At 43.3% G+C, this 52,264-nt stretch overlaps 3 protein-coding genes across 7 annotated transcripts in view; all 3 read right to left on the bottom strand.

Moving 5' to 3' along the window:
- Positions 1-1,155: 1,155 nt before the first annotated feature.
- On the bottom strand, positions 1,156-23,646 carry myo7ba (myosin VIIBa; the record flags this gene model as incomplete). Its single annotated transcript, XM_080860752.1, has 45 exons — positions 23,521-23,646; positions 22,709-22,893; positions 21,849-21,970; positions 21,417-21,559; positions 21,156-21,269; positions 20,728-20,881; positions 20,558-20,634; positions 20,239-20,358; positions 19,841-19,977; positions 19,413-19,623; positions 17,579-17,714; positions 17,138-17,307; positions 16,882-17,022; positions 16,046-16,204; positions 15,823-15,915; positions 15,536-15,630; positions 15,317-15,401; positions 14,790-15,008; positions 14,153-14,362; positions 13,527-13,739; positions 12,976-13,143; positions 12,475-12,792; positions 12,226-12,389; positions 11,916-12,042; positions 11,453-11,572; positions 11,104-11,277; positions 10,755-10,982; positions 10,367-10,534; positions 9,728-9,845; positions 9,365-9,491; positions 8,921-9,087; positions 8,334-8,515; positions 7,873-7,991; positions 7,581-7,767; positions 7,034-7,176; positions 4,772-4,927; positions 3,614-3,719; positions 3,287-3,400; positions 3,041-3,128; positions 2,782-2,888; positions 2,463-2,648; positions 1,886-2,002; positions 1,688-1,771; positions 1,438-1,557; positions 1,156-1,251 (listed from the first exon to the last, which is right to left on the bottom strand). The coding sequence occupies exons 1-45, from the start codon at positions 23,629-23,631 to the stop codon at positions 1,156-1,158; spliced, it is 6,579 nt and encodes a 2,192-aa protein (XP_080716878.1). The 5' UTR covers positions 23,632-23,646.
- Positions 23,647-28,179: 4,533 nt separating this feature from the next.
- sap130a (Sin3A-associated protein a) lies at positions 28,180-40,759 on the bottom strand. Of its 5 annotated transcripts, none has more exons than XM_080832997.1 (21): positions 40,735-40,759; positions 39,732-39,859; positions 39,296-39,558; positions 38,892-39,059; positions 38,404-38,530; positions 38,052-38,176; positions 37,512-37,639; positions 35,690-35,840; positions 35,467-35,551; positions 35,203-35,307; positions 34,948-35,089; positions 34,662-34,780; positions 34,084-34,365; positions 33,695-33,872; positions 32,663-32,764; positions 31,940-32,313; positions 31,443-31,706; positions 31,083-31,208; positions 30,816-30,919; positions 30,170-30,283; positions 28,180-30,027 (listed from the first exon to the last, which is right to left on the bottom strand). In XM_080832997.1, exons 2-21 carry the CDS (start codon positions 39,832-39,834, stop codon positions 29,869-29,871), a joined length of 3,219 nt encoding a protein of 1,072 aa, XP_080689123.1. In that variant the 5' UTR covers positions 39,835-39,859; positions 40,735-40,759; the 3' UTR covers positions 28,180-29,868. The 5 variants fall into 5 exon arrangements, with proteins under 5 accessions (XP_080689123.1, XP_080689124.1, XP_080689126.1 ...); XM_080832998.1 differs by having other exon boundaries at positions 31,443-31,703; XM_080833000.1 differs by having other exon boundaries at positions 35,690-35,837.
- Positions 40,760-52,246: 11,487 nt separating this feature from the next.
- The window catches only part of amotl2a (angiomotin like 2a), an 11,259-nt gene continuing 11,241 nt past the window's right edge, over positions 52,247-52,264 (bottom strand). The window contains exon 11 of the mRNA XM_080833157.1: positions 52,247-52,264. This exon is cut by the window's right edge and continues 2,278 nt beyond it. The gene's annotated coding sequence lies outside the window, so the exon portion shown is untranslated.

Below are 52,264 nucleotides of genomic sequence, written 5' to 3'. Positions count from 1 at the left end.
AAGGGGCCCTTGTTGCTTTCAACCCTACCAGGAATGGGGCCCACAAAAATAATCAGTCACAGCCCCCCCACCCCCCACGTCGGACAGATGTGGCTTGGAACTGGTGTGTGGCTATAATCCTTCATACGCCACGCTAACAGCTGTGTGTCGCAGACAGGACCCTTTCTCCCCATCTCACGCTAGCCCTAGAGCGATATGCTAATGGCACAAGACCCAGCTGAATGCAGCCACTATCTCCTCCAGGCCCAAAACCGCTGAGGGCCAAAAACACACTGCCAGCTCTTAATTGGGATGTCTGGCTGCTTTTGTATCACACCAGTTTTGTTAAACTTTTTCAATTTCAGAGCCCCGCTGGCAGAAAAGTGTTGTTTAGTGCACTTGTTCGATGAAAGAAGACACTCTTTCTGGTGTTTAGACATGTGATGATGTCCATGGTTGTTTAAATATAACATGAACATTCATTGCTAAGCAATATGTGTTGTTTCAGTATTGAGTATTAACGGGACTGTCTGCATAGCTAGACAATGCCTCTATACATAGCCAAATATGACTCCAGACGCGCAATACAAACATTCAACAGGCCAACAACAAGCTCAGTTTAATGTGCGAAATCATTTATTGGATTGTCATACCTTAGTCACTTGGAATGATACAGGAAAAACTACGGTTTATTTTCCTTGTTGTTACGACTGAAAACATTCAATGCATTTAGAATGTAACCCCACTGCCTGAGAAGAATCCTAAGCCCTCACATGAATTTGACAATTCAAAACATAGACAGAAAGGAACACAGTTTGGCAGACATAGAAAACAATTAAAGCAAATGTAATGATTATGCAAAGGTAAATTTAATGATCACAACAGTGGTACTTGGGTTATAAATAAGTTATGATAGCTTAGTGAAATCTTGCAAAAGATACCATCAGTGACAGCACCTCTGAATTTTTTTTCATTGAGGATATTTTGAAATTCACTGTCATTTGTTAATTTATTTTGGCACCTTATTAAAGTATTTGATACTCAATGCATATGCACTTGATACTCAGTCTGATAACCTGATAATCGAAACAGTCTGTATGTTACTGTATGTGTATGGGTGTGTGTGCGCATATTCATCTGTTAGAACATTCTGAGGAACATCAGTCCCAGTTGGCCTTAGCGAAAGCGCTGGTTCCGTGGCCGTGACGCTGCTTTGGCCTCGCTCAGATACATGTTCACGTATGATGTGATGAGGTCATCTATTTTATAGCCCTTAAAGACACAGAACAATAAATCATCAGTTGAGTAAAAAGGAAATGTCAAGAGGTTATAATTCATATTTTCGACTAAATTCCATTCACAGTAAAACAAAACAAAAGTACATTATTTTTCCACTTTGGCACCTGAAGGCCAAAGAACACTGTGCATTCGGCCAATGAGAGAAGCAGGGCCTCTTACCAGAGACGTCTCACAGAGCAGCTTGTGACCCCCCACTAGGCTGCCCACCGTCATGTGGAAGTATGTGCTGCCGCTACACCAGTTGGCAATTTTGTTGTAAGGGTGTGTAGCCAGAATTTCCTGAAGAGAACCAGTTTATAGTTTGCAGATAAATACACTTGTCTCACACCAAGTGTACAAAAGATAATAATAATAATAATAATACATTCATTCACAGAACCTATACAATATTTTGACAGCTTTTCAGTACCTTAGTTTTAGGGTGCATGATGGTGACGCCCTGTTTGCCGATGGCCAGCCTCACAATATCTGGGTAGTTGGGTTCTGATGTTTGCTGTAAAGTTGAGGAAATATATTTAGTGCTGCTGATGATGATGTCAAATGTTATGTGCTTTGTCACTTGTTTTAAGAAAAAACATGTTGGCTTCAGTTGTGCTGTGAGTCATACCTTAACTTCAAAGAAAGCGCAGCCAAATGTGGTCCATTTGAAGATCACCTTCAGGAATGCCACTGTAGCGTCATCAGCAGTCAGGGCAGCTTGCTTGTTGTAAGACGCAACAATGTTCTGAAAGGGGACGGTATGGGAAACACACTTCTATAAATTATAAAGTCGTGACTAAATTAAATAAATGTTGGAGATTTATTTTCCAGTAGGGAACACAGAGGAAAGAATGGCTGTTGTTTGACATGCTGACATCTTTCAAACATTCTGAATTATCTGAAGAGTATCGTGTCAATATATTGCTCAGAAAATGACACACTATAGAGTGAATATCACCTGCACTGTATTGCTGTATTGCAGTTAAAGCTCCTGATCATATCTTCACAATTCTCTCTACTATTCCTTAAACTTCCTCTTCTGACTACTTCCTAAGCCCTCACCATGACCTCAATCACAGGTTGAGCTCTTTCCCTTGCTCTCTGTGAGCGATGGAGAATAAATGGCAGAGGGAGAGGCTCAAAACAAGCAAAAGGGAGAGATGGGGCCCCTGTTGCCTTCATTCCTACAAGGAATGGGGCCTCACCTTCTTCCAGTCATCAGCAGACATGGCTTTGAGCATGTCGTTGGGCACCAACTCCTTCAGAATCTTGGGGATCATGACAAACTGGCTCTTGTCATCACCAACCTTCAGCCTAAACAGCAGGCCAGCCAGGTGCACCATGTCCTCCTTGGAGCAATGGTGGTAGCCCCTCAGGTATTTGGGAAGTTCCTGCAAGGGCAATCATACATGTCAAGCATGTATTTTCTGCTTTGGCACATAAAAGCAATGAACATGGTGCATTCGGCATATGAGATACAGGACTGTGTGGCATTGTGGGTAACGTAGGAACAGACAACGACACCTGAGCGTGATGGAAGATGAGGTCAGCCTCCAGGTCTCTCCCGGGGATGACGTTGAACCACAGCTTCCTCATGAAGAACACCATATACTGCACATTCAATGGTCCTCCTATCAGCAAACACATGACATGACAATTTCACACACTCAATTATTGCTCATTATAGTCCAGACATAATACATCCAATACAATAATACTAGGTAAATATGATCAGCCTTTGCTCCAGTTCAAGTTTAAAGTGGGAACTGTCCTAAACGCTCACCTTCTCTGGCCCTCTTCATCTTCTTGGAATAATCTGTGATATTTCTCAGGCTGTCAAAGAAGTAGTCGGTTTCATTCAAGCTGAGAACCTAAACAGACACAAAGACACACAACATTTTTTTTCATGGGATCAACAAAGATGGCTTCACAAGTCTGTCTCAACCTGTCACACCCTTGTCTCAAACATTGTGAGACTATAATTAACTGCACCTTATGTGACCTGAATCTGCACACTACAGAGACACACCTTGTCAGGGGTTTTCACGAAAATGCTAAAGCCTTCTGCAGACATCAGCTCCAGTTTGGTAGCAATGCTCAGGGTCAGTTCCCTGATCCTTGTATGGGGGCCCACCTCAAAGATCTGTGCAGGGCAGAGAGACACTATGACACTTCTAGACACTCACACAAACATGCATACATCCCAAACTACAAATCCAAATGCTTCTTGCTGGACTTTTTCAAAGTGTAAGTGAATCAGACCCAGATCTTTCCTGTGAATATTTTTTTTATTTATTGACAACACTGCATGTTGGAGTTTGAGTTTTACTGTATGTTACTAAAGGAATAATTATACCTCTGATGTGTCGTTGGGAAAGTGGATCTTGTGGAAGATTTTGGCGCTGTTCTGCTGGATTGCGTCCAACTCTACCTGGTGTGGAGGGAGCTTCCTGGGCTCTGCCCTGTCCAGGACAGAGAGAGAGAGAGAGAGGGAGAGAGAGAGAGAGAGGACACAACCTCAGTTTCTATGCACAGGAGCGGGAGTCTGCAGACTAATCCTGATCTACATCCTGGCCAGACAAACCAAACAAGGTCCAGTACAGTCCACACAACTGTAATCTGTGGGGAGGACTAGTTTAGTGTGTACTCTTTGAGTTGCTCCCTCATACACAGACACACATAAAAGAAAAAAAATCTTTTAAAAAGAATTAATGTAAAAACAAACAGGAAAAAAAGAAAAACATCATGACACAGAACACACCTAACACCTTATGCTTTTGTGCAAGTGCACAAACAATCCCCAGACTAATCAAGTGTATATAGCTGAATTGTAAATGAATGAATAAATAAAAAAAAAAAACTAAACAGCACGCTGAAGGACAGGAAGGTGTAGTGCGACTGTGCAAACAGCAGCTCAGACAGATGCGAGCCGTAACTGTGACGACCATGTGCTCCGTCATCAATCAAGCAAACTGACTGTTTCCTGGCACGCGCCTGCTAGCGGCGAAAGGGCAATGACACCAAGGAAATGCCACCAGGAAGGAGGGATGTCCAAGCAGCACAGAGGCCATTTAAGTAGCACTGCATGACAACAACTGCTTCTAGTAGAGGGAATCAAGTCAGGGGTCTCTCGGGGATACTCCATTTGAGAGTTCTATTTAAAAGCTGGAGTGACTGCGTCAATGCCGGAAGCATTGTAGCCTAACTTCTGTAAAAGGCACTGTATTAAATAATGTCTTGCAAAAAATTATACAAAATCAAGCAGTTTCCATCCTGCCTTTCCTGTTTTGTTCATTCATTTCCAGTTCTGTATTCATATAGGAAGTCATCTGTACAGTATTTATGTCTATGGTGTGCAATGCCTTTTTAAAAATCGTTGCTATATTATTTATTGTTATGGGGAAATATTAATACATTTTCCTTTAGTCCTTTCTCATCATCTTCATTCATTCATTTGTTCATTCATTTATTAATTCATTCATTGTTACTCTCCTCTCATTCTGTGTCTTCCCACCTTAGTGAGGCCTGCAGTCTCTGCAAGCATTCGGGGGCCATTGGTTCAATGCGGCGGGACTCCAAGAAGCGCTGGGCGTGTTTGAACAGAATGTTACTGGGGGGGAACAGCCCACAGCACAGCCACAGGAGCTGCCAACCCTGCTCCACGCTGTGCCTGACAGGTGGAGGTGGAGAGAGACAGAATGACATAAAAATGAGAAAAAGAAAAAGAGAAGTCAAGGTCCAGATGTGCACACAATGAGTGTAGATAATACACGTGTATTTCAAGCAGAAAACATGTCAACAAATGATTAATGGCAGAAGCTGATACGATTTAATAGTACAGTTGTCGTATGTATAGGATGTGTGGCCTATTGTATGTGTTAAATAGTCTAAATATTGTGTACCGTAAAGCACTGATCTGGTCAAGACTGTGTAGGCTACTGTAAGCACCAGTAATTGAGTTGTCAGTGTGTTGTGCCTGAGAGGGAGCCTGAGCTCTTAGGGGACGTGAAGAGAGTGGGGCAGAAGAGGGTTAGAGGTCATCTCTTTCACAAACCGTTGAAGACAAGCTAAACTGTCAAACAGTTAGAAGGGAATTCACAGCTACATGGCTTGAGCAACTTCATTTACTTGGCAAAACCAGAATATACTGTCTGATGGGAAAATAATTCAAGTCTTATCACCTACCATATCATTTCAAGAGTTAGCTTCTTTCTCTCTAAGGCTTATGTCTTGTGAGAAAGAGTTAACAAACATTGACCTTGAACTGCATTACTAAGCATGCTCTAGTAAAATATGATAATGACCACATGCTTGGTTTAAAAGAGGCTTAATATTACAGTGCAGTGAGGGCTTATAAGTCTTTCTGACAGTACTCTTGCTGAGACTGGGAGTACTGGCCGCCCTATTGGCCATTCGATGCAGTGATGATGTGTTTTTTGTTTTGTGTGCCATGTGCTTCGGTTCTGTTCCTGTCTACTCTCGCCCCACCCCTCACCCCTACCTAATTTTGTTACCTCCTGTTCCTAGCATCATCTCTCTTTCTGTTTATTGGTCTGTGCATTTATGCCCTGTCTCCTTTGTTTTTTGTTGGTTTGCCTTGCATTATAGCTTTTCTATAAGCATTCAGTCTTGTTTTGCTAGTCTTGTTTCTGATTGTGTTCTGCATGCACCATGGATCAGTTCTGAGCTTGCTCCAAGTGTTTTGGTTTCCTATCTGGTTACTATGAATTTTCTTTTAGCAAGTAAACATGGCTTTCTGCTAAACTCCTGCCTCTTGTGTCGTGCATTTGGGTTATCACTCTCTCTCTCGCTATCCCTGACAGTTTAAGCATGATAGGACTTAAACCAGTGGCTTTAGGATTACTGGTACACATGCTAAGCCACAGACTCTATAAGAAAAACAACAGAAAACATGCACAGCATTTAACTTTATGGCCTTGGGATCATAAGGTACCATGTAGATTTTAGTGTCTAAGTCACTAGGATAATAGGGTGAGCAACGCACAAGCACTGAAGTCAGAGATAAAGAGGTGACCCCTTGCATTGTGCAGTCAGGCCCCACTAACATATAAGTGCCTTGCTAATATATGATCAATGTGGTTCTGACATGCTGTATGGGCATTGGGTTTGAGAACATTTATTAATAAAACTACTGGATTATTAAAGGAAAATTAACAAGACGTTTTGATGTTCATCAAAACACTGCCATCAGTTATAAAGGTGAGACAGGAAGTAACTCATAGACACAAAGAAATCACATGACAAGAGATGTTAAAGTCATATGACTACTTGAGATACTTAAATATGCTTGCCAGAGAGATGGAACTTACAGTGGCGCCCCTACTCCCTCTTGTGAGGTGAACTGGTTTGTCCATAAAGTGCCGAGGTACAGTTTTACACTTAAGTGACGTCTCAAGTAGTCATGTGACTAACATCTCATGTCATGTGCTGATCATGTGACTTCTTTATGTGTATTTTTGCCAGTCACTTCCTGTTACACCTTTACAACTAATGTGGTTGTTTGGATGAACACTGAAACTTCTTAATTTTCCTTTAATAGTCCAGTGATTTTTAACACATTTCTGAAAACATCTTATTACTTTCTTTTTATGAATTGACATACTTACATATACGTGTATGGGCATTATGTTATCATGCAAATATGCAAAACTGTGAGCACATATATTTCAACACAATACGCAGATGGAAATGTAAAACTAAACATTTCACAGCTTCAATGATCTTCTATCGTTCCAGACAGATCATGGACATGTACCCGTTATTGTTGCTAGTCATCTGTTTCATGATCTGGCAGTAGATCTCATCCCGCAGGTCCTCGAGCTGAGTCGCGGCTCCAAAGACGATGTCAGTGAGCTCCAGAGGGCTCTGCTCCTGTCTGGTGGGGTAGTCGCCCATGTACTTTAGGATAGGTGCACAGCACAAAGGTTAAGGAAGATATTTTTCCAAATTAGTCTTTGGGAAATCCCTGACATGGTCAGAGAATACAACTACATATATATAAACGTATAACTAATAGACTCATAAGTCTTATCTGATAAGTCAGATCACATATGTGGAGGCGCAGTGGAGATAGTTGGAGATATATTTAGTAAGTGCACTCTTTGCTGTATTTTTCTTGTGTCTGTGTATTTGTGTGACAAACTGTGTGTAGATGCATACATAGACTCATACGCAAGCACCTGTAATATCCATAATCAGGCTGTAAACATGCCTATAGATACTACATGTTATGTTTTATAACAACATACGCAGACATGCACACAAATGCATACACAGCATGCTGAGGGCCTAGACTGAGATACTGGGATTAAATGTCCACATATGAGAAGGATATCAGTGAATGCCTGGCAGGCAGAGTGACTGAGCTCTGGGTTGCCCATCAGTTTCTTGAGCAGAGGCTGCCTGATGGGGGCCCTGGAGTTGGCCCATAGCCTTTCAGGGGCTGAGCCCTTAGACATCACCTGCTTGTTCACATCCATGGTCGGTTGCCTGGACAAACAGATACAGACAGTTTGTTTCATCCACTGGTGTTTGGGTTTTCTTTCCCTGAGCTGTATGAGCTGACTACATACTGTAGGTAATAGACTGCTTTACCTGAAGTACTGGAATGAGTACTCTTTGAGAGTCACAGGGGCTAATCTCTCTTTGGCGGTACCCCTTAGGGTGGCATTAACAACACTCTTCCTCTGATCTGGGGACAGGGCCATCAAGCTCTGCACAGAAGAACACAGTCTACATTTATACTCAAATAATGGTTGAAGGTGACCCACACATGTAACAACAGTGAATGACTGACATTGAACAAATAAGGTGAGATAGCCGGACGATTCATTTTTACCGTACAACATACATTGAGTTGCAAAACCATGCTAGGAATATACTACCCAGGCATCATTTACTTAAAAAAACAATTAATTTAATTTTACAATTAAAATGTATTTGATTAAGAAATAAAGATGATAAATACATATTTGTTCTCCACAGGGACAGTACAAGAAGGACAAATTAAGCGTAGTCTGTCAAAGCTTGTCAAAGAGAAGGAGCGGAACACTCACTATGACTTCATTAGTGGGCTTGGTAAGCGTGGGCAGAACCAGGATGGCATCTGCTGGAACGGCGCCAGTCTGGCCCGTCCTTTCGTTCTTCCCCTTGAACCATCCCCGGTCTGGTGAGTACTCATCATCTTTCATGAGGAGGATAAGCTCACCCTTTTTGAAGCTGAGGAACGTGGTATCCTCTGATGGAACAAGACCGGTAAATGGTTGATGGAACAACAGGTAAATGTATCAGTGCTCTTTTAGTGCTGTGTTTTGTGTGACCCACCCTGATAGACATGTTATATGAACACAGTTAAATCAAAGAAATACAAACGGATGAATATGGTCAACCTTGTGATGATGAAACTAATTAAATGTGAATCTTTTTTCTCTTATGTTTCATTCTTTCTTAAGGTTCCTACATGTCCAAATTAAAACAGGCCCTTTTAAAGTTCAATACATTCTGACCTTTTGAACAGAAGTGTTGTGATTGAAGTGCTGGCTTTTCTACATATTTGAATCCACTCCTCACACATTAAATGTTAATGTGGCATCATACTATACTGCAAGTAAAGAAAAAAAAGTAAGAATCCTCTGTTGGTCACCTTGTTTGCTGACCTCCTGCAGGGTGACTGCATACTCTGAGCGTTTTCTAAGGCCATCCAGGAACATGGTGACCACATCTGCTATGTCTGCAGCACTGATCGCATTCAGCACAAAATCGCCTTTCAAGGTCCGGAGACCCAGAGACTGACCAAAGGCCTTTGCTTCCCTGGAGCAATGGAGAGAGGAAAAAAAGAGTGTAGGGGGGTGGGGGGAAGGTGATTATTGGTAATTATTGAACATTGAATCGCAGGGAAAGGATTGTCTAAAAACGACCCAATTGCTATTTCCAAAGAACTTCAATTGACACTCAGTTTGGTGGGCTGGGGAGGCATCTTTCTAGACAAGCACGAGAAATAGGCAGAATGAGGAACAGAGCAGGGTAAGGGACTGGGAAGAAGAAAAAAAAAAGAGATAGAGGGGGAAAGAAACACCATAACCTGTACCTCATGGTGCTGACCCCAGTGATGTCTGGGTATGTTAGCTGCAGCAACTTCTTCTCCCTTTCATCCAGGAAGGTTATGCCTGTCCAGTTAATGGCTATGATGAATTTGCTTTTGGGAAGAGTTGGTCCTGTGAAATAATTAGAAAAGCAATTTACTTCACATCCTCTACAAATGAACTGCACTTAAGTGCCCATTTTATGCCCATCATTTGGGCATTAGTAATGCCTATATGGTCGTAGTATTTCAAATGTATAGAATATAGAAAGTGAATTACTTTCCTCCTTCATTGAGAACAAGAACTGAACAACTATATATTGAACACAAGAACTGTACAACTATATATTGTAAATCAGTTCAGCTTACCTGAGAGCCTGACCACCTCAAAAAACCTGGAGAAGAACAACGGCCACTTCTGCTTTGCATAGTCCACCACCTCTGCTTTCACAATGGGTGCCCTCTTCTTTGAGCTGATATATGGCCCCTGTAAAACATGTCACACACCATTGAACAGAGTCTCAGTGTTATTAAACCGACAGAGGAAGTGGCCGAGTTAATGATCTACTCTGGTGGCGATGTTATCAGCTCTCCCTTATGCGCAGTAAGATGAACAGATGAGATCGCCAAAGCTGTGTGGTAGCCAAAGATTCACTCTTTGGAAGTGTCTGGAAGGGAGGGTTTCTGTTGTAAAACAATTTCAATAAACAGCGGTTACGGTTACAGTTACAGTTCGACCCAAAAGATCAAAGTTGGCAGCTTAAACACTGCTCTAATTACAATGCTTTCATCTACCCCCTCAATTTGGGGAAAGTTGCTATGAATGGACACCAGTGGAATTTTTTTTTAATGATTAACTATTTTTCAGCCTGTATTTCAAAATCAGACCAAGAACAACAAACTCTGCCCCAATAAACTGTCTCAATTACAAAATCCAGTGTAGAATAGTAATGAAATGAAAACAAACAAACAAAGTTTGTGTATTTATAAAGGTGGGGCATGTCTCACCTCAATATGTGCTGCGCTGACCATCTGGACCCACTTCTCCTCTGTCTTGGCTTCCAGCAGGGAGGACTTGATGCACTCATTCACCACTCTCTGGGCATTTTCCATGCTGGTATCTGTTCCGTGCTGCACATAGAAATGCTTCGCAGCCAGCTGGATTAAATCATCCTCCTACGAGAGCATCAAAGGGTAGGTTTATCACTAGGAAAATGTATATATGACAGCATGTAGCAAGATGTTTATTGTATTAATGCTCTAACAATTAAAAATAAGTTAAGTTTAAATTAAGTCCGACCTTTATTTCAATCATAAAGGGTTTCTTCCCTTCCTTAAGATCAGGAGGTCATCAAAATAAAGCTTAGCAGCCTTTAATATACAGCATGTTCCCTACCTTATCACAACGGTACTCTCCATACTTGAGGCCACGGATGATTTGTCTGTAGATGAGGTCTGTGCTGATGGCGTCCTCGGTGCAGTCGTGCCAGGGGGTGAAGATCTCCTTGCGGAAGTAGAGGCGCCAGGGGGCGTGCTGCTCCTGCCCGCCCTTCCGCTTCACTTCCTGCTCGCACTGGGAGATGGCGTCCATCACATGTTCACGCCCGTTGCCTAGTGACCACACCTAGAGAAAGCAGGGGCAGATTCAGTGGCTCTGCTAAAGCACCTCATTCCATCATTATCTGAAATGCAAGTAGATAGCAAGGTAATGACAGGTATTTCTCGGGTGTGCCTTTGAGTCTTACCTTATCGTAAAGTGCCATATAGAGAGAGAAGCCAAAGATGTCGTGAAGTTTGATTTTCTGGGAGAGCATCTTGCAGATCTCCTGGGATGTGGATGCAGAGTCTATGGGCAGGCTGATGGTGTTACCATCCATGAGGGAGACTGAAATGCCCATGGGCTTCTTGGTTTTGGTAGCCTAATGGGGAACAAGGGGTGAGTGACCGCCTTGGATCTCAACGCATGTGCCTTTCACATTATACACGTGATGGTATCTGTGAGGGTCGTATTCATATGAAAATTCTGGTTGGCTACTCTTTTGATAGACTTGAAATGTTCTGTGCTGTTCAGGATCCTCCCTTGTAGGTTCTCACCTGAAGCTCCAGGCAGCTTGGTGGCTCTCCTCGAACCCCGTTGGCCACGGTCCTTCTGAGCCTCTCTGCACAGTAGGGGGCATATCCCACAGGCCCAGAGCGGATAAAGCTTTGAAGGTACTACATGAGGAAGGAGCATTGTCAAAAAGGGCATTACCTCAAATTGAAATGCATGTCAAATATACATGGATTCATTTTATATTAAGAAACTTGTTTTAGGACAAGGCTCAAAGGATCAAGTCTCAAACCGTTTTATAAAAACATGTCATAATGGCACTTTAGGACTGATGGGGTTTATGATACAAACACACTGATACAATAGAGAGTTTCACTCATTTGTAGGACATCAGGGTCTTTGTGTTCTATGCACTGGTTAAAGATGTCCACAGGCCAGTTCAGATAGTTGAAGTACAGTGCTATGGAGGACCTCAGCCTCCAGCAGAACCTCTGTGGTTTGGCTGACCTTGATGAAGCGCTCAGTCGGGGGGAAGATGCCCAGACACAGGGACAGCAGGATCCAGCCTCGGAAAAAGCTGCTACGGTTCCCATTCTCCTGCAGCTGTTTGCAGATCTGACAGTAGATCTCATCCCTGAGTACAGATTCAAAATGTCATTATGAATGTGAAAAAATTCATCAAAACCTTATAACATACTAAATCAAACACTTTGACCTTGCATTGATTGCGTCACAAAACAGGTCATCCACAACGATTGTTTTCGTCCATACCATGTTACAGCAATGGCAGAGACAGCAAGTCCCTGTAACCATGTACCTGAGATCGCGTCTGACGATGCCGTAACCCACGATGATGTGGAGCTTTTCCAAGGATGACATGGGTTGATCCAGGGTGGGACCCTCACTCACCCCCACGTCCTCCTCGCTCAGCGTCTGCATAGTGGGTGGCTTGGAGATGGTGCCTTCTGATTCATCCTCAGCCTGCAAAGAAAAGCAGCATTTTGAGATAATGACTGTTTTGAAATGAGCTTTTAGTATGACAACTTAATATTGACATGATTCTCACCTCCTCTGAGATGGTGGATGGCTTTCGGCGATTCATGGGATTTGGTGCGGTGGAGGTCTTCCTGTTTGCGCCCACATCACCAGGGATGGTGGAGACCTTTCTGTTCTTGCTAAGAAGATCTGCGAACGTGGACGACTTTCTGCCCTTAGGGGCCTCCTCTGGAATCGAGGAACCCTTACGGTCGAGGACGACCTCCTCAGGCATTGATGAGGTCTTCCGGCCGCGAGAGAGCAGGTTGGTGAACGTGGAACCCTTCCTGTTGCGTTGGGCCTCGTCGGGAGCTGTTGATACCTTTCGCAGCCTTGCATTTACCATTCTCTGTGATATGGGAAAATGGCCACACATTGATCCATTACAGTTCAATAGAGCCCCAAATGACCTCTAGGTTCAAACAATCTATCAGAGATAACAGAAAACAAGTTAAAGAAGATTCCTTCTCAGTTCCTTCTTAAATAATTTTACTGGTGAAAATAAGAGCACAGATGCACCCCCCACACACACCTGGTTCATGCCGATCATGTGACTAAGGCGTCTGTTCTGTCTTTCGGCTACATCTGTCTGCAGTGAACCTTCGGCAACCAGGGGCCCTCTTCTCTTGACCTGCTGAGGCTTAGGCTCTGGGAGATCCCCCATGAACCTCAGAATAAGCCACCACAGTGTCTTAGCAGCCTACAAGATCAGAGGAGACAGGGAGGGAAGAGAAAGGAGAGAGAATAAGTGACAGCAGGGGGAGAATGAGCAGAGAAAATGAGATATTGATGAATTTATCCTAATTACCAATACTCAGAACGCTTAGAAACTTGTACTTAGTAAGTAAGTATTTGTGTGCAACCAAGTCAGATATTCTTAAAAACAGTTTTTCAAAATAATTTGCAAAAAGACATAACATGCAAAATATTATTCCACGACGAGGCTCTCAAAGAGGCATAACAGAGCACACCGCAATCAGTGTACACTCCGACTCATAGGGGCTATATACACCCTTAGTGTACTGAAGGCTGGGTTTGAATCTGCTAAATATATACAACAATCTATGTCTAAATGGGATGTACCAGAACGTCCCCCCCCTCTTCATGGTAAAGCAGTGGCTGGCGCAGCCTCTGGCGGATGTGTGTGGAACTGGAAGCGCCCTGGAATTCCATGGAGGCGAACTTGGAGAAGGAGTACTCATCCAGGTTATCGTAGTCCTCATCGGGGATATCCACCCCCATGGGAGCCTCGTCCAGGTCAATCTCCTCCAGCGCTGTGCGCTGTCCCTCAATGTCCTGAGAGCAGAACCAAGGACATAACAAGCAGAGCTTAAGAGTGCAACAAAAGCTACGGTCTAGATAACAAAGTCTATGTTCTACCTACTGTTTAATCAAATCAAATCTACTGATATCAAATCCCGATTTACCAAACTAAATATTCTGGACAGTGTCTACAGATCTCTGTGATTAAAACATAAAGAAAGCCAGCAACCTATTCAATGTAATGGTCTTAAACTAGAATAACTCTGATGAAACTGTCTTGCATTATGTCCCTGACAATCACCAATTACAGGTATTTGACCATATTGTTATGTTACACCCAGTCCTGCTCACACTGTTCTCTTACATTAAACAGTGTGTAGTTATACTGTGTGCAGGCTAGTACACACACACACACACATGCACAAAGACACACACACGTCTCTAACCTCAAATCCTGCAGGGGCCTGGCCCTCTTGCCCTCCCACCATACTTGGCAGGAAGCCAAAGATGTCATCCACCATTTCCTGGTCATTCCTGGATTCGAATTGGGAGGCCGCCTCTTGCTCGCGCTTTTGTCGCAGAATGTCCTCCAATCGCTTCTGTCTCTCCTTAGCAGCCAGATCCTCGTTCCTTCTCTCTTGTGCCGACAGGAAGGCCTGGGCAGAGCACAGGAAACCGGCAAACAGTGAGGAAAAGAGAACAAGCCAGGCTTAAGTAAAGAGAACTCAGAGCTCAGAGACAAAATGGCAGCAGGGCATTGCCCATCATTATGTGAAAGTATATGTTCAGAAACATATAGATAGATGGATTCATAGCTAGATACATAGCATACATACATACTTGCTTACTTGCTTACTTGCTTACTTGCTTACTTGCTTACATGCTTACTTACTGACTGACTTACTTACTTACTTACTTACTTACTTACTTACTTACTTTCTTACTTACTTACTATAGTTAGTCTCACAGGACATTTATATATCAATCATCTGCCATATCATTATCCACCTCTTCTACAGCCCATGAAAATAAGACACAAGAAAGAAGCATAACGTGCATAATAAGAGACAAAGAGCCACGTACATCCCTCTTCCTCTTCTTGACAGCTTTGCGGGCCAGCATGCCCCGGGTGTGTGCCTGCAGGACAATGATGGCTGCCCGCTTATGCTTAAACTCCCGGCGGGTGGCAAATCCACGGATGTGTTTCTGGAGCACCAGACCGGCGGCACGCTTCCGCTCGTACTTGACCTGCATCTGGCGGCCACGCACCTTTGCCTGCAGCCGCGAAAAGCCTAGACGCACCTGTTGGAAGTATGTAATACATATGTTAAGAGACAACCATATGTTGAACAATGAGGTGCTACACTTTAGAATACACTGCAGTGTACAGCACTTTTAATGGCTGATTTTTCAGACACGCGGATAACCGGTACATGGCTGTGCCTTTCTAAGCAGTACATTATACAAATCTAGTGTCTAATACATCTAAAAATGACCACAAACATGATAGAAATGAAGTAACATATCAGATCAAACTAAAAATGGGTGAAAGAATGAATGGATTGATGGCTCAGTGTTTGCCTTCAGATCTCTCCAGCATGGTCGCTCACCACTCTGAACTGCTTTCGGACTTTGTACCCCCGCCAGTTCTTCTGTAGTACCAGAGCAGCACACCTCTGCCGCAGGAACTGCTTTCTGTAAACGAGGAAGAGAAGAAAAATGTTCCTTTTACTATTTTACTATAGGTTACTGATCGTCTGGAACAGAGGGGATTAGCCTCAGACTGGGATTATGATGGTTCAGTGGGACTATGGATGATGGATTTTCACCTGAACTTGAAGCCCCTCAGGACTCTCTGAATGACAAGGGCTTTGTAGTGCAGGGCTTGATCTCTCGCAAGCTCCAGATCAGTGTCATGGAAGTCCTGAGGTTGAAGGAATGAATCAATGAGTGTGAACGAACGAATGAGAAGATATAGAGCGCATTAGATGAAGAAATGTATAAGAATAAAAAAGATGACCATAAATGTGATGTTCATTCCCTCTTTATTATGCAAACATTTTCACAAGCCTATGTTAGAGTACTTATGAATAGAAAAAAAACGGAACTGCCGTACCTTAAGAAAGATCTTGGTCTTTCCAACCTTCCATTCATCCATACCAGTCAAGACACTCTGACAGATCCATTCACTGCATGCTTTGACACTTTCCTGCGGGAATTAATACAGTTCACAAACACAAAGTCATGCACTGACGTTTTTTAGCTACTGTTTGTAGTTGGAACATGAACGACATGCAACCAAACAAACCATGAACCAGAAGGGAGAAAGTTCTACTTACAGTTTTGGGGTCACAGACAGCACTGTTAAGCAGCACGCGGTACCGGTTGAGGAATTCCTGGAAAGTGTGGCGTATGGGGAAGCCGGCCTTACGGATGCGAATGGTCTCCAGCATGCCTGAGTAGCGCAGCTGTCTCATACACAGATCCCTGTCAAACAGCTACCACAGAATAACATCATTAGAACAACACAGCAAACACAAGTAGGAGCAACTGGAAGAACTCTCTTCCTGGCTTTGCTTGCAGTTGGCTTGCATCCACTCATTTATTTATTTATAATTCTATAATTGTATTGAGTTTCTCAAAATAATGGCATCCCTCTAACCAAAATGACATCCTTTTTAGTCTTCTAATTCATTTCATGAATTGTTGTGTGATTTTAGACATAGAAATTGACTGTAGATCGCTCCAGTGCAGAGGCATTACAACATAAAAGGCTCCCAGCCAGTGGGAGAAAGGGGAACACATCCTTGTGATGACATCAAGAGTTATGGCTCCTTACAAGTACAGAGTTCAATTGCATTAAATTGCATTTTGGATAGAGATTTTCCACAGCAGGCCAAAGACAAGATTGCAATCCGTGTCTAGGAAACAGGCCCACAGTGCTACAGTTTGTTATTTTGTTGACAGGCAAGTTGTTGAATGATAAAATCTTGGTCAAGGGAGATTGATATATTGATATATTAACTGTATTAAAATTTTATATGAGCTTAGAAATGACACCATGAGGTCAGACGACCAGAATGTTTGGTGGTCCAAAATGTTTCAACATGTCAGTGTGCACTATAACCAAAACAGCTTGTTGCATGTTATATAGGGTCCTGTCAGCTGGTGTTACCATGGGCTTCTTGAAGTCGTTAGGTTTGATGCAGCGGATAAAGTAGGGCTGGCAAGCCATCAGTGCCTTCATCAGGGCTTCCAGAGACTGGCGAAACTGACCACTGAGGGTTGGAACTCGCTTCTTACTGTCTGCCATTTGCTGTGGAGATGCAGAACAGCAAGAAGAGAATATTGTTTTGTCACAGAACTGAAATATTGAAATTAAATTTCTTGAAATGAACATAAACTGGGTCTGTCTTGAGATATAAACTCACTCTTAAGGAATTGCTGGGAGTGATAATCATTTTAGGGTTGGCGGAGCTCTTCACATTGTTGGTGCTGGAGGTTTCGTTGTGGAAGATCTGTTTTAGGAGCTTGTTGTTTGACGTCTCCACCAGCTGAATGAGGTTGGAGCTCAGAGCATCCCTGTTCTTCTCCAGGAAGCCTGAACAGACAGACAAGTCCTCATCAATCACGTGTCGTAAAGATCCTCAGGGCACACAGTAATGTAGGTGATGCCGTTTTGTGCTTTTATGTTGATAGGTACACTTTACAGGAAAATAATGCATTTATGTCCTCTTTAAAGATATGAATGTCACATTACCTGGAAAACCACTGAGGTACTACCACTACATTTCAGTACATCAGTACTACACACCTGATGCAACAGGGATACATTCCACTGAGCATTCTGGGTAAAATGTGTCATGGTTTACCTTTTGAATCGTAGTACACAACCCCAGCAAAATGTTGGATCCCAAACTGTGTGTCATGGTTGTTCTTTGGAGGAAGGTAGATCTGGGACTTCCCATGCGTTTGGTTTAACTTATTCAGCAGAGTGATGTCTGTGCCCTGTGTGAATTCATTGAATTTGTATTTCAATGTGTCTGATATATTTAAAGCATCATACTATACAATATGACATCATACATTAGAAAATTACACAAATACAAATTTAACACACATACATAATATGGTTATGTCTTTCTTAAATATCAATATAAAAATGTCAGTATATAGTCATCATATGTATATATACAGTACTGTGCAAAAGTTTTAGGCAGGTGTGAAAAAATGCTGTAAACTAAGAATGCTTTCAAAAATGGAAGTGTTAACAGTTTATTTTCATCAATTCTTCATAAATTAACAAAATGCAGTGAAGGAACAGAAGAAAATTCTAAATTAAATCAATATTTGGTGTGACCACCCTTTGCCTTCAAAATAGCATCAATTCTTCCAGATACACTTGCGCACAGTTTTTGAAGGAACTCGGCTGGTAAATTGTTCCAAACATCTTGGAGAACTAACCACAGATCTTCTGTGGATGTAGGCTTCCTAAAATTCTTCTGTCTCTTCATGTAAACCCAGACAGACTCAATGATGTAGAGATCAGGGCTCTGTGGGGGTCATACCATCACTTGCAAGTCTTTCTGTTCTTCTTTAAGCTGAAGATAGTTGTTAATGACATTTGCTGTATGTTTGGGGTTATGTTCCTGCTGCAGAATACATTTGGTGCCAATCATACGCCTCCCTGATGGTATTGCATGATGGATTAGTATCTGCCTGTATTTCTCAGCATTGAGGACACCATTCATCCTGACCAAATCTCCAACTCCACTTGCAGAAATGCAGCCCCAAACTGGAAAGGAACCTCTACCATGCTTCACTGTTGCCTGCAGACTCTCATTATTGTACCTCTCTCCAGCCCTTCGGCGAACAAACTGCCTTCTTCTACAGCCAAATATTTCTAAATTTGACTCATCAGTCCAGAGCACCTTCTGCCATGTTTCTGCACCCCATTTCTATGTTTTCGTGCTTAGTTCAGTCACTTGGCCTTGTTTCCTTGTCGGGGTAGAGCTTTTTGGTTGCAACTCTTCCATGAAGACCACTTCTGGCCAGACTTCCCCAGACAGTAAATGTCTGTACCTGGGTACCACTGGTTTCTGCCAGTTCTGAGCTGATGCCACTGCTTGAAATCTTCCGATTTCGAAGGTAAATAAGCTTAATGTGTTTTTCATCAGCTGCATTAAGTTTCCTTGGCTGACCACTGCGTCTACGATCCTCAACGTCTTCTTCAAAAGAGCTTGAACTGCACATTTTGAAACCCCTGTCTGCTTTGAAATCATTGTCTGGGAGAGACCCTGCTGATGCAGTATAACTACGTTGTGTCTTATGGCTGTGCTCAGTCTTACCATGTAAATGGATACAAAATAAACATTTATTGTTTACATTTTTCAAAGCATTCTTAGTTCAAAGCATTTTTTCACACCTGCCTAAAACTTTTGCACAGTACTGTATATAGTGTTAAATACAACGAGTAAGGGATAATGTATTGTCTGGAGGTCAGCGGAGGGCTGTTGTTTCGTCCTGAAGGGATTTATTTTTAGATAATGGCAGCGGTGAATATCAGGAAATATTCACCGGCGAACGTTGGGATGGCACATTCAAATCAACGGTACTTTTTGGAAAATTCTTAAGAGCCATATAATAATATGTATTAACACAGGTGTGTATGTGTGAAAGTCATGCAGAGTAGCTGGGATGCTCAACCTTTGGGAAATGACTTTCTTCATCGATCAGTGCAAGGACATTGAGGGATTTGTTGGCCAGGACGTCCAGAGTGCGTTGGTTGTCGTTGTAATCAATGTGTGTCCAGATGATGTTTTCGCGGGCGTACTCATCCTGCTCAAGCTTGAAGACGTGCTTCACAAAGAACTGCTGCAGCTGTTCATTGGCAAAGTTGATGCACAGCTGCTCAAAGCTGTAAACAGCCCACACAAACAGAAACACACACACACACACACACACGTGCACACACATATACAGAGTGATACAGAGGCATCCACACAAAGCACAAGGGAGCATGGTGGTCAAAGCTGTGTTCTGTTGTCGCCCCAAAACGTGTCGCAGCAACAGTCCCATTTAGAAGTGCACATCAATTGCTGGACCCAGTCAAATAAAGATGAGTGTTTATATACCTGTTCTGCGTAAAGTTTTCAAAACCAAAAATGTCCAAGAGGCCAATGGACAGAGATTTTGAATCTTCTGGAGGGGGCTTGAAAACGACACTGTTAATCTTCTGCACAATCCACACGAACATCTTCCCATAGATGGCCTAAAAGTCAAGGAGGTCTACATTTAAACTAAGTCATTATTTAACATTAATAATTAATAGTAAATAATAGTTAATTTAGTAGAAAAACTTTCTGAAGAGACACATAAAGGATAATTTCTACATTATTCAATAAGTCTTTCATTTTAGGTATTAAATGTAATGCAATTAATCTGAACTGGTAATTTATTTCAGTGGTATTTGGAATTCCTTGATTGCTATCGCTAAAGCAACTGTCAGTATGCTATGCAGCTCATGTCTCACCTTCAGAAAGGCGTCTCGGCCACCCCGGGCCTGTTCTGAGGTCAGGGGCTTGGAGACACTCTCCCTGTTGGTCATGAAGGACCTCTGGGTCAGCCCCACATCCAGGGCTTTAGTATCAACCTGGTAAAGAAAGGTCAAAAGAGCAGCGCTAAGAAAACATAACCTACATTACGACGAACAGCCGATCAGCTCCAAGGGGGGATTTGAGAAAGATATATGGGATTTGAAAACTGAGGGGAATGAAGGGGTGTGATAGGCATTTGTCTCGTGCTCACTGAACAAGCAGAGCAGTCAGAATCATCATAAATGAGTGAACTACCTCCAGCAGCTTGGCAACCATGTTGAAATGAACAGATGAGCGGATGTCACAGCCCTCCATGTTATTTAGGATGGTTTCTTAAAAATGAACAAACAGTTATATCAATAAACATCAGACTGATGAATTAAGCAAGACGTAAGAGGACTATCAGGACACTGGCATTTCTGTACCTTCAAAGTTCACGTTGCCCAGGTGCAGGATGGCAGCCAGGAGCTTGGAGATCTCCCAGGAGTCGTTCTCTGTGAAGGTGAGGACCTTCATGGCTGAGCGGAAGTGGGCATACTCTTTTATGTCGTCTCGCCCCTCACAGGAAGTGCATTTACCCTGCAACCACCACACATACCAATGACAGTACTCTTACAACAGCATTTTTACATTCATGCTACATTTTTTTATTCACAGGGCAATGAAAATCTTTCTCATAAGGGTGTCAAACTAATTGAAAACAAAAAACTTGTATCAAACATAACAGCAGGAGACAAAAGAGAATACATATACAGTATACAGCAGTAATGAAAAGACATAAGCTGATAGGATGAAGAAGGGGAATGGGTTTGAACAATGTCTCAGCAATTTTGCCACAATTTTGTCATATTACCATGGTCAGGTAGTTGTATTCTGCTGCGCTTCCAAGAGCCAGGATCTTCTTCTGCTCAGCAGACATTCCCAGCAGCATGCAGTAGAAGATGTGGTAATTCCTCTCCTCCGGAGCCTGAGCAGTCATAACCAGTCAGTACAGTCGGAGGAATGCTGTCATTTAAGGTCATGAGGTTTTGCAACCTTTTTCCTATCTCTATGAATGACAGGGACATTATTTGGCTTCTAGGAACAAAATAAGGAAATGATTTCTATCCCTCACCTGTCGACAGACTCTGGACTTCTCCAGCAGGTACTGTTCAATACGTGCACTCTCAATGGCTCCTGCCTTAGTAAAGCTGATGTTGATGTATTTTCCAAACCGACTGGAGTTATCATTACGAACAGTCTTTGCATTACCAAAGGCTGGGGAAACATCAGGTAATGAGACACTGTAACAGAATGCTATCACACCCAACAATACAGAAAAGATAACTGCCTATATATGTATATAGATGGAGACGCATTTCCTTGTTATGGTTAAGTAACTGAGCAATAAATGACCACTGATAATTTGACGTTTTAAAGTTTAGAATTTGAACTCAACAGTTACTAAGACAGTTTTGATCGGCTGGAATGTCTGATTCAATCCCTTCATGCAGAAACAAAAAGAAGCTGAACAACAACAAATGTGATTATGAGGATAAAGTCATACCTTCTAGTATGGGGTTTGCCTCCAGAATCTGCTGCTCTATCCAGGAGCGCTGGCCACTAACAGCAGCCAAGAACTGCAGCATCAGCTTGGTGCTTTCTGTCTTTCCAGCACCTGACTCCCCACTTCAAGCACACAGAAAAAGACATCAGTATCAGACACATTTTAATCTGGCAGTGAGCTGCTTTTTAATATTAATACTTTCCTTTGCCTTGCATTGTCCAAAGCCAATTAGGTTTTTTTCATAGGGAATTGTTCATAAAAAAAATCAATGTGCCATGAACAATTGGTAATCCTTTTTTGTCATCTTTAAGAATGTGATGAGTCCACCTTTTGCATGGCTTACTGTCATGGACTAGAAGGAAAGTGTGTATAACATGCAAGTCCTTCTCTGCTCCTCAGACATGATAGCGCAAGAGGGCTTTTGTAATATTGGTTTGATGTCAGGTGTGCTGCTGGTCTAGTCAACCCAACCAAAACCCAGGATCACCACCAGATTTAGAAAGTCAAATTCCTTCCGTTATGTGTAAGTTAGAGTCAGGGAAAATCAAGTGTATTATATGTTGTCTTAGAACATGGATGGAACCACTTATACTAAATATGTCATTTTAGAACTTAGTAGATGAGATTTTCCACATGCCTTTTTGTGGTGAAAGCTAAAAGCATCCTCAAGCTATTGGAGTTAAGTACTTGAATTTACTAATAAGCACAGAGGTAGAATCCAGCTAGTTTAAGTGCATGGGATATGGCAAAACCACAACCAGCTTTTTGAACCGAAAATGTTCAATCTCTGCCTTTGAGGAAGACTGCTGCTTCAATAGGAAAGACAGGACATTACTACTGAAAGCTGGTTGAAGGCTGACCTTATGACACAGCACTGATCCTTGTGGCTGCGTTGCATGTTGAAGAAGCAGCTGTCGGCCACGGCAAACACGTGTGGCGGCAGCTCCCCTAGCCGGCGGTCCGTGTACGAGTGCACCTGTTCTGGCGTGTAGAGGGGCAACACCTGGTACGGGTTCACTGCCACAAGAATAGAGCCAGTGTATGTCTAAAGGGGTGAGGGTGAGAGAGAGAGAGAGAAAGAGGGGCAAAGTACAAGAGAGAGAGAGATGAAAAGACATCGGGAGAGAAATAAATGGCATCTGTTATAGTGCCACTGTTGTGTCTGTTAATGGCAGATTAACACTAGCACGAGAGCTATTACAGTTTTCAAAAAGACTTTGAGGTTGAAGGGGAACCAGCAGGCCTCAGGACTAACAGGACTAACAGCTGTAACCAATGGTGACTAAGAAATTATATGAGGGAGTTCAAGCCAATGAAACTCCAAACCTCTCTCATCTGATCCCTGCCAGTATATCTCTCTTGATTACAGGGCAATCCCTGTTGTAATGATAAGCTTTATAGTGACTCATTCTCTAGCCTGTGCTATTTATTTTCCTCCTCAGATAGGACTTAACTCATTACTATGGAGACAGATATTTCTTTGATTACCCAGGGGGCAAAGTCTTTCAGGAATGATCTGAATGTCATTCAACACAGATGAACATGGGTAAACATACACAAACACTATAATCAAACCTCAAAAAAACACTAGGAGACCAATTCAAAACCAACACAAGCAGATCTTCTGTCCTCAGATATACAAACATTCCTTGTGCAGACTTGGCTGACTTACATAGATGTGGCCTTCTCTGTGTCGCACCAGAAGGTTCCGGAGGAGCCCTGCCTCGTTAAGGTCACCCAGTCGGATCATGTCATCTACCCCATCAATGGAGGTGGGATGCATTGTCTTCAGAGAGCTTTCCAGCTTTTTTGTAATCTTGTGCTCCTGTAAAGACCCACAGTAAAGTTAATCCCCACTAAGACACAGGGATGAATGGTAGCATGTGAATGCTATACATCAGCACTTAAGCAGCTTAGCATTGCTTACCTTTCCCTCATCATCAAGCAGCTGAAGGTCCCCCTTTCCAGAAAGTTGGACCTGAGCTCCAATGGGCACGCCACTGCCCGAATCGATCCAGACATAATCTCCCTTAGGACAGAAGTTTGAAATCAAGTGTTATGTGTGATATATCTTATGACATTTCTCGTATTTCATAGATATGCTTAGTAGATAAAAAGTATGCAGCGGAAAGATACATAACAATATCATTTGATAATTTTTTATTAAACATATCATTTGAATGGATTCTATTCAGGATGGAACTATGACTGCCCAACATTTACATTTCACCTCACCTTTGAAAGGATGACCATGGCTGAGTCCTTTGTCACTCCTCTCTATAGAGGCATAGAAACAAAGAGTTTATGCCGTTTATGCTGAAGGTCCAAATCACACATCCTAATATATTATGCAACTGCACCAAGAAAACATGTAGTTTAACACCACATACTACCGATAAGGCAATAGTATGACACCTAGCACAGTTAAAAAAAAAAAACCACAAGTACCACTGCCTTTACTTAGTATTAATTATGAAATACTCTTCAGGTATGAAACCATTCTCAAGTGTCTAAGCTTCTCTTGAAGCTTTTGAACTGTCAAGTTATGTAAGTCTCTTTTAAACATCTACTGAAAACCTAGTAAAGTTTTCCTCAATATCATCATGCTAACAAGTTAGCTCAATCAATCACTCTTTTTTGAGTTCACCAAACTCTTAATATAAGCACATGAGCACAATACTTTGTGGACACAACAAAAGACGAAGCAAAGGTCATCATCATTTACCTGCAGTTAATACTGTCACCAGGTGGTCTAAACAAGGACCCCCTCCCTGCTCTTTGGCTGGTGTGAGGCTTATGGTGGTGTACACTCCACCCAGACATCAGCGACAGAGTGTGCTGAGAAGCAGGCGTATTCCCGAACACCCAGTTTATTACCTGCAGACTTTGATCCCTGTGTGGAACATAACCACCCACCTCTATATAAAACTAGCCACATATGTGGGTTGATATATCCTTATAAAACATATAATAAATGATTTATATGGAACATTACGGTGAAACTAACCTCACAGGAATGGTCTTAAAGAGATTTCTGGTGTCAATGAGGGACAACTACGGTACCCTTCATCTGACCCCCAGATTAACACCTGGAGTGCTAACTTGGGTGAGGTTAACAAGCTAACAAATTATACAGAGCCTTGTGAAATCCCTAGCAGCTAACTCATGTTACAAAGTAGATGTGTCAAAGGGTATCCGTGTCGAGAGTCATTAAGTGAAGGCACAAAAGGCAGCAGGGAGACAAAAAATCTCTGGTTGCAAATGTATTTGTCCTCCACCAAGTGCATAATCCAAAGTGAAAAATATAAACAAAAAATGTACAAACTGTATATGTACAGTCAATAGTACAATGTCGTACACTATGACACTAAATTCATACAGTATGCTGATATCAACTTCACGCTTCTAAAGTGAAGAGCATAAACTACCTCACCAACAAACTCTCATCTAAAAAGTTCTCAGCTCCTCAACAACCACCACGCTAACCCTTTTAACAGGTAGCTGAACTACTCCTTATTTGCCCATATTACCATAGGCCCACAATACAGGGGTTAAATCATGTGTGAGAGGAAATATAAATGAAACAACATTAAAATGACACCAATAATAATTATAACTCAATCAGGCCTTCACAATATCGATGACAATGGTGATTCTGACCTATAACCATTGTTATCAATATTGATATAAGTTCATATCAATGCTTCAAGTCCCGGTTGGGTGATTACGCTGTCCCTTTCGCTAAAAATTGTGTCAGAAGTGGGATGGCTTGCTGTGAGGTCATCGGAGGCTTGCCCGTAAAACTGTATGAGGGACCCCCAGCTAGGTTGACCCCTGTGAGGGACCCCATAGATGGGTGAAGCACTTATGATTGGTGCGCTCTGGATGGGAGAAGTAGGTTGGTGGAATGTGCAAGGAATGCCTGTGTGCGTGAAGCGCAAGGGTGCACTTCCCAAAGGTGAGGGCAGTTTGACAATATGCCGTCTCTATACATGAGTATGTGCTCTGCCATACTGACGAGCCTGGCTCTTTGCCGTTTGTTTGGCACCCTGTAGACCCAGCTTCAAATCCGGTTGGGGTGACCACGCTCTCCCTTCGCTACAAGACACCTACATGCTTCTGTGACCATGGTATGGCTATCATTTTAACCTGAATAACCAACAAAGGACTTTGGACTCCTGGAGGTATGTTAAAAAGTCCAGGCTGGCCTGACTGTGAGGTAATAAAACTGTAAATGCCCGATAGTGCACAGAGAGCTCATCCGTCCTACCTACAGGTGTGTTCTTCCCAGAACTATACTGCAGAACACGCCTTACTTGTTGACAATGGCCAACTAACCAAATGTTCCTATGGGTTTGGTAGTTTAAGTTTCTTTTCCAGACAGGGAATCAATAAGGTCAGTTAAGTGAAATGTAAAAAGTGAAGCCATATTTTCCTTCTCTGGGGGCATTATTCAAAGATACAAACACAATCTTGAAGATATTTTTAGTTATCTGACATACCATTTATATTTTGACAGTATTACTGTCACTGGCACAAGACAGAATGAACAGTGACACCTTATCACAGAGAATTTTTAGTCATCTTAGTTATTGTCACAAAGTATGCAATGATATCAATTAGGCTACCCATAGTATGTTTAGAGAACTGAGGAGCAAACGTTTCAAATCCATCAGATTGACAAGCCCCAGAGTACTCTGGTAAATTGAAGCTGGTTAGGATGTAATTGGTATCTATTTTCTGATCTATCTGTGGTTACTGGTTGAGATGGGCTAGAGGAATTTGAACCCCATGGATGGCTTCTTTCCAAGGAAGTGGGGGATGGCCCCTATCAGCACTATTTATCAGTAACAGTGTAATAGTAACACAAATTATTCTAATGTTAGATGGATAGTCATTACCAATTCAAAATAACTGTCATTTCTATTTTAAGTAGACCTGCCATACATCACATTTAAGACAATCTGAAAGAAATATGGCCTCATCCTTGTAAAATTCTGTATGTTGCTCTCAGGTTCATTCAGGTTTACCGGTAGTTAGGTATTTGGTCACTTCTAACACTCCTGACTCTTGCACACATTTCAAAACCCTTGTTGTTGACATGTGTAGTTGTCCTGGAAATTATTTTGCTTTAACTAAAACATTTATTACTTATCCATATTTCTTGACACTTTGCAGTACACATGCTACATGCTGGCCATATTATATAGCATTGGAGTCATACACTTGCACTTGTTTTTTGTATTTGTATTCAAAGGACGTGCTAAATGTTGAGTAGATAGAACCTTACACTTGCTGTGTTGTTTTTTTCACACATGAATAATGATACTAGTTAGAAATGAGCTTACAGGTGCTTTCAAATGCCACTATTTTTTCGGGATTTGTGTAGTGTTATAGGCTACATAAATAGACATAATAAGGAAAACTGAGGCCCTTGAAATACAACCCAAAATCAACGTAAACAACGTAGATGGGCCTGGCTAACACAGTAATTGAACTTAACACTAACAATCACGGCCGAAGAAACGAATTCTGATGTTAATTTAACCTACTTCTGAGGTTCTCTTGAATCTCACGTTACCTAGCCTGACGCGCCAAATGTTGAATTCGAGAATGATATGGAAGACATCTTACATCCTAAACCTTTATCTTCTTATATCATTAGAAGCGTCTACACCCTTAGTAAGAATGTGGAACTGAAGCCTTTTCAAGATCTTTCTTTTCGTGCGGTTTACATAACCCACTCTAGAACAGCCAAAAAAAATTAACCCTCACCTTCATCATTCCACGTTTCCGCCCGGGGTTCATCGCTCATGACAGCGCCCTGCCTCCTTCTCCATCCAGCAGGGCCTGCAATACCCTTTACTTTGTCTACCACGCCTTGATAAGTAATCTCTTTATCCTAAACTCGCCTAAACACCACCAGATCCCTGCTGACCAAGCCTACATCTAGGACCAAAGGACCTAGGAAGATAAAAGTGTAAATACGATATTCACAACAAAAAAATTGCCCCGAATAGAATCCAACCGGAGTTGGGTTTTGATTCAGAAGTTCACTCACTGTGTTATTCTTGCCGATGTTGAATGGCACAAAAGCAAATTGAGAACCATCTGCAAATTGCAGCAAAAATAATGAATATTGTACAGATTTATTGGGGGCTTCTCCAAATATTTGCACTTTTTCTGTACAGTTTGAAATGGTCAAATAGATGACTGTACGCTACTTTGACCTGTGTAACAGCTAGATGCAAGACACCGTATGCAAGTCCAGGCAACCACTTGTCAAGTCTCTCAATATGTCCTAGGGGCTATAAATAAAATCTGCAGTTGGTGGCATAAATGTACAGTATTTTACTGCATAAGCACATAATAATATACAGACATGAAGGAAATGTACAAAATGGAGCCAAATTATTTTTCACCAGGCTCTTTTTAACACACAAACTTCAGCGCTTAAAACTTGCAAAACAAGAGCCACATCTATGGAGCACAGCTAACTGCCTCTCTGCATACAAAAAAAACTAAACATATTATATAAAAATAACAAAAAAACTAAGAGTGTACAGTCACTTTTCATTTACACAACAATCTGTTTAACTGTATTTTGTTATTTTTTTTTCCTTCCTCAAATTTTCTTTAAACATAAATCTTCAAAGTTCTCACATTCTTTTATTACACAAGTACATCGCACTTCAAGTACATCTGTCACCCAGTTTTGTACTCTTCTCAAACTGCTCCATGATGCTCCCGAGTCAGGCTAGATATTTTTTTTAAAAGCAACCTCCCCTTGCAAACAAACAAACAAATAATTAATTAACAAACAGTACAAAAAAAAAAAAAATACTAGCATCACTACAGAGAGGGCCATGTGTATGTTCATTATTTCCCGTCTAGCACGCAGTCGACCTCTAGGGACTGGTGTGATAGCACAACATGGATAAGAGTGAACAGGTGTGCAGACAAGCCCACACATGTACATGGTCTGGGGGGCTTAAAACAATGACGAAAAAAAAGAAAGAAATAAACACACAGACGTGCTTCTCATGTATAAAACACACACAGAACACTCATGATGTCCTAAGTATACTTGATCATTAAAGGCACCAAAACCATGAAAAGGGCACTATTAGGTTTAGTGTCGGTCACCCTCATTTAGTATACAGTTCTTTTACTTGTGAGTGTGTAACAAATGGTGACCGGGAGGAGGATAACAGTGTGTGTGTGTGTGTGTGTGTGTGTGTGTCAAATGTAAAAGCATGGATGTCCAGGTTGGTCTTGGCTTCTTTAATGACCATCCTGATCAATGCTCAGGCCAGTGCTGGATCATTTTTGGGAGGAAAAGGTTTCAGCTGCTACACGTGATTTAAGGTAATCGTCTTTGGTGACAGAAAGATGACAATTAAAAACTGGCCTCACCAACTAGAGCAGCCTTCCATAGACGTTTGTCATCAAAGGCAAGATAGACACACTAAATCAAACAGTGCTGCTACTACTACTACCAGTCAACCATAGGCCACACAAAGACCACAAACTCTTCAATGGACTCCAGAACTCGGGACAGTTTGACAAAAAAAAAAAAAAGGTGCAAGCAAATACAGTCACCTATTGTGAAAAGCATTCTCAGTTAAATCTCATTTCAGATGTCCAAAGAAAGAAATTCAAGGCCCCATATGAATTCTTTAACTGGACTAAGGAAAACTGCCCAAGACAGAAAAGGCTAAATCACATAAGTAAGTCTGGGTCTCCTTTGTGTGTTAATCTAGAGTGTATGACTCTCACTGAGGGTGGATGATTTTGTGAAAACTTGAGAATAGATCAAACAACAGCAGAAGAGCTTGCATTTGTTTGAGTGTGTGTGTGTGTGTGTGTGTGTGTGGTGGGGGGGTTAAGTCTTTAGGGCCTCAGGAAGGAAGTGGGGAAACTGAAGGGATGAGAAGGATTAGTCTTTAGGTCTTTAAGTCCTCAGAGGGAAGTCGAGGGCATTTTTTTGGGGGGGGGGGGGGGGGGGCTAGTTGAGTCTCTAGGCCCTTTCCTTGCGCTTGAGCTTGGAGCTCTTCTTGGTGGTGCCGTTCTTGTTGAGAAGCTTGAGCACGCGCTCCTTGTGGTCCAGCACCTTCATCATGGTGTCCCGTGCCTCCGTCACCTGGTCCATCACCAGCTTACAACGCTGCATGTTACCCTGGCAACAAGGAAAAAGGTGTGAGCAGAGCAAGGAATGCTGGGATGTCTGTCAAGTGTCTGCTGAACCCTTAAAAGAATGCTCTTTGACTGGGGTGATCTGTGGGTGCTCCGTGTGAGAGTGTGTGTGTGTGTGTGTGTACCTGTATGAGCTCATTGATGCGGTGCAGCTCGTCGTCAGCTCCTGCCCTCTTCTTTGGGATAAGGCCCTCTTGCAGGCTGGTCAGCCGGCTGTACACATCATGCTCTAGACTTGACTGGGGTGACACGACCGTGAAAAAAGATGGGCATCATTTCACAAAGAGAACCATGTTTAAATTAACAACAAAGTCTAATACTTAATGCCTAAATTTGTTATGAATGGATTCTTCTTCAGTTGAGTCTCTGACATGATTCTAATTCATAGAAAAATGGAGATTACAACACAGAATGTATGGAACTTGGAAGCCCAGTGACTGTTAGCAAAATAGCAGCAACACTGAAGTCACTGTAATAGCTTACCAGAATATGTGCTAGGATGACAATTTAACTGTTGGTGCACATGTGGTGTGTGTGTGGTATGGTATTGTCTCCATGTGTGGGATGGGTACAATTCTGGTGGTGTGTTTTTTGAGTGTGTGTGTGTGGTGGTGGTGGGGGGGGGTCTCAATGTGTGGGATTGGTATAACTCTGGAGGTGTGTGAGTGTGTGTGTGTGTTGTAGTCTCCATGTGTGGGATGGGTATGATTGTGTGTGTGTGTGTGTGTCTCCATGTGTGGGATGGGTATAATTCCTGTGGTGTGTGCTCACCAGCTGCATGAGCTGAGCAGCACACAGGTGGATCTTCCAGCCCTGGGCTCTGCACACCACACCCCTCTGATTGGCCATGTCCTGCAGAGAGCCCTTCTTCTCGTCTGCACCACAAACAAGGCACAGGAAACGTCAGCACAATACCACCCATAAACCAGTCCAGTTAACATAAACCTCACTACACCTGTGCAGTCATAGTAATGAAAGAAAACAGACAGACATCAGCTACAGGGAAATAGTATTCAGTTGTGGTGCTAGGATACTGACCTTTGACCCGGATGTCGCTGTACCTCTGGAAGTGGTGGTAGGCGGCTCTCCAGGGGTTGCGGTAGTGGCTCAGCAGAGTGATGGGCGGGCGGATGCGTTTGGGTACATAACGCACCCCCTCCTCGTCTGAGAGAGGAAGGAGACAACAAGCAAACGTCAGTCAGACTTTAGGAGGGGGAACCCTTCACTGATGATTCTGACTGACCACTCATGTTTATGTTCAGTCCTTTTTCAGAGTTTCAGTTTTTGAAGTGTTACTTTGGAGCTCATCCAACAAATCAAGCTTAAAAATGGGGGGAGAGAGAAACAGTATTAGGCATTACCCTCTACCACTGGCACAATGACTCAGTCAGGACTTACCCACATACTCCCTAGGCGGGGACTCATGTCGGTCCGACCGGCCACCCATGGTTCTGCCCCCCACCTTCTCCTCGTCTGTGCTGTTGGTCTCCATCATCTCGCTCTCCTCAGTGGAGATGACGTGCTGCTGCTTGCGGGGCTTCTTCCTAGGGGAGGCTCCGGGCAGCAGGTCCCCAGGCTGGGAGGGGGCGCTCAAGATGAGTTGGCCTTGGGAGGAGGAGAGGGCTGGAGCGGGGCCGGGCGTGGACGTCACATTGGGCGCTGCTGGAGAAGAACAGGATGGACAAATGGAATATAGGGAGAGGGAGAGAGACCGAGAATTCAGAAAAGGGAAGAGCAAGGACAAAAAAGGAGGAAAGCATGGAAAATAGACATAGATGGATTAATCAAAAGACAACCCCAGTGATGTGTATGCCTATATGCCTGAGATTAGAACCTCCAGTCTCGTCGCAGGCCACCACCGATAACAGGAAGGCTAGATAAAACAGCTTGCATACCTGGCTGTGAGGTGTCCATGGTTTCCACCTCCTGTTTGACCTTGAGCTCGGGGCAGGTGGAGCTGACCGCACACACAGCCGTTCCGCTGGCCGCCGGCTGGGTGGGGGAGGCCACAGCGTTAGCCATGGAGGCGGGGATGGAGGGCGTGACCGCCATGGCCACCGGGAGAGCGGAGAGGACCGCCTTAGGCTGGGAGGGGGGCTGCGGCATATGTGGGGCCAGTAGGGTGGGGATGGCCTGCGATAGGTGCTGAGCCTGAGTGGGGAGGGGCTGCTGCTGCTGCTGCTGCTCTCCGCCATGGGCGGGCAATGCCTCCACGGCGGCCATCACCGGGGGTGCCATGGCAACGTGCATGTCGGTTTTGGGCTTCACTCTGCACAAAAAAACAATACTTATAAACAATGCTTGCTATATTCTGATCTGCTTTTTGATTGTCAACAGTTAGATTTGCCTCTACACACAATAAAATGAATAAGCGATGTCAAGGACTAGCATGCATGTAGAGTGTTCCAGTGAGATCAAGGCTCAAACAGATCCATGATTTTTTCAAAAATGAAGAGCAAACTGTGGTGGTGAGCATGCTCTTTTAAGGGACAAAAAAATCATCAGGAAACATACTGCCAAAGAAAGAACACACAAACAAACCAAGACCCCATCTAGCATTAGGCTGTCACTATGAGGAGACTCTTCTGTATTCATGCAGCCGGGGGTGGAAAGCTTACCCAGCCGGTCGCGGGGACCCCGGTACCCCCCTGACGGCGCTCTCCATTCGGCCGGGGCCCGGCTCCCCTGCCTGGGTTGCCATCAGGTTCTTACGCACAGCTCTGGAAACACAGGGCCCCAGGTGAGACACACAGCCAGCTGAGAGAGCTCTAGCCCAAGCTTGCTGCCTGCATGTGGGGCTCTCTGAGCAAATGGTTGACAAATTCCTCCACAGAGCTGACAGACTTGTTCAGACTTCTTGACAAATCTTGGATAATGAACCAATCAACTGGCACTATTCATTTTTTACGAGATTATTCCTACTTTAATTATTGCATCAACCATTATGCCCTCAGTTAATCTGTAGCCTCCACACAGACAGCAGGCATGGCTTGGCCACTTATGATACATACAAGCAAATTAATGTTGCTCAGTAATCCTTTTCGTTGGATACTTCGGCAGTTGATTTTAGTTTGTTTCCTTTCAACTCAAAACACTGCGAACTTGAGGGTACTACCTCTTAGTCTGATCGCTGAAAAGAAGACTGCGCGGTCGTGATATTTAGCTGAACACATTGTTGCAGTTTTATTGAGCACAGCTGTAGTTTCCTCACATACTGTGCAGCGACGCAAATTAATTCGACCCTGTCCTTGGGAGAGCATACACACTTGGACTCGAGGCTGTGTAATGAATATCATTTGTCCACCCTTGAGGGGCTCCTGTCTAGATTTTCACTTTCCCAGTTAAACCTGCTGCACTTCATCTTTTCTGCTGACGGAGGCACACTACTTCAACTCTACTGATGAGGCTCTCCATCACCCCTTTTCCCAGAGGCAGCACTGTGATCTCTCCAGTCTCTAGAATGCCTTACATAAACAGCAACAGAGTGGCTAATACTTAAAGGACCATATGGGGGTCACTGAGTTCCTCTACAATGGCACTGGTTTTTGTGGCATGTTTGCCATCTTGAATCTCTTCTAGTATTGGTAGAGACCCTATCCACCAGTGTGCACAGATAACTTTGTTACAAAACTGGCAAATGCCAAACTCACCCCTCGTTGGCCGGTTTCTTGCGGAGGATGCTGGGCCTGGGAGAAGAACCGAGCGTGGGTGCTCCAGAGCCCGGGCCCTGGGGGTGGGTCTGCACCACGGTGGTGACGGGCTGGGTGGAACCGAACGTACTGCCGATGGGATTGGTGACAAAGGTGGAGCTGTCAGCCAGGACCACTCCTAGAATGAGACACAGTTCAGAGGTTCAGGTGAAACAAACCTTTTTTTCCTCCTTACATCCTGTGTTTCTAACCTCAATAAGCACCGTGGTCTTGATATCCATTCAACCCCTACACTCCATTTAACACCATCCTTCAATAAATAGCATTACAACTCTACACTTACAGTATCCCCAACACAAGATCAATAACCGAATTCTCTTGCGTCTTACCTCCTGGTTTCTCTGGCTGTGGCTGCTGTGTTGCTATTGGTGCTTGCTGGATGCCCTGTGCGCTGATTGGTGCAGTGGCGTGCAGGCCCTGCACTCCTATGGGTGCGGGCTGGATGCCCTGGGCAGCCATGGAGGCGGGCTGGAGGCTCTGGGTGCTGATCTGGGCCGACTGTAGGCCGATGCGGTCAACGGCCATCAGCTGCATGGGATTGAGGTGCACAGTGGTGGCCACGCCCACACCCGCCTGAGTGGGCATGCCTGGGCTGGGGGCCTGGGGGGTGACTGGGGAGCAAGAGGAGTAGAGGTTAGGCAAGGCTGTTCTGGGATCAGACACAGGGACAGAACATTACAGACCATCTTGCACTCACACACTCACCACACCAAGAAGCTTCATAGCAATCCATTTTGAATTAGTCAACGCTTTACATTTAACCATCTCACACACCCACACACAAGTTGATTTAATTTAATTTTAAAAACAATATGACCAATTACTGACAGACATTCATTTTGGACAGCATCTTCTAAATTACTCATTAGGCATGCTTGATGTGCTCTTGTGATTGGTGGGTATATACCTGGGTACTGGCGGATGGTGGACACAGAGCTGGTGATGGGAGTGTAGGTGTGTGTCAGAGGGTACGGAGACGACGAGTAGGTGGGTAGAAAGTATTGGAACTGCACTGGCACAGAGGGCCTAGAAGGAGGAGGAGGAGAGAGCAGTTTCACATTTCAGATTAGACACCTGGATTCGGGATTATACCCATGCAGCCTAAAACTTAACAAAAGCAGCAGACATAAAAGACTACAAAAACCATCACAAAGTCTGTAAAAACACTTCAATCCTGGATGAAAGGGGCATGCCTGTTGTCACTGCGTGGCTCCATGGCAACAGGATTGGGAGAGGAGCGATGCCCTGGGATGGGGATGAGGTTGGTCCTCTCGCCGGAATAGTCGGCCTGGATACGGGGGGAGGTGTGAGCGATGGGCTGGGGCACCACTTTGGCTAAAAACAAAAAGCGACAAATGATTATTTTTTATCCATCCAGTGTTTATCCATTTTCAGTGAGGACAGATTTGGATCGGTGTAAACATTTGGAGGATTTGATGGACACTCACCCACGGGGATGGCAGAGGTAGTGACCGCTGTGGCATGGGAGGAGTGAGAGGGCATCGTCATGGTGACAATGGTGTTGCTGGTCATCTGCGTGTGTGGAATAGAACCTAGCAGAGAAAACCCAAACAGAAACACATGTTGGTGGGACTAACTATATTCACACTAATGTGAGCAGAACCAACTCAAAGGCAAAGACAGTTAAAAGGGGTTTTGTAGTTCTAGATATGCACAGTGAAGCAAGTGCATTTATTCTCAAGATCGCTCACCTCCAGCGGTTGTTGATGGCACAGTGTTGCTGGCAAGTATTGGAGCCACAGTTGCAGCAGGAGTCACTGTACTAAAAATAGGCTTCTGTAGAGAGGTGTTTAAAAAAACAAAAACACCACAATAAATAGAAACAAAAAGAGAGAGTGATGCAAATATGACTATCCCAAAGGAAAGTAGGACAAAACTAAAGCACTGAATGATGGGTGGGGAGACGTCTCTTACCTGAGTCACAGTGTGAGGGGGCTGTGGTTTCTGGGCTCCAATGGCAGGGTGGGAGGGGAGGGTGATGCGAGTGGCCGTGTCTCGGGGTGTGGCTGGCCTCTGGATGCTGATGGTGGCTGGAGGGGGCTGGTGAAGCGTCAGTCCTGGCCTTCTACAGAATTAATTTTAGAGGTGTGAATTAATACAGGCCTCAGTATTTAGGCCCATGTCTAAATCAGCATATACTTTTAGGCATATAGGCTTATTCAGATATTGTCCTACAGAACATAACATAACACAAAACAGCTGGCTGAAAACAGTTGTAGGCCTATGTGTCATAAATAGCCCTCATGCATAGGCGGAGATCCCGGGGGGGGGGAAAGGGGGCTCCGTGTTTCAGTCAATCTGCCCAGTACACGGTCAGGTTGTGAGATTGTTTCTTCCTCTCTCCCCTTCCCGCTATGATACACGATATGTAAAGATACTTACTTCATTCTCGAACGCAGTAAGAACATGTAAGAAGAAGTTTTTCTAAACTCCATTTACGAAGTTCCAATCGATATGCACAAGTATTCTAAGTTTAATGGATTGACATGACAACGTGAACGTTTGCCGATAACACCTGTAATTTACACCCTTACGATAGCTAGCTAGACAGTTAGGACACTGTACTCTGTCAGGGGGAGGTTAATGCTTGTTAATAAAGGTAGGTCTACATCTCAGTGCCTCTCCAGATTAGTTAAATTAACTGAAGGTTAATTAATGTCATTTTTTTGTGCGGCCCATGAACAATGCTGGTATTAATGGCATGGGGTGAGAGTGGTACACTGGGTAGAGAGGTTGTATCATAATCAGAAGGTTGCTAGTTCAATTCCCAGTTGAAGCGTCCTTAACCTGTTTTAGAACTTATTTTGAGCATCAAGTTCTCTTGAACTTTGGACATCATTTGTCTGTGAGTAGATATTTTGTGTAAGTGCATTCAATGCCGTTTACGTCATTCAAAAACCACTTCAAATGTATGTTTGTAAATGTGATAAGATAATTCGGTATTTAGCTGTTTATGCTAGCTCTTGTGAAAGCTATTTTTTTCATGCCCCCCCCTGGAATTACTCTCTGAAATGTATTGTCCCCCCCCTACAATGAAATGGGATCTCTGCCCCTGCCCTCATGTAAAGCCTATTGAATGAACTGTGGATTGTATTTGGCTAATATGACACTGAAGGAAGAGGTAGCAAGTAGGCTACTAGAATTAAGCTAAGTAGCAGAGGTATACTAAAGCCGTGTGTTAATTTGCTTGATGTGTTTATTGGATTATGCACAATTGGATTGTGTACATGTGGTATGTATTGCCAGTTAACTTTTCATTCACTAACACCTATGGTCACAGTAAAATGACGTTGACATTAACTTTATTTGGCTAGCTAAGGAATGGGTAATATTGCACGTATTTGCCAGCGTTATCAGTAAATAAACTTTTCAATAATCATCAAGACGGCATAACGGTGTGAAATGGGTTTAAATGATTGTTGTTTATATTCATCATGTTGCCATGCATATTCTTTAATTACTTTGTTTTAAAAAGTATAACGTACGCTTTTACAGCTTCCAGCTGAGATGGTGGAACACGAAAAAAAAAAACGGATTCAATATACGCATACACCATATCTTTCCTGTACGTAGTCATTTTATAACTGGATCTGATTTTACAGTGAGTAAGACAGACGGCTCAGAACGGATTCAATATATGCCTACACTGAATCTTTCCTATACGTAGTCATTTTATAACTGGATCTGATTTTACAGTGAGTTAGACAGACGGCTCAGAACGGGCCAGAAGACTCACCCATGGATCATATCTGTAGAGCTGTGAGTGACCACCGGGCTGATGATAGGAGACTGGGTCCTGGAAGCCGAGATGGGGGCCACCACAGTGGGCATCACAGCTGTGGCGGTGGTCACTGCTGGGCGAGACTGTGGAGGCAAGGAGAGGTCAAGCTAAACAAACAAATAAACAATGCTAGTGTGCCAATTACTACATTTTGATGTTGGATTTTTGCGTACCTACAGCCTGCATCAACGGGGCATGTGTATAGCTAAAGAGGCCATACTGGAAGCCACCTTAATCTACGGAGCATAAGTATGGCTGAAGATGCCATACTTAGAGCCACCAGTAAATGGGCCTTTGCTCAGACAAAGTATTTCTATCAAAACACTGTTTCAGTGCTATGAAGAGTTACACAATACCATTGAGAAACTAAGAGTGGTGTGGCCAATTAAGATGTTCAACTTCGACACTAACAGTACATGGAAAACCTGTCAAATGTCATACATTGTGACGCACAAAGTCCTTTGCCCTCTCTGGTGAATGGGACGATTGGCTTACCTGGATGGACTGGTGGATGATGTGCTGGACTGCAGCTGGCTGGCCGGGGCCTGCACTGGCTCCGGACGCTGGCCTCAGCACTGTGGGCCCTTTGGTGCTAGACATGACAGCTGCTGCAGCGGCTCCTGTAGAATGCAGCAAATAATCGTTTTAATTAGTTAACCAATCAACCCCTTTCTCTGTAAAAGACTGATCTAAAACACTCCTGTAAAATGTCCGGCAGATCTAAATGACAAGTCTGAACAACTATGCAACTTCTGTGCTAGTGTTTAAAAACCTGACGTTTTGCTGATATGACAACCCCGTCCTAATTTTCAGTAAACAATTGTGGGTGCGGAAAGGACAGACTGACCTCGGGGCAGATGGGATGTGAAGGTGTGTGGAGGGGCTGCAGGTGAGCCAATTTGAAGGCCTGGGGTGCTACTGCGGATGATTTGCACATTGGCTGCCATCAGGTGGTGCAGATTACTGGAGTGGCCCTGGGATAACACAAACACCCATTTTAGGATAGAGCAAAACAGAAAACCCATCCAGACAAATAATGCAAACGATTGAAGTAACCTATATATTCTCACATTTTCTTAATCTTTAAACAAAACTTGTGTCATGCCTAAGCCTGCAGTAAAATTCAGCGAAATCCAGAAAGTAAAATCCTCTGCAGTATTTTGGATTTCATGATATAACAGGCTAATTACACCAAGCACTAAATAATACTGAGTAGCTAGTAGGCATTATAACTATTTGAGCTCAGCCAAGGAAGAACCAAAAACATACCATATCTTCTACTTTCCTAGCTTGAGGTTTTAGAAATAGGAAAACGAAGAGGCAACAACAACTTACCTGCTGTCCACTGATGGTTGCCACAGGGATGGAGGAGGTGGGGGCAATGCTGCTCTCCAGGGTTACAGCAATGTGAGTGGGCACTTTGGGGGGCACAGAAAGGTGCCCTTGGCCAGCAGTTGGAGCTGGTGCTATGAGGCGGCTGGGCATTGGTGACTTCATGGCAGCCTAAGATGCATAACAACTTGTAAACAATAAAACTACATATGCTCTCCTACCCACACAAACACCAAAAAACACTGTTGCTGGCTATTTTTAATAATCCACAATAGGATTTCAGCATCTAATAAGACATCAGAGAAGCACTCAACTATTGCATTTAATACTGAAATGCTTCATGATCAACTACATCATGCACAGCTTCAGTTTGTTATGGAGGTCTGAGGGTTTAGAGAAACACTTACCTTCACAGGTCCGTCTGGGAAGGTGGGTGGCTGGCCCTGGGGCAGATGCACAGGTGGGCCAGGCAGAGAGACAGGTGGGCTCGGCTGAATGGGTACATGCTGGGGTAGGGTGGGCGGCTGTCCCATGGACTGCACCTGTGGGTAGGGCCTCACCACCACAGGCTCTTGCTTCTCGTCACGGAACGGCAAGGACCCTCCAGTGCCACTGCTTGGTAAGTGGTCTTGGACACGGTCAGTATCTCGACTGCCTTCATCATCACCTGCTGCAAAGAAGTGGTTCAGCCATAATCATGATACTGGATCGGGCATCGTATTGCATCTCAGGTTCCTAGCTACATATCCTTGCCACTTCTACGTTTTCAAACCATTGATGGTAAGGCTACTGCAGATATGGTTACCTGGTGACTGCATGTTCAAAAACTTCCACGACACCTACCTGGCTGGTTCCCTGCCGCAAGGCTGGCGTTTCCTCCAGGTGCCTGGCCTTGCCCTACAGCTGCGGAGGGCAACACTGTCCTTGGAAACTGCTGAGAACTCATCTTCCTTCTAAACAACAACGTTAACCTGCCAGAATAATAAAGGTGAATAACTATAAGTTCAAGGCTATCAGATGGGTCTGATTCCAGCAAAATTCATTAAAAGGCAAGTTTAGCTGGAAACGTGCTAGATACCACAGGGGTGTCCTGCACTATGCAACGCTCGGTATTTTTAAAGAAGCTTTTCCGCACAAGCCACCTCGATAGGGCAAGTGAGTTTTAGAGCACATACACCCGAACTCATCCTCAGATTAAATAATGAATGGTATTCGGAAAAGAAACCCACGAAGGCAACTGTTATCGTTATACTGACAGGCGAGGGGAACGTTAGCTGACTAACGCAGCATAGCTACCGTTAGTAACTTCAGTATCTCCGATATTGAGGCTAAAGAATAGAACGTTGCAGCGGAAAGCATGAGCGAAGTTTCGAACAATACATGAAACACCTAGAAATCAAGATTGAGGGGCGATTGTTTGACACGATCAAGGCAGTGTTTCATGAATTAGCTCTGCGGTTAGCCAGCTAGCCCGCAGCACACGTCAAGCGAACACTACCGAGGGGAGAACTATTAGCAGCAAGCTAGGCAACATGTAACCAATTGCATTCCTGGACGTATGTGCAATCGGAAGACAGGCGAAACAATTATATCGGGTAAAGTAGCATTTGGACCTCCCAGGGCAGCTGAAATGAGAACTACTTCGTCGACCAACATTTTTCCAGCTTGGCTAATGTTAGCGAAACTCGCTAACAATAGCTAGCTAGCTACCGCACTATGCCATAATGCATTTCTTGTTCACAGGTTTAAAGTTATTACTTGTTCCACAGAAAATATAGACATAGATTAATACAACGGTTATGGAAGGGGCTTGCGATGGCGCCGATATTTTAAGAAATGTAAGTACCGTAGAGTTAGTCACTCTCCATTCGTCTTTTTAGTCAACACATAAACCGGAAGAATGCTGACTCCTCCACAAAGCCCTCTAATATTATGGCCAATCACAGAACAGAACGGCAAAGAAAACAACCAATTGTTATCCGTTTTCTTGTGGGCGCAAAGGGATAATCGCTCCCTGGACCCAATCACATTCAGGTTCCTCAATGGCACCCAATGACACCGTAAACTGGATACGTGCCCGCCCCGTTACGACTGTAGCTTGAAATTGGTCAACAACACCACCACAGTTAAACAAAATCTTTAGTTCATGGAAAGACACGCATGGTTTCCCAGTTCCATTTCCAACGCAGTAACTATGATCGAATTCGAGTTGCATTATTTTAGCCTATTCTGGTTTCTAAAACGATTAGTTAATTCCCACAATGTACCGAATGATAGCCTACTATAACATTTGTTTGTCGTGCGCATTACACGTATGTTCAAGTTTGGTGCAGTTGAAAGCGTTTAAGTGTAGTTCGTAGTCATACGACTGCAAAACAATATTTTCTTCTTGTGGGATAGGCTACATGAAAGTGCAAAGAGTACACGTGAGTAAACATGAAATGGGCCTGCAAATCCAGTAGATGGCAGTCTTACTTTGAGAGTGATACTGAATCTGAGTCTGTAAATTAAGTCTTCTTTAACGACATAGGCTTTTATGAGAATATTATGTCCAATATCTAGTTTGCTCTGATATAGTAATGTATACTTAAAATGCAACACTATAATACAATTTAATAAAAGGAAATATACAGTGGGCCTATACCACTTTACAGTCAATTGCACATTCATATTTTATTTATGTATTATTTACAGATATACACCCACACACACTGACCAACAAACATAGCTTATTTTCTGGGGTTTTAATGAGCAGTGTTTATCTTTTCAACGCATTTCCTTTGTATTTTGGTTGGATTAATGTCTGTCCACTCTGGCTTGATAAATCAGAAGAAATACATGTTTTAACACTGTGTGTTTTACCTTCCGTTAACAAATTATTTTATTCCATTAACTGAAATGCAAGTGGGCCTTTGGCCTGCCAGGTTATATGGGCATGAAGGATGAAGGCCCCTGTTTCCAAAAATACCTCACGGTGCAATTGTGTGATTGTTGGTGGACATGGGGATCAGGGAAACAAATGTTTCCGGTTTCCTGTTTGGCTTCAGTCCAGACTTCATTCCAGGGGGCTTTACCAATATTTATACAAGGAATTCCAACCAGACCCGGTCGGAGATCCTCTCCTGTGAGTCTCTGCATTGCATCAGTAGACTATGATGACTCTGGATAATAGGACAAAGGCTATGGCCTCATTGCTCCATGATGTTCAGCACTGTTCAGATAGTGGTGTGAAGTAACATACATCTACATATCCAATCTATTCTATCTGACTTTACACAGAAAACATTTCGTGATGTTTGCACTTGATCCGAAAGCCGAAAGTGAATCGTTATATGGTGAAATATGGTGCTTAGTTATACCTGTATGAGTTATAGTTGTATTGCAAAAGTTCTCTATTGTTAAATTCCAAGGAGAAATGTATTTTTGTTTTCACCCTGTATTGCCATGATAGATTCCTAACCAGATAACACAAGACTTTGACAAGCCACCACTGACAACTGTCCTTCGTGAGTAATGGTTTCTGCGGGCATTGTGAAACCTGCTTCGGTTTTGCCCTGTTGTGGTTGGATAGCCAATCATACCTGTACCTGAGTTCCCCTAATGAGAATGTACGTGAACATGGAAACGTTAATGTGTGAGTACAATGGGTGCGCACAAGTGGAATCCATTTATGAATGATTTTCTTTGGACCCGTGGACACTGCATCAATGTAGCTACATTTTCTCAGAGGAGGTCAGACGCCTACCCTATGCAAGTCAGTCAGACAGTGAGATGGGTCTGAGGTCTTGCGAAGGGCACTACTGGGACTACATGTTAAGCGAGCACAGCTACATTTAAATCAGAAGACGCTGGAAAGTATTTATATGTTTTGCATGTTTCACACCTTTAGATCTCCTCATGAAATTCACCCCACATAAAAAACAGAGAGGGCTCAGTTGCTTTTATTACCCGAGACAGAGAGAGCGGTGAAGTCAGCAGAGGCAGGAGGCCACGACAGGGGAGAAGGTGGGCATTGGTGTTGTGGAGTCGGTGGATGGGTGGGGTGGTGGAGGTTATCTGTAGAGGTAGCGGCTGCAGGGATTTCTAACAGCCCGTTATGGATCAGAAAAAGCCTGCAAGAGCGCGGACAACAATCCTGGAGCTCCAGCATCGTGTTACCGGCACATTCACAGGGGGCATTACATCACCCAGATACCCAGGATGCCTTTCTGCCATGGCCCGTCGTGTGTGATCCTGCAGGCCACAGCTATTTTTCCAACAGGAGTTGGGGTTGGAGGGGGGGATATGTTATTTTTGTCCACTCGCTCATAGAGGTGCCTCTGTGCTGCCCAAGCATGTGATGAGGTTGCACTGGGGTTTCAGACGGCACCAACACCCAATGGAAAAAATCACCAGAAACTCCCATCACAGAAACTCTGGAAGAAGTGACACTACAGTTAAATATTGCTTGCATTTACTCCATCAAGGAATCCCCAAATGCATCATGTGCATTTCGTGAGACAGGTTCCACTTTAGTTTGACCCATAAGGGTTTTACAGCCATTGTCATGAAGTTCATGGAAAACGACTTTCTTTAGCAGGAGCTCTAGTCTTCTGAACAAGTGAAAGGCGGCAGAGTGAGAAAATGACTAAATAGACATAAATGCCTATGTTTGCAGTTAGGACAGGAATGAATAATGAGTAATGACAATGGTGCTACTGTGAACAGCTGAATCAATGAGGTTATTTAGATAATGGGATTGATTGATTGTATTGGATGTTTAAGTATGTGGGCCAAACACAGCTACTACAGCTGTGATGTTCTATACAATTATATACTGTTTAGTATACTAATCAAACTGTTTGGTATGTTTTCATTTTCCCATGAAGATGGAAAAGCCACTGGATGCTCTACAAATGTGATAAGTGTAAACATCCCTTGCCTCTGATTTTTACAGAAATTCAAGTTTTCAGTCTCTTTTTTTCATCTCTGTGGCCGATGTGATGTAATGAGCTCTTGCCAGCAACATTTTGCAGTGTTAACATGGATGAAAATATTACAGCATCCATGACAATGGTACAAACCTTATGGCTGTTTAACATCATGGTTGCAGACTTGTGTTTTTTGAGCATGCATCCCCTCACCAGTCATCACAGGCTTAATTTTAAGCACATATTCCACTTCTGCATTTTCTCCAATGTTCTGGAACCCCTTTGCACATATCATATTACCTAGGAATATATTTAGAAGGATTCCTTGAAAGAAAAATATATAGTTTTTACTACTTTTTCTTCTTTCCGCGAAACCCAAAGCCAGAAACGGTCTGGCAGTAAACCGTTTCAGTGGGCACGCAGGGTAAAGAAGTGAAAAGAAACAGACAGCCATTCAAATTCTCTCCAAAAATTCAGCAGGCTTCTAGGAGCCTTAAAAACACAGGGGAAGAATTGCACAGCCACTCTAGGCTTTGCACAGAAGTGAAGATAATTACTCATCATTACAAGTGTCTACAAAGGCCATAAATGCCACAGAGTTTTCAAACCAGAAAAACCACAACAAAAATATATTCTTACACGGCTTATACACTTTAGAATACAAGGCAAATGGTGTACAGATGCGTGTTATCCTTTTGCTTGCCCTGCGATAAGCAGTAGTTGTTTTGTGTAATGCAGAGCTACTTCTCATACCTTGCTTTGGTATGAACATTAAAATATGACAGCCTTTGCTTGTCTGAGAGATAAAAATCAGTAGCAGTATCTGTGACATCCTTTTCCCTTCATTGGAACATGACTGTCTACGCATCCAAACAACAATACATCAATTAATTGCTCCATTAGGCTTTTGCTGTGGTTTGTCCTGATGTGACACCTTTATGGGGTGATTTTATAAAAAGGTCTTTTCTCATGCTATAAGTCTTTTTAGTCTTCATAGAATTTAACTAACAGGATACATGAAATTAAGGACATACACATTTCAGCATACACATATATTGACTCTTTAGGTAATCATCCATAGTCAATTTCTAGAATGTAACAGACACGTAGGTGTTGACTGATTGAGGAATAGAGAATACAACGTCTGTGTTTCTGAAACTTGTCAAGCTGCTCGAGCAGAAGAGAGAGAGAGATGAGGTGAAAATATGAACACAGGCATGCAAGGCATTGAGGCATAATTCAGCGGGGAGTGCACACTGTCAGACTGGTTACGCAAGACATTTTTTCTGAGTTTACAATGTTCATTAACAGGGCAAGAAAATATGCCTTTCTGTCTAAGAAGCACATCCCCCTGAAAAAAGGCGATATCCATAAATTCACCCAAGTGGAATTCCTCAAAACCTCTGGGAGCATACTGGAATGTGGACTGTAGTCTCTCAACTATGAATGTAAAATGATGGAGGTGAAGGGCTGTGTCTGCATGCAATGCACTGAAGCGGGACAATTCATCTTTTCACATTCTTGGGATTGTGCCTCCCCACAGAAAGAATAGGGTCAGAGGTTCTGTCATTATATCATGAAAGGCAAATGAGACGTTGAGTTCCAGATGGACATGTTATTGTAGAAGTACAGCCATAAGGGATCTCAGAGTGTTTAAATGGGGTGTTTGAGTCAAGAGTAGCAAATTCATGTTCTGGGGTTGTGTCCTTGGTGGTGTTCGGTACTGTGATCCGTTCAGCTGTCCAGGCACATGCCAGATGCTCCTCAATAGCTCAATCTGGAGCAATGTGTTTGTTGTCTTATCTGTCCACAGTCTTAGTCGGCTGCTCTGAACCAATGCTAATTTTCCCAAACAGTCAGAGTGCGTTAGATGATGGAGGGGGGTTGGAAGAGGACCTGGAATTTTCTGGGCAATCTGAGGCCTTCTGTGAGGCTTTGGTTTCATCACTGTAATGAAAAGCACCTAATTCCAGAGCCTAAGTGAATTGGGTCAGGATGTGGAGGCCAGTGCCTCAGAAAGGAGAAACATTCCCAGTGCTGCATGGCATTGTGGGAATTTGACCTTCTTGACATTTGCATGCCCCATCCTCCTTGAATATTTCCAGATTCTCACACGCGGAGGCGGTGGTGGCCCGTTGATCTGGGAGATGGAAGAGTGGAATGACATTTTTCCACTACACTGATGGGAGAGAGCACAAGAACAGCATACTGGCTCACAGCAGTCTCATGGAGTGCTCTGTGACAAAACTCATAAACAATGGTCACCTTTGGCCAGGGTCCCGGTGCTGTGGTCCAGGCTCCTGTTTGTGTGTGTGTGTGTGTGTGTGTGTGTGTGTGTGTGTGTGTGTGTGTGTGTGTCTGTGTGCGCGCGCGCACGGGCAGGGAGGCAGGCACATGCCACGCGTGTCTCGCTTTCCCACTCCAGGGGCCCTCCGGCCCCATCAGGAGATCCATGAGGTTGTCTGCCCTGGGCCCCTGAATGCGTGAAGAATGCAGAGCCATGTAGGGTTATATAAGAAAACCCGCCGCTGGGTTCACGCCAGCGGAGGTGAAAATGCCGGAGAGAAACAGAATGTCTCCAGATGTGACACTCACCACTCCTGCCATCATCCGTCGTCTTGGCAATCCGACCGAGGGCCGCTTGTGAAAGCCACATAACCAGAATTCTTGTGGATACTGTGTACTGCCTGGTTGGGAGGGCTGGATCTGGGTTGTGACTCCCAAGAGGATAGTGATCGGCAGGTTGATAAAATCTAGTTTCAGATGGAATGCATGGCACAGGAGAAGAGGATTTCAGGGAAATTCAGAGAAAGGGGGAAATTTCCAAAATTCAAGGTTTTTGCCTCTGAAGAAAGTCTTTTGGGGTTTTAGTAGAAATCACTTAAGAAAGCACATCGTTTTAACATCAGAGCCTCAAACAGCATTCTTGTTGACAATTTTTGTGTGTGTTGCAATTCTGTCAAATCATGAATCATTGTGATGTTATGCAACGGCTATACATAAACAGCAACCAAACACCTTTCTAATGTCTGTTGCCAAGTAATTTAGAACAGAGCTGTGCACAACGTCACCCCAAAGGTATTCATTGCCTCCCTCTGAGGCACTGCCATCATTTAGCCTTACTTGCAAAGCCCACAATAGCATCAGCGGTTGCCCAGACCTGAAAAAAACAACACTTACATTCCCCTTTTTATAGGGAACAGAGGTTTATTCAGACCCAATTTACTAAGGTTTGGATCAGAGGAGAACAGCTATTCTGCAATCTGTGTCAAATAGTTTGAGAGTTAGCTAAGCATTAGTGAGTGCATGCCTTGAAGTGGGACAGACGTCAGGTATCCACCTGTATTGGCACACCTGGTGCCCCAGCGCCACGCCTGTCCCTCACACGCTCAGTGACTCATCGGCTAATACCTCCGCTCTGTCCTAAATACCAGCGGCTGCTTTTGCTACAGATCCAAAATGGGACGTCTAACTTCAGATCACAGCTTCATCCTCATGATAAAATTTGAGGGGGAATAGAGACAGAAAGAGAAACTGAGAGCTATTAAAAGAAAATATAGGAAGAAAGAGGGAAAGAAAGAAAGAAAGGACTACAGGATAAAGAGTCTGGAAGAAGAACCACAATTTAGTTGGCCATCTGGCTTCATCCTCTTGATAGAGTTTGTGTGGGAACTAAGACACAGAAAGAAAGACATATAGACAGACTGAGAGAGACAGAGATAGAGAAAAGAAGGACATAGAGACATGGGATAGAGAATCTGGAAGAAGAGAAGCATTTTGCTGTTGACTCAGTGGCAACGCCCCCCAGACTGTAACGCTATTGTGGCCGGGTGTCTGTGCCACAAGGCAAAATGGGTTTGGGTGTAGACATGACACATGATAATTATTTTCCCACTCCATTTTACAAAGGACAATGGCTGCACTTTATGTTAGTGGTTTGGCCTTACAGGGGTTATTTTCATCGTTTCAGTTATTTTAAGTTGTACTACAGAAAACCGCTTATTTTGACACAGTCCAATTATATACTGTGTTGTTTATTTAGTTTGGGTTGTTTTAATTTTGTTATTCACACTCACTACCATTTTCCATACATCCCCCAGACTTACATGTGCATAGGTACTGAATATACTGTGTGTATATATATATATCAGGAAACCCTACATTTTATATGGGGAATATTTAGCTGGGTCAAGACAATTAGAGTAAAGGTATGCAGTCTCTCCATGGCCCCCCAAAAAGAAAGAAAACATAGGCTCCCTGAGATTGTGCTCCAGTACACACAAACAGGTCTAAAATTAGAGGACATTGGCCTGATTTATGAGGAAAAGGGAAAGAGGATGGAACGGGGTTGGGGTGGAGGGTGGGTGTGGGGGTGGGGGGCTGCATTCCATAACCGCTCAAGGCAGGAAGTTTAGGAATCTCCATGGAAATGGAGGCAAAACACACCACTTGACTGAGCTATTTTTCCAAATATTTCTCACTGAGAGTTCGGAGAGAAAAATGCCCAGGGGTGCATGCACATGATGGGGCCCAGGCTGCTCTGCTGTGAAGCTGCCAGATGCCCTCCTCAACAGCGAACATATACAGTGAAGCAAGGTTGGACCATACACCTTGTGGGAAAGCATCCAAAAGAAAAAAGAAACTTATATTTCTCTCAGAGTAGTCATTGTAAAACCCAATCGCATGAGTAATGTCCATAGGGACTGAGACCTTCCCCTTGGTGTTGTCTGTTTTGCTAACTTCACAAGCCATCACACTTCCAATCTTTGTCATTTCACTTGCTTGAAAAGGGTAGACTTCCAATAAGCATTTAGTCTGATTTAGTTGGCCTGCTCATGCTCACAGTGGGCATAGCTGTATCCCAGGGCTCCACTATGATGCATGCAGATAGACAGCTCTGGCAAGGGCAAGTTGAGGCTGATGGGATTTTTTTCTCCTGGAAAACTCCAGATGTGTGTGGAATGCACCGGCCACCCTATAGGCAGAAGCCCAGAGGATGGGTTTTTGGGGGCTCCCTGTGGAGGCCTCGAGGATATGTGCATCTGCAGATGTTGAAGTTGAAGTTTCCCTCCACGAGTACATCACCTTTCACCCAGAGAGCTGCATGCTTTTTCAACATTCCTGATGGGGGGGGGGGTAAGAAAATTCCATGTACACATTCAGCCGGAACAAAATACAGGAATGATTGCCTGTGACAACTTGCAATTAAGGTTTATGGTTCCCTTTCAACATTTTACATAATGTTCGGAATATCCATATAATCGCAAACTTTGTAGGCAATGGCAATAAACACCGTACATATATACGGGAAATGCTGTTCAAAATGGCAAAATAAGAGCAATGCTTCTACGTTATCCACAATAAGTTACACAAAAACGTCTTCCTTCTTCTGTTTTTCTTCTGTAATTATATGGCATGGCTGCACTAAAGTATGAAATGTAATATAGGATGCAACACTAATTTAAATACAAAATATTTCACTGACCCCCTCACGTCTACATGAAGTTAAGATGAACCACCGGCTGAAGTTTCTTCCAAAGGCTCTTGCTCATTTTGCCCCACAGCCACTATTTTGGAAAAGTGCTTAGTCTAGCAGAGCCCCACTTTTGCTAAATCACTTTGATGTTTTTACACACTGCCAGTTTATCAAGATATCTGTTATAACTTTTTTAAACTAAGATAAATAACTCTTGACATGAGACAGATTATACCTGATATGCTTTAAAGTGAAAAAATATGCTTCCCACTTCATCAACATGGTTCTACCTCCAACAGCAAACTACATTTAAGATCACATGACAAAAATGTATGGTTGTCCAGATACAGGTGGTGGGTCGCCTTACCCACTGACTCATCATACCCCACTCTCCCCTACGACAGCATCTTGTGCATTAGTGCTTATATATTGCCCCTTTGTGTTTGCTGCTTGCAGACAACCATAAATGGCATGAGTAAACTGTCAGGCATACCATTCAGTCAATAAAGCTTCCAACTGCCATCTGCTAAAGCCCATAGAGACGAGGAAAAAGAGTGGCGCCTGAGGTAGCACTGCAATGCTGCACACTGAGTGACCCTAGACCTACCACTGAACCTATGAGCTGCTTGCCAACCCATTTGTATCCATGAAAAAGACAGGTAACAAGGTGTTACATATTGGGCCCGGTATGTTGCACATTTCTCCTAGCTGGAGTGTGAAAAGCTGTGCCTATCTGCCACAAGTAAACCTACTGTCAATGGCCCTTGAGAAGCATGTTTGGAATGTTATTTCAAACCTGCCCGCTGAAGCGTGGACTGGCAAAATATTTACACAGAAAAAAAAAACCGAGGGAGACATTTCTTTTCCTGTGTATATATTACACAACATGATTTGAAATGTGCACCTTATAGTTATCAAAGGCAGACTCAATGCTGTCCAAATCTCAGTTTCTTTTCATAAGCGCAGACGTTATCTTTCTCTTATAAATATGACAAACTACACTGTCATACACACATTCTTATGTGGAAAAAATGGATACAATAGTATGGGAAAATTTTGTTGTATGCGTCAAAAATCCTTGATTTGCATTCAGAGGTCAATTCAATTCCCCCTTTTCTCCCTAGGGGAGGATAAAAAAAATTCATATGAAAGACCAGTTTTACATTACCGACAGCCCGTGTAAGCCAAGTGATATCAAGTGCACTGGTGGGACCACATTAGATAATGATGGTGACAGTAAGTGTGACAGATCTTCAGCCATTCTTTTGTGGGACATCAGTCACAGACATAATTTCACTCCACTTATTTTTCATCTTTTGAACTTTCTTAATCTGCTCCGTCATTGACGAGTGGAAGTCATTTTATAGCACTTTGCCAAAAAGACCCATTCGAAGGTTTCCATATCTCATTTCATGAATCAACCATCTGTAATACTGCAAGGACTATTTCAAAAAATGTGCCCCCATAGCGAGGGCGGAAAGTTCCTGAAAGATAAATTCCACTGACAGCACAAGGGAAGGGAGGATAAGTGAAAACACTTCCACAGACATCTCATCTCTACCATCAATCATATTAAGGAGTTCCATACCACAAGCTTTTTATTGTGTGGGGGTGGGGGGGATCACATGAAGACATAAAAACAACAAAAAGCAGATGAAGTTATCCCTTTTTAGGGGGAGTCATCTGTGAGACAGAAATGCCAACGGCTGGGAGTTTTGTTTGAGTGCTAACTTGTCTGAATGCATTTGGCTGGCCCTCTTGAAGAAGGGAATGTGTGAAGCTGGGGTTTTGCTGAACCGAGAGGGTACATTCCATGTATGCCTCTGACGCTAAGTTGCTCGGCTTTGTCTTATTTCTCAGCTGTGATAAATGCAAAGCACATACCACTGGGCTGAGAGTCCCACTTCGCTGGACTGGGCCGGCTGAATGTTGAGAATGCGTCTCTTGACATTAGCATGAGTTAAGAGCTACACACACAAAGGCCTTTCATGAGGAACCATTCAGTAAAATTAGCATTGAGAATCATTTGTTAAGTAGTGAGATGTCAAAAGGTTTAGTCATTGTCTTTAATGGAAGCCAAGTGCAGTTGATTTTGTTCTTAGTAAATGCTGGTATTACTGATTGGAAAGCTTTCAGTGGAAGTTACCACAGGCTGACCTGTTCTCACAGGCATCTTGCCTGCGGTCCTCTGACTGCAGCTGCACTGATGCAAGAACAGGAATATTGCACTCCTTTGTCGGGAAAATCAAGCTCAAAGTCAAAGGATTCCAAGCAGTCTGGTCATTCACAATACTTTTGACTGAGAGGGAGTAGTAGTAGTGGTAATTTTGTTGTATGGATGTCTTAATCTAGCTTTTAGATTTTTAGCTTTTCTCATTTAATTTAGAACTGTTAACATTATACACCAAACAAGATGTTTTTTTTTTTTTTTTTTTAATTAGCCTGAAGCAAGATTCCCTTTCTCCCTTCCCACTCTTTAGATCCTCTTCCTCAAAGTTTACTGACTTGGTGCTAAGCTGCTAAAAGAAGTGGACCATGCACAAACTGTGTCTATTGATAGAGAACTCTTTGTTTTAACATTAGTACTGAAGGGGCAAGTTCACCAGGGGCTCACAGCTACAGAGGGCCAGAGACAGGAATGTGCCGAGGGGGGAGTTTTATCATGCAGGTTGCTTGCCAACAGTCAAGCAGGTGGCAGGATTTTGTGTGTGTGTGTGTGTTTTTTTTTCACTGAATAAAGCAGCCTTCTTCCCCGATGAATGGGAGATGCCATTCATGCCCTGTTAGGGGATTTGCAATGACAGGGATTTTGCACAGACTTGCTCTTGTAAAACATGTCAGAGGACTAACCGTCATTAGGCAGACAACAAACACACATGAACACAAATACACACAGACACTCACACCCACGACAAGTACACACACACACACACAGACACACACATATTAAGTAGCCAATAACACAATACAGATTTTGTAAAGATATATAT

Source organism: Sprattus sprattus, assembly GCF_963457725.1.
Source record: "Sprattus sprattus genome assembly, chromosome: 2".
Taxonomy (NCBI): Eukaryota; Metazoa; Chordata; class Actinopteri; order Clupeiformes; family Clupeidae; genus Sprattus; species Sprattus sprattus.
Note: the sequence above shows the minus strand (reverse complement) of the source record. Positions and strands in the feature narration are given on the sequence as shown.

Coding starts and splice junctions, on each gene's coding strand:
- sap130a (XM_080832997.1), bottom strand. CDS start 39,834: ATGAGTTCTCAGCAGTTTCCAAGGACAGTGTTGCCCTCCGCAGCTGTA. Junction 35,841..37,511: donor TCTACAGATATGATCCATGG/GTGAGTCTTCTG, acceptor TTAATTCTGTAG/AAGGCCAGGACTGACGCTTC. Junction 32,765..33,694: donor AAGAAACCGGCCAACGAGGG/GTGAGTTTGGCA, acceptor CTGTGTTTCCAG/AGCTGTGCGTAAGAACCTGA.